The sequence below is a fragment of the Pan paniscus genome, chromosome 6, assembly GCF_029289425.2.
Source record: "Pan paniscus chromosome 6, NHGRI_mPanPan1-v2.0_pri, whole genome shotgun sequence".
Taxonomy (NCBI): Eukaryota; Metazoa; Chordata; class Mammalia; order Primates; family Hominidae; genus Pan; species Pan paniscus.
Genome location: NC_073255.2, coordinates 57,283,452 through 57,355,540, shown reverse-complemented (window position 1 = coordinate 57,355,540; position 72,089 = coordinate 57,283,452).

The following is a 72,089-nucleotide window of genomic DNA, read 5'->3' as shown; positions in this document are numbered from 1 at the left end:
TTTTTTCAATATGAATATATTTCTTTTTGCCTTTTCACTTTAAGCTTGGATTGTGTTTTCTCTACATTAATTTAGCTACATTTACTCCTGCTATTAGCATTTGACCTTATATATCTCGTCCATTCCTCCACTTTTAAACTGTTTGTGTGGTTTATAGTATGTCTCTAAAACACAGAAAGCAGCTAGATATTTATTTTTATCAAAATCAGTGATTATCTTGGCTGGGCACGGTGGCTCACGCCTGTAATCCCAGCACTTTGGGAGGCCGAAGCAGACGGATCACGAGGTCGGGAGATTGAGACCATCATGGCCAACAAGGTGAAACCCAGTCTCTACTAAAAATACAAAAATTAGCTGGGCGTGGTGGTGGGCACCTATAGTCCCAGCTACTCAGGAAGCTAAGACAGGAGAATTGCTTGAACCCAGGAGGCAGAGGTTGCAGTGAGCCAAGATCGCACCACTGCACTCCAGCCTGGGAAAGAATAGTGAGACTCCATCTCAAAAAAAAAAATCAGTGATTATCTTTTAAAAGGAAGGGTTAATCTATCACATATTTGTGTTAGCTTATCTTACTTGATATTTTACTTTATGAGTTACATTTTATATGTTTTATTTAATATCCATTTCCTCCTTTTTTCCTGCCTTTTTGAGTGTCTTGACAATTATTGACCTTTCTCCCCCAATTTTTTTCTAAAAGTATGAACATTTTTCACTTTGGTTAGTGTTTATTCTTAAATATTAACACATCTTTACATATACTTCATATTTCTAGATAGAATTCGTGTTTGCATTTTTTAAATAGATAGCCCTATCAGGTTGTACTCCCTGTCACCATTCTCCACCATACTCGCCCATGAGCTACATCACACATATTTGTATTCCAAATTCCTATCTGCCATTCATATACTAGTATGTATCAATCAAGCACAAGTTCTACACAGCAGCAGAGATACATGTGTATATTTAGTGCACATTTTCACTCTAAATTTCACATCTTGAAGTTTTAAATGTTCCTCCCTTTCTTTGTGTCTTTTGCCTGTTTTCTGTGTTTCTTCCTTCTGGAATTCCTAACAAATGCTGTACTTTCTGAATATACTACCTATGTCGTATATATTCTAAGTCACACTGCACCTTTGCTCTGTATTAAATAATCAGCTTAATCACCACACAATTCCTAGTTGTCTTTGCTCCTGCATCTATTAAGCTAATCATCTCATCTACTGAGGTTTTTTAAATCAAATGATTAAATTTATAATGTGCAAATTTTATTTTTGATTTATGCTCAATTTATTTAAATATATAACATGAATTTCTTAAAAGCATAAATGTTAATCATATCAGTCTTCTGATTCCTTCATCAAATCTGTTTCTTCAGGTGTTAGTTCTCTTTACTGACTTGTTTTCATTTCTCATGGTATACACTTTCCTCAAATACTGAGTGATCTATATGGTTGTCTGCTCAACTTTATATTTAAGGATCACCATTCCACTTCCTGCTATGTTAGTTTATCCTCTTTATCCTATTTGCATTTAGGCAGTGAAGAGAGTGAAGAGAGTGAAGCTGACTTCTTCTCTGGTATGACAGGTTTTCTGCTCCCTGTAAGGTGTGAGTCCCTGCCAGCCTTTGTTGTCCCTGTAACACGTTGTTCTATTTGCACACAAAAGCCACTCTTTAGCATCAGTGGCTGACGAGGCTAATAGGCCTCTGTACTGGAAATTGATTTTCTTTCCTCAAAAAATATCTCAAAGCTCCCTTTGGTATCTTTTAACTCTGAGCTTGTGGCTCCCTAGCATCACTCCTGTAGTTGGGGTGGGATTATTTTTTCTACATCTATTTTTGTCTATAAATACGTTTTTGTTGTTGCCGTTTTCTCCTGCAGTCTGATAGCCTCTTCTTTCTGCCTTAGGATACTGAGGGAGGAGAATAAGGTCTGGAGGCAGGCAACCTAAGGCTGATTCACGCTGACTTTCTAGAGCTAAATCAAAAGGAAAACTCCAACTTTCCACATCTAAGTAACAAAAGGACCAGAGACTACTCCCTTTGCAAATCCCCTCCCCATCTGGAAAATTGAACGTACCTCTGATTGGTTGCAGAAAGCAGAAAGTACCTCTGATTGGTTGCTTTTTGCGTAAGAGTGTAAATTTGTAACTTCACTTCAGCCTCTGATTGGTTGCTTTCCACAACCAATCAGACTAATTGTGAGACCACAACTTCATTTGCATGAGGTGTACACCAAGTGGCCAATGGGAAACCCCTAGAGGGTATTTAAGCCCCAGAAAATTCTCTAACTGAGGCTTTGAGTCTTGCTCAGCTGGCTCCCACCCTGTGGAGTGCACTTTCGTTTTCAATAAATCTCTGCTTTTGTTGCTTCTTGTCTCCTTGCTTTGATTGTGCACTTTGTCCAGTTCTTTGTTCAAAATACCAAGAACCTGTACATCCTTCACTGGTAACAATATCACCCAACGTTTAAAGTATTTCAAAGTATTTGAGTTTTTTATTGATCCACAAAAATAAAACCTAATGTGAAATTAGAAAAGAAACAATATAACACTGAGAAAGAAACCCTTCTTCTTAGTTGGCTTAAAGATATGTACTAGTGTGTTGTTCTCTGTAAATACTATGATCAGGTATACTTATTTTGGGAATAATAGTGAGTACCTTTAAAAATGAGCTCAAATACTAACATTAAGCAGAGTAAATATAATGTTACCTGCCTTTTTGAGAATTATAAGAGATGAAATGATGAAGGATTCCTTTTAAGTAAACATATTTGAGGTCATTAAAAAATATTGATGAAATCATGGCAGAGCCTTTCTTAAGAGGCCAGCGTTATCTTAACAATGATTACTTCATGTCACAAAATTGTGATTGCTGGGTCTTGAGTGTTTTGCAACTTACTGTTAGGAGCAATTAGCCTGTCATAAAAAATGGAACTATTTTTGGATTAACAGCAATGATGTTCGGCCATCTGGGTGGACCTTGGTTGATGGCAGATATACCTGCAGTATTGGTCTCTGCAATGATTGTCAGGGTTGATTTAACTGATGATAGGTTCTGATAGACCAGTGTTACTTTCCTCACTCAGAATTTTGACTATGAAAAAAGAGGTGAACTCTTTTAAAAGAAAAGTTATTTTAAAAGAAGGTGGATTTCAGATATAAGGGGGAGCCTGATAGTATGAGGCAGTCATTGTGCCCCATATATATCACCTGATGGGGCATGGCTGACTCCTCATTAATTCAGCCATTCAGTGACAGAGGCAGTCAGCAAATATCTATTGAGAACTTAACAACGATATAGACACTTACTATATTGGGCTCTGGAGATTTTCTTTTAAGTTGAATAAGCCACAGATTTCTGACAGTTAGAGTGGACAAAGTACATATCATTAAATGCATGTGATAAATGTTAGTGGGGCTATGAAACAGTGGCCTTTTGGGAGATAATGGATTGAGGCAAATAGCAGTCTCTTGCAAAACTCCTGATCTGGACACTTAATAAAGTTTCCCAAACCCAGGTCATAGAAGTAATTTTTTATAAATAATTTTGAAATACAAAGTATTTTCTATGTGAATTAATTACCAGTTCTCTCTTATTGAGTCTCCAACACGTAAAAGCAACCATTATAAAACAATGCATTTCCAAGATATGCAGAAATAACTGCCATCAAGAGATTGAGAAAAATAAACTTCAGTGTTTCTTCTGTGGTTTTCTCTCTTCTGGACACCAGGCCCGCGACTTCAGCAAAGAAAAATCCCTGTTTAAATTAGGAACTCAGGAATATTTTGACTATCATATGCTTTATTTAGTCTTACTTGGTTCCATATGTTTTCCAGTAAAGAGTAAATATAAGGGACACCAAGATTACATAAATCAAGGATAACAACGTGAGGAATATAAAAATATTTACCTCCAGCTATTTAACTATACCTCAGTTATCCACACACCAATAACAGCAAAATACTATTAACCTATGGTTTTATTGAAGTAATAACCAGGTACTTATTATAAAATTTCCTAATAGGAATTCATAAATGTATATATTTCAGAGAAGAGAGCTCAATGCATGCATATCTATAAAAATGCCATCCATATATACATAATATACATTGCCTGTGGCAATGAAAGGAAATCTTTAGTGTTAACTAATGAGGAAAAACCAAAACGAATCAACATTTTTAAAAATACACAAAAAACCAAAGCCCCCCCAAAATTCTCAACCTAGAATTCCAGATATAGCTAAAGTATCTCCTAAAATACTAATTTAAATGTTATGCAAATAATTTTAAAAATGGATTAAAGGACAGTTTTTTTTTGAAAAGGTAAACAAAACAAAAAAAGTAATAGTGAGCAAAGCAATTGTTACTGAAGTGGTAAATCTAAGAAAATATTGATTATATGTGGCAATTATAAATAATTTAGAAGTTTAAAAATATATAGCACATGAAGATTACTCAAAAGTAATATAAGAGATGAGAAAGAATATATTAAAACTTTCTAAGAGGCTCATCTTGTTCAGAAATAGAAATATTGATTAACTTTACAGTGTTAAATAAGATGAATTTTATATGGCAAATCTAAGAAGAACCAATTAATAGAAATAGAACATCTACTTGTTAAAGAGCCAGGCATAAGATAACTAGTATAAAATATCTAACAAACAATAGTATCTAGAATATTTTTAAATTTTTACAAAGCAATAAAATAAGCAACCAAATTAATAGGAAGATAGGCAAAATATATTAAAAGGATATTAACAGAAAAATTAAAATGTGAGTAAATCTGCAAATAAATCTCAATAATCATTAAAATGGGAATTAAATGAAATACTATTTGCGCCTATTATAATGGAAAAATTAAAGCTAAACAAGTGTGGCATGTATATGAAAGAACAGGAATGTTTGCATAAGACTAGCAAGGGTTTAAATTGTATTAATCCCTTTTGGAAGCAAACAATTTATATTCCTCTTCATGGAAGACAATGGGCTGCCCATTCTTGGAGTGAGCAGCAGCCACATGGAAGCATTGCAGTGGAGGCTTTCTTACCCAGATGCAAATTGAGATAGAAGTATATGTATTGTATTTGCTATTCTGACAAATCAAAGATGAACTAACCAGTATGAAAAGGCAATAAATAAAATAAGTTATTCTTGGCAAATTCTTACAATTAAACTCTACCCATACTAACAATAATAGTGTATATTTTATTGATACACCAGTTAGCACAAGTAAGTATTTATATCTACAAAAATATTAAGCAAATGTGTGAACAACAGTTGATAATCTGTGTGATGACTGCAGGCTTTTTATGCTAATCATTGAAGTTTTCTGCATTTTGAAGTATTTCCAAATTTATTTCAATAAAAATACTTTTCTACTGTCTTATTTACTCTTCACACTTTTCCTCTGTCTGTGTACTTACTCGAAGTATCTTAAATGTATACTACCTACAGAAATATAAATTTAGAATAAGAACTATTGTTTTGGGTATATATAAAACAAAAATAAGTTACTTTGTACTATTTAATTTTTTCACCTTAAATAAACACAATAAAAATCCCTTGTTTCAAAAAAAGAAAAAAACAGATACACATGTTTACTATTTTTTGTATTTTTAAGGAAAAAAAGGGTATTCAAAGGAAATATTTCTGAATCTTATCTATTGATTACTGCAAAAAACTATTAAATACATTTTTCACTTATGCATAACTTATAGTGTTATAAAATATATGGAAATATAACATTTTTTCTCTCCTATAGTATAAAATCAGAACTTGGTTTAGAGAAGTATTTGCTGTGCTCTGACTTATTTTGAGAACCTCTTTTTATTCTTCCATACTTTACTGACCATAAAACTCCAGAGCTGGTGATACCTTTTCTAACCACTTCTTTTCTTGCTCTTGGTTGCTTGGCAGCAGGTGATAGATTGTGTTAGTTGCTAGGGTCAAGCTGTTGTCTATAGGAAAAAATAAATCATAACATTTGCAGCAATTATCCCAAGTACAATATCACCATTTAAATTACTGTTTAAACCCCCGTAGCTCAGATTTGTATACATGAGTGGCACCTCTGGATATAGGACTCACAGTGAAAACAATGCCCAGAGCACCAGCAAATGAAGAAATAGAAAAACAGGACTGTGGTAAAAGGGATCAGGGGAAGATGCAAATTCTGTAATTAAAAGAAAACCCACTTTATAGATTTTAGATTTCCTACAATACAGCATATATTATTATGCCACGATATTTTTAATGAGTATTTTTCCCCATCAGCCATAGTGATATAGGAGTTAAAAAGAAATTTAGGCAGATAGTGAGGGTGAGGAAGTCCCGGGTAAGATTTTCCTTTTAATGAAAAACAGCCCCGAAATCATTTTCTTTTCTAATAAAGAGGAGCCTGTAAAATTGAGCTGCAGACATAGACAAGTAAGCTGGAAGCTTGCAAAGGTGAATGCTGGCAGTTGTGCCAATAGACAAAGGCCACCTGGGACTAGGCGTGTTCAAAAGCTGTTCAAAAGCTCCATCTTCCCTTCTCTTTAACAGCCACATGTACAGTAAGGAGCAGGCAATGTGGCACCAGCCAGGCAACAACCTCATTTGCATAATGATTAGGGTGGGGCAGCCAGCTTCCCCAGGCATTATGTAAATGTCACACCTGGTTCAACCAATCTTTGGACCCTATGTAAATCAGACACTGCCTTCTCAAACCTGTCTGTAAAATCCAGTGCACAACACAGGCCGAAAGTCCCATTTGGGCATCCCTCTCTCTCCCAGGAGTGAGAGTTATTCTCCTTTCTCTTTCTTTTGCCTATTAAAACCTCCACTCTTAAACTCAATCCTTGTGTGTGCCAGAGTCCTTAATTTTCTTGCCATGAGGCAATGAACCTCAGCTATCACCCCAGACAGCAATGTCGCTCAATAACAGATTTGTAGTTAGCTCTGATGATGGTGGTAAGTGGCAGAATAAAAGCAATGACAGAACTGGAGAGCATTACCCAAATGTAGATCACAGCTCCCCCGATCGTCATGTGTGTGACCTTGGACAAACATTTGCATCTCAGGACTCGCTTCCCCCCATCAACTTGAAATTGGGATGTTAGATTCATAATTGCTGTTGTTCTTTTTAGCTGTATTTGCATATGATTCTCTCACACTAATTTTTTTATGTAATGGATGTAAATAAGTAGATAGTAATGATCTACCGATAAACATTCAATCTGTCTGTGATGTTAGTTTTTAAACTTTTGCTCATATGAACAGAAAGAAGTACATTTTATGCTTAGTATAAACACATAATCAATCTAATCTGTCATCTATTATAAAACAAATATTTCACAAACCAGCTTTCATTCTTACTGTTTGTGACAAACCCTGATTGTTCTATTACAATTTATTTAATTTAAGAAAATCTTGATTGTAACCAGCTAAACTGATTTCGTTACACCCTAATTTGGGGCAAATTCATTTTGAAGCACATTCTCCTAATGATTAAGATTCAAGCCCATTTGCATGGATATGTGTTCTTTCCTGTAATGACCCTTCCTAACTTTTCATTCTTATCTGCAGAATCTCCTTCATAATATCTCAGGTCTCTAGCTGTGTTCAACAAACATACATGCATGTGCTAACACACACAAACATACATATATGCACATACACAATGCTATTTCTCTGATTTTGCATATAGATGGGATTTCTTCTGTAGCAAATTTTGATAAATGAACATTTCTTAAAGTTCTATTGTTCAGTACATAAAAGTAAAGAAGGCTGGGCGCAGTGGCTCATGCCTGTAATCCCAGCACTTTGGGAGGCTGAGGCAGGTGGATCACGAGGTCAGGAGATTGAGACCATCCTGGCTAACATGGTGAAACCCTGTCTTTACTAAATATACAAAAAATATTTAGCTGGGTGTGGTGGTGGGTGCCTGTAATCCCAGCTACTCGGGAGGCTGAGGCAGGAGAATGGTGTGAACCCAGGAGGCAGAGCTTGCAGTGAGCCGAGATCGTGCCACTGCACTCCAGCCTGGGCGACAGAGCAAGATTCCGTCTCAAAAAAAAAAAAAAAAAAAAAAAAAGGTAAAGTAGTTGGGATTAAGCAAAGAAAGCTGGGTTACAAGCTGTTTAGGGAAATTTAAGATTTTTATCCTTTGGGGAAAAAATGGTATTAAGGCACTGCTAAGGTAGTGATTATGTCTGGCTCAAAATTATTAACCCCAACAATATACTGTCAATTGGACTTTTTCATAAGAGTGTTTCCATTCATTAAATTATCTAACTAGATGAGGTAATGTCATTGAACCATCCCCAAAACACACACACACACACACACACACACACACACAGAATAAAAAACAAAACAAAACAACAAAAAACTTAGAGAAAAATAAGCCAGTGAATAATCTTCACCCCCACCCCCTGTGAGATACTACAGGCCTGAGGGAATGAGAATATGAAGATACAGTTCTGTTTTGGTGAACAGAAAATGAAGAGCGCTTATGAATATCTAGGGTGTGGGAGACAGACAGACAGCTGCCATTAGCATTACAACTATCCCCACACAAGTATATCCTAACAGCCACCTCTATTCCATGCTCCTGTAGAAGTGTCCATTGTAAACTCATAGGCATGTCAAGCATGGAAGAATGGCAGCTTTTAGGCATGGATAATTGTAAGATTAGGTGACCATTGCCACTCATATCAGTTCTGTTTGTCCTTTGCTTAATGTAAATGCTATTAAAGAGTATTTAATTCAGTCAATGAAAGAAAAATTGAAATAGACTAAATGTTTAAAGTCGGCCAATAAAGTTAATTACGTAAGACTTTAAAGTGCCTAATTCAGATAACATCTCTAAAAAAAATTCTATCTTGAAATGTCCTATAGAGTTTCCTCTTTTAATGAAATTCCTACAGATAGAAGTATTCAGTGCTTTTCCTCAGCTATTTCTGATCCTTACACACATGCTTCCAATGCTGCGTTCATTATATTGAATTGTAATTTACAGAGTAATTTGTGTGGCAATCAGGATGACCAACTCCTATTAGACTCCCTTGCATTACACAAATTATAATGTAATAATGATAGTACTTAGTTCTGCATGCAGTTTTACAATTGAATGGCATATGAGAAGGAGTCTACCTATCACTTCCCGTGTTTCCATCCTGTAAAGGACTAAAAACATGGAATTTGTGCATGTGGTCTTTCTTTGGGAACTTTTAGAGGGAATGTTTTGTTTTGTTTTTGCCATAGAGATGACGAGCAGATCAGAGCTTCCATGAGGCTTAGGACTTTGTGCCTCAATAACAAAAGCTGAGCACATCCTCCCTCCTTCATGTCTAATGCCTGGACATGTCTAATGCAGTGCACTGGGGGCATTATCACCTAAGTCCACAACAAGGCAAGACCACCTTTGACAAACTCTCCCTTTCTTCTGCCTGCCATTGAGAGTGTGGGAGAGGCCTGTCCTCACTCTGTTCTTTGTGTCTGCAGTAAGAGTGGCTGATCTGCTGTCTTTCTTTCTCTTCTTATGTAGCTGTTTTATATATTTTTGGTGCACTTAGTACTCTGCCTTTCCTTGTGAGCATACCTTTTTATGTGACCCAAGACCTCTGCTTTAGCCCCAGGCCCGGATAAATTTCCTATTTAAGTTGCTTACTGCAGTTATCATGTGCTTGCACAGACAATCCAAATTGTCATCTGTTTTCTATTAGGTTACCAAATACAGGGCCATGCTCATCAGTCAGATCTTTGAGGGGGAAGTGGAACAAGTGAAAAGCCAGACCCCTATCAACTGCCAGCATTTATTTATGTATCTCTGTTCCTTAGAGCAGTGAGCCCTGTTCTAGCCTATCACAGGCATTGCACATAGAATTCCATTAATATCTGTTGTACTGAGTTAAACAGAATGCACAGAGAACATGTTACTTACCATCTCATCCATAATGCAAATGTTACACTAGCAGTGTTTTTCAATTGCTGCTTATCTCTAATGACTTTCTTAGCTCTGCTACACACTGAGAAGACACAAATCACAAGAAAGGAGGACAAAATCCTGCCATGTAGAGGTGGGTTATTCTCCATTATGTCTGTCCTTGAGAAAACTGTTAGGATCACCATAAAAAGTACATTGTAGAGACTCCAATACACTGTGAATAAAGGAGTTAGAGGAGGTGGATGAGCAGAATCATTGGTGGAGAAATAATTATTTGGCTGATGCAGTGAAATATCTGAGTCCCTCTTTACTGACCAACAATTGACCTCAGAAAAGTATAGCGTCCCTTCACCTAAGTGTGTGTAGGATGGACTAGAGTGAGGTGGTCCTCGACCACAAATTTAGCTTACATGTTAATGGTTAGTGATGCCAAAATAAAAATTAAGTGGGAAAAATGAAGCTCATGGGGTTATGCTTCGTGCAATTGTTGTAAAGAATGTTCCTATGGATAATTTTTGCTGAAGAAACAAATCACTCTCTGTAATTCATTGTCAATTAAGGATGTGACTGAGAACAACATAGTTTATCATAATTTTCAATAATAATTAAGGACTTTGATTATTGGAAGAATTTTAACTGTCTACATTCATAAATCTTACTGATGAATTTCTTTTAAAAATATCCCTATGTTATTCCAGTAGGTCCAGATTAAACTGACACATGCCTTTTTAAGGTTCCGTGCCTGTTGTATTTGTATGTGTGAATGTTGGCTGCTGCGCTGAAAATATGTTCCATGGATCAGTAGTGCCTCCAAATATATTACTATGTATCTACTGTATTGAAAAAGGTGAAACAATTTTGTTTACATTAGGATGTCTTATTTCTCCAAATGTGAATCTCACTGAGGGCAATAGAGCATGGAGTGAATCCAAAATTCATTTGTCTGGAGAGCGTTTTACCACAGTACATCCAGTAGCATCTGGAATGGGATAAATTGTGTCCCTACCCCCGAAACATATGCCTGTGTCCTAATCCTTGGAACCTGTGAATGTTACCTTATCTGGAATAAAGATTTTCATAGCTGTACTTAAGGTTCTGGAAAATGGGAGATCATCCTGGGTTAACCAATAGGTTCTAATCCAATGACAAATATCTTTGTAAGACAGATACATAGTGGAAACACACCCAGGAAAGGTCACAGAGCAGAGAGATGCACAAGTCAAAGAATGTGAATAGCTGCCAGCAGCTGGGAGAGGGAGAGGAGGGATTGGTCGCCAGAACAGCCGCAGGACATGCATCTCCACCCTTAATTAGACTCTGTACTGCTGATGGCAACAATTGGAAGAGAATATACTTCTTTGTTTTAAGCCACACAGTTTGAGGTAATTTGTTACAACAGTCCTAGAAACTATTATAGCATCTTTGGCAAACATTGCCATAGACATCTTTAAACATAGATACTGATTTTAAAATATGTTCGATATTTAATTTATCTTTAAAAAGTTAAATATATTCCTTGATAAATAACATCTTGAAAATAATTCTGCCAGAAATTTTTTCCAGAACGTGTTCCATATATCCTATGGAATATGCTGATTCCTATGTTGATTTCTATATGTAATAAAGGTAATTACAGAACTACATATAATTTCTATCCATAACTCTTCTAATAACTGTTTATCTGCATAATATGCCATCCCATAATGGTTATTTATTCTATTTTCTAGAAAAATACAGCAGATACAAAAGACCTTAACGTTCTGGTAATCAGAATATATTTCAGAATGTAGTAGTACATTAAGGAGAATTGTAATTATTTTTAGCAGAAGGACAACAGTTTAAAAAATATCTGCAAACCTTTAAAAAGCTGTCTTTCATAAGTCAGGGGGATCGTTTTTACTCTTTTGCCTATTTGGAAAGGGAGCTTCCTTGCTTAAAACACAAATGGAAGTTTTTCATCCTGTGAAAACAATTCGTATCACTTATTGAGTGTCTGTCATGTGACTGGTCCTATGTTAGTATTTTACATGTATAAAACACAAAAACATCTGTAAAATGTTACCATCTTCATTTTCTGATCAGAAGTCAGAACCTCCAAGAAATTAAATCATTTTCCTAAGTTTAAACATCTAGTATATACCCAAGCAGAGACCCAAGATTTTATACAGAATGTTTACAAGTCTGCATTTTTATTCCCTTTCTTATTTGGAAAAGACCTGTATTCTCGCACTGAAATTACAGATAGGTTTTAGTGATGACTATTTGCACACAAAATAACAGAAGAAACCAACATATATGGTTTACTCACAGAAAAAAGGATGTTTATAAAATCAAATGTAGGCAGTTGGTAGGCAGTGTGTCTCTTCCATGCCTGGGATGTTCTCTGGGTGGAGACAATCTTTATAGGTAGCTGCTCCCACACACTCTGACTATATTTGTTCATTGTTGCTTGGACTTGATATGGGCTTTCTCTATACTAGGGGTGTAATGCACAATAGATGCATTTGACAAAAAATGAAATGCTTCCATCTTTTCTTTAAAAACAAGCAATACATAGATGACCAACTTTTTTCTGTTTAACATAATATTTAAATAGGAGTCAAAAAGAACTTATCTTTCTCATTTGCAAGCAACTTTTAGGAAATAAGCGATTTCCTGTGGACACATAAAGGGCAATGATCCACTTCTGCCGTCAGTATCCTCTGCTGATTCAAGGCTCCCTCCCATTTGGAATCATCCCATTTTAATAGCTATTGAGGATAAGTTCAAATTCCCCAGCACGCATTTTTCCAATAAAGTGAAAGAAGGAAATATTCTCATTTTCTTTCCATTTAGACAGAGTTTTCATGGCATTTGTGAGACTTTGACCAGGCTGTGCAATAAGTCAATGTTGGCTTCTTAGGTGTTGTTTCCAATGGGCAAAACAGAACAGATAATCCCCAGATCATATGACTTGTGAGGGGTAAATAAATAACACATGATGAATGTACTAATTCCACATTGATAGCTCATAGTGGTGCAATTACTCTTATAGTCTTTCCAGAATCCGAAGAATCTTGGGTACACCCTATATTCTGACAACACTACTTAGTTCATTCTGCAAGGATGACTGAATATTTTTTCTTTACTGGCTTTTTTTCACATTGACCTAGTCCATATTATCTGAAATATTCTTATGACTTGAACTCTGTGACACCACACTCCTATGTTTCATTTGCTTCTCTACTTATTACTTCTTATTCTGTTTTACAGATCTATCATCCTTCATCCAGCATTGTAATGGTGAAGTGCCCAAGCACACTCGCCTACATTCTCTCCCTAGGTTATTGTAGCCACATGCCAATGGCCGTCTGTTCAGTGTTGCCTATCATAAGGATGTAGCCTGACATCTTCATCAGAGAAGATAAAGCAAAGGTTATTCTACGTGTACTATTGCCATTTTCACAGTCACTTCAAACTTAACACTTGAATTGAGTTCATTACAGTCCACCACTGTATCATTCTTCCTCACTAACCAACGCCTCCTCCAATGTTCTATCTTAGTAAATAACACCAATACCTATCCTACTTAAAGATGTTGGAAATTGGGTGCCACTGATAACTCTTTCTCCAGCACCCTGTCTCATTTCTAACTGATTAAAAGTATGGTATCACTTCCATTCACCCTCAAAATATCTTGCTAATCTCTTCACGTCTCTCTATATTCATTGCTGTCACTCTAGGGCAAACCATCATACTTTCTTACAATCTTTCTGAACAAGCTTTTTTAAAGTCTGTGTGTCCCTTCATTCATCATTTTTCTCTCCACAGTGCATTAGGAGTGACCTTTAAAAAAATGTAAATTTGATTGAGCATTTTTTAATTTTATTTAAATTCTTCAATATATACCCTGAAGTCTTTATTTTGCCTTGTAACCAGCATGGTTTGGCCCTTCTTGACATCCAGTCTACATACATTTCTCTTTCACTTACAATGTAGTCTTTGCTTGTTGTATTAAAATTGCCATTTCTTTCATGAATATAACGCTTCTCATCAATCACATCCGAACTCAGTCTCACCATATAAAAGAGGCCTTGTTAGAGTAGGTCAGTTTCCCTGTCACTAATCTCATGGTAGCCTGTGCTTCAACTCTATGGCTCTTAAAATTGTTAGTCATTGTATTTGCATGCTTACTTCAGTATTGCTGTATCACACACTCTATCCAAGTTCCATGAATACAGGTAAAATGCCTATTTTTGATCAGCATTGTTTTCCCACTGTCTGGGGCAATTTAAATACATACTCAATAACTGTTGAATTAATGAATGAATAAATGAATTCCATCAACAAAAATGGCACTCCTTCCAAGTGAGCTGTTACTCTGGGCACACCCTTCGTTGCTCAACTCCAACACCAGCCTTTTCAAATGCTGCAGGAATATCGTGACAGTGAATAAGTCTCATGAGATTTGATGGTTTTATAAAGGGGAGTTCCCCCTACACAAGCTCTCTTGCCTGCCACCATGTAAGACATGACTTTGTTCCTCCTTTGTCTTCTACTATGTGGAACTGTTAAATTTCTTTCCTTTATAAATTACCCAGGCTCAGATATGTCCTTATTAACTGTGAGAACAGACAGTCTCTCTCCTTTGTTCATTACTGGCAGAATTAATTGCTCTCTCCTACAAGTTCCTAGTAGGGTTTATTGATACCACTCAAGCTTTTTGTGGAACATAACCAGGCTATTTATTGGTTTTGTCAAGAGGCTGGTGAAGAAAAGAGAGACAGTCTTTACTTTCTGGAAGCCAAAATTAAGGAAATGCCTTTATTGCTGATGCCATGGTGTTTATATTAACCTCCTCCTCACTTTCCCTATCACTATCTCCCCTCATCTCTGTCTCTTTTACTCCATCTGTATCCCCCTGCCTCTCTCTCTCTCCCCCTCTGAACACTCCACATTTAGACAGACAAGTGTCAAGTGGAAGAGAGGGGACATTGAGGACAGATATCCTGAGGAGGCGGAGGTATAAGCCTCAACAAGTAAGAAAATCATTTATTTGACATGGAAGCAGAGCAAAGCAAATAGAAGGAAGTGGAAGGCGTTTTTCAACCCACTGCTTCACCATATTGTTCTTTATGTCACTCGGGTATGAGCTTCCATACTCACTGATTCTGGGCTATTTCTCAGGTATATGATTCTTTTCTATATTTTGACGTGTTATTGTCATTGGTGGAAAAAGATAAAGTCTTTGGAAAAACCTGAACATCCCTGTAAATTTTAGTTGGCATGAATTTATTTGTGTGTTTGGTGCTACTGCTGATCTTCCATCATGGTTTTCAGAGCCTCATAATTCCTCCCCTTGATTCAGAGATGGAAATCTTGGAGGATGAGATATTACCAACCAGTAATTTCCTTCTACCATCACTCCTGCCAGCCCTCCGCATCTAAGTGAGCAGAGCAAGACTTCTAGTATTACCAGTTTGTGTAGAATCTTTATTTCAAAAGAAGACAGGAATAAACAGACTGAATAGGCTGTTATATAAGACTGGATACACAGTATCAAAAACAACAAGGAAAAACAAGACAGAACAAAACTATCCCTATGACATGGACTATAATAGAATGTTTGATAAGTTAAAGGACTCCTGTAAACAAACAAGACTGATTATGCTTTGATTTAAGAAGAAATCTGGGGAGACTTCATGAAATATTTATATCTGGAGTAAGAATATATTCTCTTAACCTTTTATAGTATCAGCATATTATCCCAAAACACGCATTTACCTTTCCCTTACAGGTGTCACTCCTAATCTAGTTGCATTCCTCACAAGATGTTATCTCTCAAACATCAACATGTATCTTGACAAGAAAGTTTCAACTTAATATGGAATAAATAATTCTGCAACTTATTTGTTATTCTTATTTTGGGCAAAGAAAAGAACAAATTCAAATGTTCATGCAAACGTAAGATTGAATTAGGAAAAATGTACAGAGATATATTCTCTCAGACTTCTGCTTCTTTTCAGGATGAAGTACCAGAACAAGACTCTCCCTCCTGCAACAAACAAATATGTAACTGGACCAAATATATGAAGCGAGTGTTTTCATGCATTAAAAAATAGGCATTGTAAGATGACAGCCCTCAAAGAGAAAGAAACTCACATCATGAGTCCCATGACCACCAGCTTTCTGCTGGGGGAAAATTTACTGACTCTATGGCAAAAAGCAAATCACAGAGATCCTGTTAAACTGAAAATGCAGAGATCAGACTATATTGCAGCTGAAGCAGTTGGAATTTTTGTGGGGCAGCCTGGGGGAGGGATCAAAGAAAAGAGCTTTGTAGAAAGCCCCAGAAGCCCATGTGTAGATCCCCTACAAGTTCATGTTAAAGAGGTATGCATATGTGCACACATACCATGCAAGCCACCCAAGGTATTCCAGATAGCAGGTGCCACCGATTTGAGAAACAGTAAATTTAGGGTAAGGCTGGGCTCATTGTAGATCTCATTAACACCCATGGCAACCATGAGTGACTAAAAAGGTAGTATGGATCATGCCCTACAGCAAAATTTACTCTACACCCACTCTAACAAACCTAAAATAAAGTTTAAAGAGATCTCTTTAACATTTGGAGTTTAAGTCTCTTAAAGTTAGAAAGGCTTGTAAAACATTTGAAGTTTCTACAGATTTTCACAAACCAAGCATAAAAGTTCAAGGCGATTGAATAGTAATTGACTAACTGATCTGATTGCTAAAACAAGAAATTTTGAGGATGGGTAGCAGGATTCTAATTATCTACACTTGATTGTGTTACCCAAAATGTTTCACATATTTTTAATCACCAGAATTACAAAGAAAAAAGAAAATGTAACTCATGGTCAAGAAAAAAATAATATAAAGCAAACTCTAAACTCTTCATAGATAAACACAAAGTGGTTGCTATAAACGTTTTAAAGAACTATAAGAAAATACAGTTTTAATATGTGAAGACAAAGTCTCATCAGATATACAGAAACTATAAAAAGAATGACACTGCAACTTTTAGAATAGAAAATTACCGTAACTGGAATGAAACAGTTTCTGGATGTTCCCAACAAGAGTTTTGGGATAGAATAAAAATTTCCCTAAAAAAGAAGTCAGTGCACAGTTTGGTTTCCCTGGGAAGAAGACTCTGCTGTGGAGATTAGCTAGCAGGGTCTTTTTACGGAGTGCTCTTAGGACTAATACCCTAAAGAAAGAAGAGAAGGAATCAAGACTGGCAAGAGGGAAAAGTTGAACTGCTATGTGGTGCTATGAAGTCCTCAGCCAATCACATAGGGATCTCTGGAGCTGGGGATGGAATTTCAGAATTCCTCAAGTTGAGGTGATAGGACAGGGCTTTCATATCCCTGTGATCATCAGTTGTTGACTCCTGGCTGTCTTTGGAAGAAGAAATGAGCTTGAGTGAGGCTGTTATCTTCAGCAGAGTCCATTTCTTTCTGTGGAGGACTTACAGCTGAAGGCTGCCTTTTGCTAGCACTCCCTGAACCTGGATGAGGAAGTCCTGCAGAGGGATCTGTCTGATGGACCATAGTCCCCATCACAGTGGACAATGTGCACCTTCTTACTCACTTCTTTGTGTAAGACCTGGGAGCACACTCCCAAGAATTCTGCAAGCCTTTCTTTCTCTTGGTCATTTATCAGAAGAAGGTCACTGGAAAGAGCTCCAGGCCCTGCCTCTGTATTTGGTGTCAAGGCTGCACTGGATCCTCAGGGTCTTCCCCCTCTAATATCCAATCTAGACTCCCTTCACCTTCCACCAGCATCTCTGTTTATCTTGGTGGCTCATCTGGTGATGTGATCTAGATTTTAACCCTATTCCCCTAGGGATCCACGCCCCTGGTCACCATGTATTCTTCAGTTAGATAAGGACTTGCCAAGAGAAGCCAAAGTAAACCACCTAGGTGTCGGGTGTACTCCTACCTGCCCTCCAGTAGCTGTCTCCTCCTGAGAGTCAAGATCAACTACACCCCATCATATTACTGACTCTTTTTGCCTACTGGTTCTCTGGCACGAAAAGTCTGAAATGCTTAGACTATGACTTTAGCTTTTAGGTCAAAGGGACTCTTAACGTCTCCCTCGTAGAGGCAAACCCGCTTTGGTAACAAAAAGCTCTAAGTCTACGGAATACAGAGCTGCAAAGATAAAATGCATAAGTCCCCAAATAAATCACTTGAAGTGATGGTGAGTAGGGAGACTTTTATTTTGATCTCTTGTTTGTTGGATCCATGCATTCTACTTGTTCAGGGAGCAGTGCCATATAGCTGCCACTGATTTCAAGGACATGCTACATTCTCAAAGATAGTGCCCCATTCTGGTAAAGCATTGTCTCCTTGCTGGAGCATGAACTGTGCCTTTAAACAGATCATTCAATCATGTTACCAGATGACAGCTGCTGTTATTTGATACAAACAGCTTGGTTTTGTTGTAAATTAACCCTCCTGGCTGCCAGGAGAAGATGTAGGGACCTGTGATATGTTCATGGTGTCTTTCAAAACAAAGACTGCTCTATCAAGCAATGGAGAGTTCCTGGCCCCACTAGGAAGCACTCTTTTCATAAGAAGGAGCATGCCACTTTTGCAAAGTCAGAGGGTTAAGGAAAACCTGGGGATTCAAAATACTTAGAGCATCAACCCAGATATGCTCATTCTACACGTCAGGGTCATTGTTTCCCAACAAGGCTCCTGCACTTGGCATGGCATAGCTGCCGTGGTGAGGATTTTTCTTATTTGAAGCTCAGCTACTTTTCCCACTAAGCTCTAGGTCTGGTCCTCAGCTTTCTCTGCCTTCGTTTTAAGAGAGTAGAGTCTCTTTATATGCAATCAATGAGGCCTTCTGGTCTCCACATTTAGTTTTTAATTATCAATCAATCACTCTCAAGCTTAGCAATAGGCACTCAATCCCACTGCCCTATGGTTACTGTTTACTACATCTCTCTTCAACACCAGGTTGTACCAGCTAATGCAGTTTTTGCCAGTGGTATAACATTGATCCACAGCCAGTGAATGTTTTAGTAATTGTGCTGTTAGCTCCTGCCAGGGCCTCTCTGTGCTCCACCTGCCACCAGTGGAGTTTTTATCGCCAGCTGGTTGGCAGCTGGTCCAACTCCAAAATTCCATTTTAGCCTCTCCTTTATTTGGACCGTTCTTGGCACCAAGTGTCATGGGTTAGGTCCTTCAGGTAGCAAAATCTGAGATTAAAATTAGTGTGCTGTATGCTTATGAGGAAGCATGATTGGGATCACTGCCTTGTAAGAGACAGGAGGCTTTGGCATGGGGAGATAGTGCATTGTGGTGCAGTGGAAAATGACCCAGGACACACCCATGGGGAGTGCTGAGTGAGCCACAGGCGAGTGGTCTGGAGTAGGTGAAGCGTCTGGTTCTTGATCTCACGTGTTGATCAGACACTGAATGTAGGCTGCTTGTGAAAGAAATTGTGAGCTTGGAATTGTGCATTCCCAAAAACAGACTGTACCTGAGGACAGTCATCTGGTAGCACACCCAGAAGCTGAGGGGAGAACTGGGTGGCACACAACAGCTTTCATCATAAAGTCCTTAAATCCGCTTGAACAGTGTCTAAAATTAAACAGGCATCTCTTATGTGGTAGACATATTGACACTAGCTATGAACACCACATATTGTTTCAATTTTGCATGTCCTGAAGTATCAGGCAAGCAAGTAACATGACTTCACTTTGGACTTGCCTTTTTTTTCTTATGAGAATTCCACTAATTTTAGAAGAGTTTATATAGCAAGATGGAGGCACAGACTGGAGGTTATCCAGTACCATCTGCATTTGCATGTTCCAAAATTCCTCTTCAACAGAGAAGAGTGCTAGCAATTTCATCTTTACAATTCATATGTCATGATGTGGGAAAAGTATATTTAGTATATGAAAATTGTTAAGCCACAGTTCATTGTGCTATTAATTGGGAAATATTACTGCTTTTTTAAGTTTACTCGGGTTAGGTTATCATCAGATACTCTTATTCAGTCTTAGACATCGTTAAAAATTATTGTAATAAAACCATCTCTCAATTTTGACTTAAAATTAACAAGCATAAGTTATTACTAACTTATGTTTGGTAAAATGTTTATCTCCAAAATACTAACTTTTAAAGGGAATATATTAAATTTGAACTTTGTATTTAAGATGATTTATTGGATTTTTATGAGTCAGTTTTCTTACCTGTGAAATCTCCTGGGTTCAGTTTAACACTGTGACTGACTTACACAAGGCTTCATTGCAGACTTCCTCCAAAGATGGGGGTGTACCAATCAAAGTGATGCTTATAGTCCTAGCTTCTAGGAGGCTGAGGCAGGAGGATTGTTTGAGCTTAGGAATTCGAGGCCAGCCTGGGTACCAAAGGGAGATTCTGTCTCTAAAGGCAAACAAACCAACCAAACAATCACTACTAAAAATAACACATCTCAAGTGATAGTGTAAGTTAGTGGGAAAAGAGCCTTCTATTTACCTAATTGCATTTAGAAGGACTGAGTATGCACTTGTTTCAAATTTAACAATGAAGTAAAAAAAAACCACTTCCTAGTTTCTAATAAAAGCATGACATTAAAATAAACTAAATGTCTGAATTGCTGCTTACAAAGATTTTAAAGCTTTGTAAAATGTTATTTCAAACCTGGTTTATTTTTCCAGCCTTCCCCCTGCCTCCTTTTCGAATAAAAGTAGATTGGCAAAGTCTAAGCACTACTGATGGACAATGGGTTTCTAGGAAATCGTGACTAGAAAACATTTAGGAATACCATTCTAAGTTAACTTTCAGACTTGCTTCAAATGTGAATTGAACCATCAGCAACTGAAGTTATAGAACACTTTGAACTGAAAATAAAGTCAATTAATTGTAAAAAAAAAAAAAAAAAATGTAAAATTCGATCTTGCATTCCAGGTTGCACTGATTTTCTTTCTTGCTTTCAGATTCCCTGCATGCTAAGTGTGCACAATGAAAATGTTCAGCAAAATAGTCCAGATCGTTACCAACCAAGCCATCCCTTCAGCAGCGGTGAAAAGTGTAGTTAGTTCTCTGGTACGAAACAGCAATATTAACCCAATTACAAACATTTATCACAATGTCAATACCTGCAAATACCATTTCCTGCTCTTAAGAACTGCAGTGACAAGTAGTACCTAATTTCTTTTGAAAATGACTTTCTGTGATTATAACCTTTGGAGAAGTAAGTGAATTTTGACGTATCCTAAACATTGAAGAATGTCTTAAACATGAGAACTTCACTATTTGTCTTTGATTTCAAAAGTTCTGTCCAAAGCCTGAAAGGTTTGGATAAACTTCCTTTTCCAAGCATTTGTTGAAGTTGGTCATTGTTACTTCAATATCCAAAGCCTTGTATTAAGCTTTTGTTAAAACCTCTTTCAAGTGAACTTTAGAGATTTTCAGTTCCAAGGAACATGGAAGGAAAGGGACACCTATGGGGACTCTCATTAACTGAAAACTCAAGTGTTCAGCACGCCTGGCTATCCTGCAGAAAAGACAACAGGCAAAGATTTCTCAGAAGGACCTCACAATCTCTCTGTATTCTACATGCATCAACTAACTTCCGTGACACCCAATTGTTCTTATCTATAAACTCCCAACTTTCCTCTTCCTGATGCCAAAGAGCATGTGTCATGTACTCATCACATGGGTATTATTTAACTCAGTAAGTAATCCAGCCTAAAGGTTAAGCATACAGAGATTTTAGAACCTGAAATTTGAGTTTCAAACATCAGCTCTGCCACTTTTCTTGCCATATATCAATTTTCCTCATCCGTCAAAGGGTAGTATGAATGGCTCCTTCCTGAAAGGATGTTACATGATTAATATTTATAAAACACTAACAACAATGAAAATAATATCAACAATATTTATAAGACATTAACAACTACTATAATTGAGTGTAATTTCCAACATTTTACTTTTATAAAAATATTAAACTTTTATTTATTAATTTAAACAATCATGCATGTGATAATATAATTTTGAATATCTTGATGAATATGTGGACACATTAAGCACTTTAAGACTTGAATAATGTACTCTGCTGTACAAAGTTGGATTCAGACCTATTATCTCACTTTTATAAGTGAAGAAACTACAGACCTGCTGAGTAACTTTAGCCACTAGCTAAAAATGAGGCAACTCTGTAAAGCAATTGGAAAATAGATGAAATAAGTGATTAATAATAGAAACTGACAAAGCCTGAGCAAACAGAGCTTGATGGATGGAAAATAGGCTTTGGAGTGCACCACAACCTTCTATACATCTGGTGAGATGCAGAATGCCCAATTCAAGCCACTTCCAACAGTGACAATGACTAATCAGAAACTACCATGGTTAAGTACAGGAGAATACTGAGAGATGAAAACTGCATTTCATTTACCATCTCTCTGGAGAGCTGGAAAGAGTATTCGTATTCCACAGTACGTCTTTAAGTCACGCAGCCCTGAGTTACTACCCAGGTTAAAGTTGTAGGGAGGCATACATTGACTAAATATAGGATGCTCTTAAGGCTAGTCAACAATGGGATTTGCTGCCTCCTGAGTTATGGAGCACTCTGTCACTGCAGAAATACACTCAAGGGTTGCACAGCCGTTTTTCAGGGATGATTGAGAGAAATTTTCTGTATTGGGTTCAACTGGGTATTCCCATGGGTCCATGTGAGTGATGAGGTTCTGTGATTCTAAATCTTGTCAAGGTCATGCAGTGATTAAAGACAGGTTATACTTGTAAAAGATGTAACTAGAAAAAAGAGCTGTGCTAGAACAGAAACGTAACTTTTGAAGCTTCCTCAAAGGGGAGGTTTTTCACAGTGCACCTCCTGATATAAGACAGAAAGAAAAATGTCAGCAGAGATGAAGGAAGTCAAATGGGTCCAAGGCACTGGTGTGAGGCACTGAAGACAAACAGCACAGGAAGAAGGGGGCGCACCGGGGTGTGCGCCCTGACTTGTAATTAGGACACCTCTTCACATCCTTAAGAGGAAACGCTGGCGGGGAAGAAGGGGATTTGAAACCAGCAGGGAATGCCTGGACAACGCAAGGCTCTCTCTAGATACTAAATATCAACAAACTAAACACAAATAATTATTTATATAGTTTATATAGTATATGTATGTACACAAAGGAAACCGTTAAACACAAAATACTTAAGTGAAAAATGCTTAAGTGTGCTATCTGAATTGTATATTCAGTAAAATAATTCATTTTAGCTAAAGAAGTCACTGTGATTTTAGCTTAAAACAGATGCACTGATTACAAGGTAAGGAGTTACAGTATTAATAATATTTCAATATACGTTAATCACTTACTTTAGGTGGAGCCAATGCTAGGAAGGTGCTTTAAGGGCATTAATTAATCTTCCAATAACTCAATGAACTGGCTGCTATCATTACCCCCATCTGCAGGTGAGGTGCAGCGCTATAGCTAAGCGACGTTCACAAAGGTTTGAAGTGGAGAAGTGAAAAGCGAAGCTCCATTGGTCTGATTTGAAATCCCATGCTCTGGGTCATGTTTCAGCACTGTTTCTCCGCTAAGAGTGGTCAGAGAAAAAATAAAATCAGACTCAAGGAGACTGATTCTTATTTAAGGTATTCTCCATGCTTCACGAATCCTGTTCTTCTCTTACCAGTGCCAGTGTCCTCTCGTGTGTCACATGCCCCCATCTTCAGGCCTCAACGAAGTTCCCATTTATTCCACGTATCTCCCATACATTCCCTCCAAAAATGGCCTTTCCTTCTTCCAAGTGAAATGGCAAACTATGCATGCAAGTTTGTCAGGAAATGGCAAACTTAGATTTTTGTCTATTATACATGACCTGTTTCTCTAAAGACAATTTAAGCAATTTGGGAGTAGAACGTTGTTTTTAAATATGGTCAGAATACACTGTCTCCAGAAAAAAAAAAATCAAAATTATAGTTCAGAGTTTCTGGAACCATTTGAGGACCACTAGACTAAAGAGACCCACCTGAAAATCTGATTCCTAGTGGTAAAATTTGGATAAGGCTGCATGCTATATACCCTTTCTTGAAAATTCACAATAGCATCACATTATAGGTACAGAAATGTTCTACATAATGGAGCCAATTTCTTTTTTTTTTTTGTGGGGGTGGGGGGATGGAGTCGCACTCTGTTGCCGGCCAGAGTGCAGTGACACGATATCGGCTCACTGCAACCTCTGCCTCCCGGGTTCAAGCAATTCTCCTCACTCAGCCTCCCGAGTAGCTGGGACTACAGCCCCGCACCACCATGCCCAGCTAATTTCTGTATTTTTAGTAGAGATGGGGTTTCACCGTGTTGGCCAGGATGGTCTCGATCTCTTGACCTCATGATCTGCCCGCCTCGGCCTCCCAAAATGCTGGGATTACAGGTGTGAGCCACCCCACCCAGCCTGCTAATTTTAATATATTTAAATTGTACACACAGTTAAAATGTATTCTCAATGTAATATAATAATTTCCAGAAACATTTGACCTTGAAACCACTCAAAAACTTTTATCTGCTCTCAACATTTTCTAGAGTATGTTTGGATCTTCACTGATAGTAAATACACTCTTAAGTCTAAAAGCAAATGATCTCAGGTTGATATCAAACCACTAACTGTCACTATCAAATTATAGGGGACTGTGAGGTTTTCTCAGGGTATAAATGCTAATCCTCTTCCATTGAACCTTTGAATATCTCCACACAATTTTACGAACTCATTGATTATAATTTTTCCTATTAATTTCAGAAAAGTAATTGGAATTTCTTCTAATCTTAAATAATCTTTCTGTTTCTAAATGTTGTTACCTCCTCTCATCTTTTTTCCTTGTTAAGATGAAATGTCACATAAAGTCTGCTTCTTTTTACTCTGGTCTCATTGTAATTTGAAAAATTATAGAATCGTAATGTCTATCTTTATTTTACCAGGCATTTCTAGTGTCGTGATATATATGTATTTTTAAATTTCCTATTATATCTTTGCAAGATATGTGTGTTTCTAAAATAATAATGATTTATTCTCATCATTAGACAAGAATGTTAAAAAGTGATAGAAAAATGAAACATCTAGGTGTTACTCCTTCCACGTGCCATTGTGGGCTTTTCTGTCTCATATGCTAAAACCCTTGATATGGGCTGAATTGTGATATTCCCTCCCTCAAAGCCCACCTCTGCCAAAATTCCTATGTCAAAATCTTCACTCTCAGTGTGGCTATATTTAGAGAACTGGACTTTTTGAGGGTAAGTGGCTTAAAGTCATAAGGAAGAGGCTCTAATCTGATAGAATCGATGTCCTTATAAGAAAAGGAAAAGGTGATTGCTCACTCTCCATGCACACACCAAGGAAAGGTCACATGGGACACAGAGAGGAGGCAGCCTCTGTGAGCTCAGAAGAGGGCCCTCCTCAGACCCTGACCATGCTGGCATCCAAATCCCAGATGTCCAGCCCCCTGAACTGTGAGGAAATGAATACCTGTATTTAAACCAGCAATTTGTACTATTTTGTTATGGCAGCCCCTGCGGACAGAAAACCCCGTCAGAACCTCTGTGAATGAATCTGTTATCTTGCTGAGAGCTTTCCCGTTTCAGTACTTCCCAGCACTCTTCCACCCTACCCTCTTCCTTTTTCATTTTATCTCCTTGGAGTTCTCAGAATAAAAGACTCTTATATTTTAGGATATTTACTACTAATCAGTATAGGAAAGAGAAAAAATAAAATAAAACAAAATAGATGCACTGTGGAAGCCATCGTCTTCCAGAATCTTTGCAGTTAGTTCTCTTTTCAATTGTAAAGAAACTGTCTCAATCTAGGATGCAAAAAAAAAAAAAAATAGTTCTTTCTATCCTCATCACCTTATTGAAAAAGATTACCACAATTTCTTCTAAGCATGTTATACTCACTATCCAAATTTAACCTTGTACTCAATGAAAATCAAACGTCTTCTCCCTCCTCATGTCTCAAGTATGAAAATGGAGTTGAAGTTAAGGGGAAACAATAGTTTCTTTTCATGTTGTTTTGCTTAGAAGGAAAATTTGCATTTTTGTTCCATCCAATCAGATTAAGAGCTAGTTAACTAGGCTTGCTCTGCCATGAATGATCCAGTTTAATGATGGTACTATTTCAAAGAAGGCCAAGACTTATCTCAGAAATTATATTAACTGGTGATGTGCTTAGAGGAAACACTTAAGAAGCAGCAGCCATCTTAGGGAAGGCCCAAGTGTGTCCATTCCCATAGGTGCTGGGGATGGTCACAAGACTAGAACTTCTCAAGGCTCATGTTTGAAGAACCCCTTTTAATCTCGTATAATTCCCAATTTGTTTGCACAACTTGTACTAGTATTTCACAGGATACATTTCATCTGGGCAGTTAGTTAAACTCATAAGGCAAAAGCGTAGCTCATAAAGTTTCCTGGTAAGCAAGTTAGAGCAAAGCAAGTTAGAAGAGCTTAAATATATTGAGTTCACTATCAGTTTATTTGGGGGAGTACCACTCCATTTTCATTAATATACTGCATGTTTGCCTAATTTCCGAAACAAAAACCATGAGATTAAGCTTAAAACCATAGAAATAATGACATATTGGAAGAGGAAATAGAAGAGTTTGGGTAGCAAGGACACAGTTGGATGTAAGACTTCACTATATTTGTATTTCTATATGTATGTAATCCCACGGGCTTAAAATAACACTTTTATTGCCTTTTCACTGGGCTGCAGGTCAGGTATGTCTTGTGTACAGTGGGCCCTGAGGCTGAAGGGACAGCCAGTAAGAAAGGTATGATGTTCCCCTGATAGAGGAAAGAGTAAAAAGGCAAGGCCTCTTCTCTCCCCAACAGTGGCTCATGACACGTCCACTGGCAGATCAATTCACAGAGCCACACCTAACCACAGAGTTGTAGAATTACTGTTTCCACAGGGAGAAACTGCAAGTCACACAACAACTGGAGGAGGTATGTGATTATCTCACAATAATGGGGAGTGGAGGAAGACAATCACTGGGAACCATAACAAGATCAGCTGCATAAATCAACCCAGCTATTTATGAAATTATTTGCAAAACCACTCTAAGAAAAGATTAATTCATGGAACTTTCTAACAAAGTATTTTCACCATATATTCTTACTGTGATGCATTAAAGAATAAATAAAAGAATAAATTTTAAATTTTATTTGTTTGGCTTTTTTGTAGAAGTATCACCTATTACAGGTATTATGTAAATGGAGTTAGTAGTCAATGTTGTAAGAAAAACTGTTAAAATTATAACATCATAGAAACAGAGACACTGTTATGTCTCACATTGAACTGAATTGTAAATATCACTATGACCTCAAGATTTGTAAATAAATATAGAAATAGATATAGAGATAGATATACATTAGAGATGTTTCTAGCTCTTCTCTTTGAAATAGCCTGAAGACAATGTCATGTCAGTAGTAATGAGCACACCAGCAATAAACGGTACCCAAATTGGAGCCTATAATACCTTTTCCCAATAAGTTTAATGTAAGCTCCTTTGAGAAATGATTGATTTCCAGTTGGGGGAATAGAATGAGACCCTGGTGTACCTTTTACCACAAAGTAAACGTGCTTTTAAGTAGTAATGGGATAATAGCAAAGAACCTAATATCCAGTTTGAAGGAGCTCTCAACAGAAAATTTATGAACATTTGAGCATTTAAAAAATACAGTGGATCCAAACTCATTGAATCACTGAAAATCCATGAAAAATCCTGAAAAGAAAGATTAATAACTCTATAATTCAGAAATTCTATTCAATTAATAAGACTAGGGTTAGAGGAGACCTTGGCCAATATAAATTAAAACCCACTCAGTTCCTCCTATGCATAATTGTCCAAAAATGCCCTATCTTTGCTCCTAAATAATGTACAAGGTTGTGTCAGAAAAAAATAGTGGAACAATAAAGATTTATTGTGCCACTTTTCCACTTCTCTGTTTTCTAGCCACTATGGGTTAATTAGAGCATACACAAAGTATATTTTGATTTTCCTCTTTGTACCAGAAGGATCTGCCATAGGTTTAATTGTGATTCAATGATAATTAAACACAGATATTTTCCACAAAACTATGAGAACAATGGTAATAGATATTACTCTGTTTTCATCATTTATTTCTGATAGCTTAAAGCTTCCACAACATTTAATTAAACTTACTACCAGAATATTGAAATCTTATGAGGATTGTCTACATGCATATTTAATGAATTACCATAAATATCACCTATAGGACGTTTGGGTTACATTATTCCTAGAAACCGCCTCCTGATAGAGCTTCTCCGGCACCTACTAAATGTATTTTAAGACAAAGGAAACAAACAAAACTTACAACTCACTAAATTAAGATTGATAGCCAAGCTATTGCTAAAACTTACAATTTACCTTATTAATGAGATATTTGAAGATAGATAGAAAAATTAAAGAAAAAGATGTGTGTGCTGTCCCTGTTAGCCTACATAAAGGAACAGCTCCAGCTGAACCCAACACAGTAAAGAGACAGATTTGACATCGTGTATTCTCTGAAATTGAATCAAAGATGCAGCAGAATACCACAGTAGAAAACTGTGTTTGGATTATGTCTTTTTTGATATAATTTCTTCTTCATTCTAAGGCTGCAAGCCAAACAAACAAACATACGAATGGAGAATTGTTTGTATGGAGGGCAGGGAGAAGGCTGTCCTGGGAACACTGTGTGTTGGGAAATTGAGGGCTGACAGTCAGTGCACAGAAGATGCAGGTACTGAAAGTCAGAGTCTTTGAAACAGTAAAGTGTGGGGTGGAGAACAATGTGGAGTGGCTCATTCAGCTCAATTTTGGCCTTTGTTTGTTTGTTTTTGTTTGTTTGTTTGTTTGAAACAGAGTCTCGCTCTGTTGCCCAGGCTGGAGTGGAGTGGTGTGATCTTGGCTCACTGCAACCTCTGCCTCCCGGTTTCAAGTGGTCCTCCTGCCTCAGCCTCCCTAGTAGCTGGGACTACAGGCACCCGCCACCACACACAGCTAATTTTTTGTATTTTCAGTAGAGACAGGGTTTCACCATGTTGGCCAGGATGGTCTCGATCTCCTGACTTCGTGATCCCTCGGCCTCCTAAAGTGCTGGGATTACAGGAGTGAAGTTTGGCCTTCTGTAGTGGAGTGTTCTTGTACAATGAAAGATGGAAAGATAAAATCTGCTTTTTCTATATAGACCTCTTTGCAGGTTAAGTTCAGGATGAAAACCCTATTTGTCAGCTACAAGCACTGACATGAGATACAGACGGCAGACAGGAGGTTTTCTTCCAGCTGCTCTTTCTGCCGGCAAGCATGACCATAGAGGTGCAACTGTCCAGTAGCAGCAAGGAGTCAGTCTGAGTAAGACAAGACGACTCTTGTAAGGCGAGCGTCAGCAGGGACGTGTGGCTGCGCCAGGGCAGCGGAAGTGGCAGGGCTCCATCCATGCCTCCCTGCCACTTGGTGTGATCCTGAGCACGGAGTGGCTGCCTGCCTCCCACTGTTCTATTCCTTCCAGATGTCTTGTATGGACCTAATTCTGTGAATTGAACCCACTTCCCTTAAAATATATGGAGTTAATTTTGCTTTCTACAGGAATAACTGGCACATTATGTGTCAGCATTTTTTGTCTTACATTGGTTTATGTGAAGATGACAAAAACATTGGTCCTGGAACTATCTTCAGCCTCTGGAAGTGTTTTGAGTTTCCTGTTAAATAAATAAATAAATAAATAAATAAATAAATAAATAAATAACTTCAGACAGAACATGAGGTTTCCAGGGCTCCATCTTCTCAGAAACAACTTGCTCCTGGGTTACATCACCATGGCCGAGCCCGTTAGTCTCAGGAAGGGTTCTGGGGTGGATGGACACCTCCTCTAGCCCAGCCAGAGCTGGTCGGAAACGGTGGCCACCATTGAAAATAAAATATCAGACAGTAGAGATATAAGAGAGCCACAGACGTTTTCTGTTGGGGTAAAACAAAGAAGAGATACATTGTCCTCATTCAGGAATGCATGATAATGGAAAATAACAACTTGAAACTATTAAAATTCACTTTAGAATTAGGTAAATGGAACAGCTTCTTCACAACCTAGTACGTAACTCCATGTGTGTGTTTGTGTGTGTGTGTGTGTTATGTTTACGTATGTGTAATTTTTTTTTTTTTTTTTTTGAGACGGAGTCTCACTCTGTTGCCCAGGCTGGACTGCAGTGGCGCCATCTCGGCTCACTGCAAGCTCTGCCTCCCTCATTCACGCCGTTCTCCTGCCGCAGCCTCCCGAGAAGCTGGGACTACAGGCTCCCGTCACCACGCCCGGCTAATTTTTTGTATTTTTAGTAGAGACAGGGTTTCACCGCGTTAGCCAGGATGGTCTCTATCTCCTGACCTCATGATCCACCCGCCTCGGCCTCCCAAAGTGCTGCCACCACGCCTGGCCTTTTTTTTTTTTTTTTTTTTTTGAGACGGAGTCTTGTTCTGTCGCCCAGGCTGGAGTGCAGTGGCGCGATCTTGGCTCACTGCAAGCTCTGCCTCCGGGGTTCATGCCTTTCTCCTACCTCAGCCTCCCGAGTAGCTGGGACTACAGGCGCCTGCCACCACGCCCAGCTAATTCTTTTTGTATTTTTAGTAGAGACAGGGTTTCTCTGTGTTAGCCAGGATGGTCTCGATCTCCTGACCTCGTGATCCACCTGCCTCAGCCTCCCAAAGTGCTGGGATTACAGGCGTGAGCCACCGGACCTGGCCATGTATGTGTAATTTTTTACATAGTGAGAGGTAAGGAAAATAAAACAAACAAAAATCAATAAGTCAATTTGAAATCTGAAGCACAGAAACCATTTTCCCAAACTGGGATTAATGGTTGACTAAATAACCAGGGGACAGAAATCTTGGAGGAAGGGGTGCACCTTTAGGAATCCTTCCTACTAGAGACGTTAATACAGGAGAACCCTGCCCCAAGTCTTAGAAGACATGAACCTCTTTTTTGTTCATTTCCTGGGTTCAATCTTTAACTGGTAAACAGATGAGGTACTTTCTGGTTTCGTAGGACAGGTAGTTTTCGTTCCCTGCCTTCCACAAGTCCTTTTTGTATGTATTTGGGTAAATTATTTGTTATTACCACTTTCTTTCAAGCATCTTCATAAATAGGCTTAAAATCTTCCCTTGCAAGACCTGTTAGCCAATGGGATTGCTCTAACTCTTCTGTTCCTCACTTAATGATTTCTGAAATGAGCATGAGTTGCTTTAGACACATGAAACAAGAGTCAGCATTTCTACCTAAATATGCAGTCAGAAACACCACTTGCTCATATTTAAATGCAGATATTAATGGTACCTTTATAATATATTCGTGAATAATTAGCAGATTGCTCGACATAAAATTTATGTTCTATGAATATTAGTTATTTGTATAATAATTGTTGCTGGTTTAATAAAAATCGTTATTTGGGGAGGACTCAAAATAATAATAATAATGATGATCTGCTGAAGAATAATCTGCTGAAGCAGACAGTAGCAGATTTGGGGGTGTACCAATATGCAGAAAGAACATTTGTTTTGTCTTTGAGAATGGTTCTTCCAAGACCTCATGTTTAACAATGAGCCATTGGATCTTGACTAAAGATAGAGATGTCTTTTCAAGCCAGATAATATTTCTTCAAAGACTGTGGTATGGCTCAGAGAATTCCATTACTCTCTGTCAAATGGTAAACTTTTAGTATTTTGGTGTTAATGTGGATATTGGTGTATGGCACCAGATTAGCCACCTGATTGTAATCTTCTGCTTTCTCTTTAATATCGTTTTCTTAAATTTACATTTTCTCATTAACCTATTTTCAGTTGAGGATGAAAAAGTAGCACACCAAATACTGAAATGAGAAAGTAGTTGGGAACCATAATTTTTGTATAGTCATTGGAGTAAGCCAGGACTCGGTAATGCAATAGCTGAGGAAGGGCATGGTTTTGGCAAGTAATAAAGATCGGAGGGAGTCTAACAGCATGTACTTGGAAATGCCAGTGGCAAGATAGAACTAAAAGAAGTATATTTGGGGCCAGGTGACGGGAGCTTATGCCTGTAATCCCAGCACTTTGGGAGGCCGAGGAGGGTGGGTCACCTAAAGTCAGCAGTTCGAGACCAGCCTGCCAAAATGATAAAACCTCGTCTCTACTAAAAATACAAAAAAAAATTAGCCAGTCATAGTGGTGTGCACCTGTAATCCCAGCTACTTGGGAGGCTGAGGCAGGAGAATCACTTGAACCCAGGAGGCAGAGGTTGCAGTGAGCCGAGATCGTGCAACTGCACTCCAGCCTGGGCGACAAAAGTGTGAGTCCATCTGAAAAAAAAAGAAAAAAGAAGTACATTTGGAAACCATGATACTTACTGGACTTCAAAAGAAGCAGCAGAGCAATTCTGGGCAAAGAATGCTTTAGTTGATAGAATATTTGAGTGTGAACACATGGTAACACAAATAATTTTATGAATTTATGTTTCTATTAACTCACTAGGTGTTGCTGGATTCTGGAGAATTGATGGGGACAAAATGGCATCTTGCTGTCTCTGAGCCCAGAACAATATCATTATCTCTTCCTTCATTACTCAGAAGTGGGCTGAAATTTGAATCCATCATAATTTCAGTTCATCCCACTAAGTTTCTGACGTGGTTCTCTATTCTGGCCCCAGCATTGTGAAACAGTGTGGACAAGGAGCCTCAACAGCATTATTGATATCTTCATACTAATGAAGATGAATGCTCCGTTGACCCTCTGGGACTCTGGAGAAAGTGAAGAAGTAGGATACTTGAGGGGCAGAGACAGCAAATTTTGTACTACTCTTTTAATGGAAGAGTTGTTGCTAGGAAATGGTTGCCCACCCAGGGCCTACATGTCCTAGTCCGTGCTTCTTTGGTGTGGGGCTGTTTGACAAATTGTCAAAAGGGAACATGAACGATGCAAAATGAGTTGCTTCTGGGATGTGCCTTCACCCACTCTTTCCTGTTCTGCTCTCTGGAAACTCAGGAATTTATGGCACAAAAGGATGGTAGAACCTCAAATGCCTACTTGGAAAAGAAGTGTCTGTTGATCAAGAATATCGTTGGCTCACAATAGTGACTTTATTAAGTCAGTAAAAATTTGGGTCTAACCTCACAAATATCCAGACTTTGAAAAATGCATGGTTAATTAAACTATGGAGGTTAAGATGGAACTATACAAATTCCTGCTCAAGAAAGCACGCTCTTTGGATGTTAAAAATTATAAAGTGTATAATTTTCATATGTCCTAAAGTTCCAGATTGCCCAAATGTTTTAATCAGAAAAACACTGTATCAAGAGAGGAAATGATTAGCACTAAAATAAACATGAACACTGAAGCTTCTCTGGATAACACCTAATTATTTTAGGTATTACAAGTTTATTTTTGGATTACATATTATCAGAAACCAATATTTAATTAGGAGACTTATCTTTTTTTTAACATGAACAGCTTTCACTATACTTGTAAAGCCACCATGTAAATGAACAAAATAATTTGTTATAAAGAACACAACTTTTCTAGGCTTACTCAGCCAAAAGATATGAAGTGAACTGTTAGTTGTAATTACTCAAATTTAACTTTCACTCTACAAAACCTCATTGCTCTGAAAAATGCCAGGTGTCACCAAACTGTCTTTAAATATCACCCAAACTGACCTTGCAATTTCAGTCCACTTTATCTAATCCCACGAATTGATGTCACAGGTTGCAAAGCATACATGAAAATGATATTTTTGCCAATGTTTATGTGGACTACTGTCCTGAACGGGTTAAATCCAGAAGTTTTAAGGTGATCTTGCCTTCCTGCTATCTTCACCTAGGTGGTACCAGGGGGCGCATAAAGTAAGAAGAAAGCCTCCATTCCCAGCTCTGAACAGGCTTCAGGCAAGAAATCACTCATGGGCATTTCTGTCTGTCTTGGCTTTTGTCTGCTGTTTGTCTCTGTATATACACAAGTCCCCAGAAGAAGGCCAGCTAAGCAGCATTTGAGTCAGAGTCCATGCTGTACACTTCTAAGACCAAGATGTCCTCTTAGAGCTCCATAAAACCACCTTCACATTGCATTTCAATAAAACGAACACACAGAATCACACTAGCCTCATCTGGTAGATCACACTAGACCCATCAATAGATTTCACAAGACTTTTGGGTGAATTCCCACTTTTAGTTCAGCAACTTGTTTTTCCAGAAATAGTGCTGAGATGATATAGCACTGGATTTGTATCACAAACGTTTAAGTCCTCAGTCATTTTTAAATATGCTCAGTGTAGCGCAAACCATGATGTTGTGTTGGTAAGAATGGCTAGAAGAGCAGGGCAAGAAAAAGTGCCTATGCATTATACTGCAGTTAACTCTTGAACAACAGGGTTGGTACTGCATGGATCCGCTTGTACATGGATTTTCTTTCTCTGCCACCTCTGAGATAGTGAGACCAACCTCTCCTCTTCCTCCTCCTCCCAGCCATGTGGAGACAAGGAGAATGACGACTTACTGTGGCCCACTTCCACTTATTGCCTAGTAAATATGTTTTCTGTTCCTTATAATTTTCTTAAGAACATTTTCTTTTCTCTAGATTACTGTATTTTACGAATACAGTATACGATGCATGTAACATTAAAATATTTGTTAATGAACTATTTATATTATCGATAAGGCTTCTTGTCCACAGCAAGCTATTAGTATTTAAGTTCTGGGGAGTCAAAATTGTACATGGATTTTAAACAGCGGGGGAGACTGTCACCCCAACACCTCGTGTTGTTCAAAGGCCAACTGCAATTTTGAGAAAATGTCATGTGGAAGTATAAGCAATTTGCTAAAATCTGAAAAAGGGAAATTAGTGAAAGGGTGTTAAGGGACTGGGGAGAAGGAGGCATTTCAAGGAAAAAGGCATGGCATTTAAATCCAGCAAGGACTAGTTTTAATAAAATGCTTAAAGTGATAGAATTACATAATATCAAAATTTTTGGAGATTCTGCCTTGGAAGAAAATAAAAGTACACCAAGTTTTTCTGAAAAATGTAAGGTGGTTAAAGAGGATGGTTACTGGTAGAATCTGGTTTGTAACATGCATTATGCCTTGTTCATTTTGGAAGCAGCTGCCTTCTGAAACTAAATTTCTCTGTGTGTGTAGGTGTGCTTATATATGTAACGCCTTTATTACTTCCCACCAAACCTCCTATTTTATGATACATTGTTCTTGCCGAACACAGACAGATTTTTTTTTCGCAACCATGCTAATTTCTAGGAGCATAGCCCCACATTTGGGGAGAGACTCCTGTAGTTCTGACTGCAGTAAGATTATACAATAGAATAGTGTGCAGCTTAAACAGTATATAAGAGGATATATTTCATGATATTAAGTAATCTGTAAGAAAAATAAAAGACCTACCAATAGATTCCTGAAAGTGGAGTAGACCAATTATCTAAAACAACATTGACAAACTTTAAGCATAATGGAAGTGTTGGATCCATGGAATGTTGCTTAGTTTTTAGTTTTGCATAGTTTGAGATCCAGAGACCTGTGAGATGGGAGTTCTGTGTGGTATTATCTTGCTGTTGATGTTTTTAGACCTCAATCTCAAAGCTACTCTGTAAGATTTAAGACACGTTAACAATAAGCACTTAAATAGTTCCCTAAAGAGTTTCCAGAAGAAAAACATTATTGCTTACTCTAGCATGTATGATGATGCCTGACTCAATGAGTGTAAAAAGTTTATAATTCAATGTTACAATCCAATATTAAGTAACTGATATTTTTTAAATGAAGAATGTACCCATATACTTTATCTCAGATAGTTCTCTTAGTGACCCTGTGAAAAGCACAGCTAATTCTTAGTCAGCGTTTACAATGTTATCTTTAGCATGAGGGAATTGCTACTTACAATGTAACCACTCAGTGGGTTCCTCTTGCCCCTCCCCAGATGGAGCTGATTTACCAAGGCAGGGGAATTGCAATAAAGAGTTTTACACAGGTAGGGCCAACTAAATAAAAGACTGGAGTTTTATTATCACTTAAATCAGTCTCCCAAGAAATTTGGGGGCTAGAGTTTTTCAAAGGTAGTTTGGGGAAGTGGTAGGGGTGGCTAGACAATGGGTGCTTGCTGTTGATTGGTTGAACGTGCAATCACAGAGGTGTGGGGAATGGTCCTCCTGTGAGCTAAGTCATTACTGGGTGAGGCCATAAGAGTGGCTGGTGGGTCCAGATAGAGCCATTGGTAGCCAGACATACAAAAAAAAACCTGAAAAAGTATCTCAAAAAGCCAATCTTAGGTTCTACAATAGCGATGTTATCTGCAGAAGCAACTGGGGAAGCTGCATATCTTGTGACCTACAGAATAATGGCTGGCAATTACCTATGTCTACACCTTAGCAGAATTCAGGCTCCTCTATCATCCTAGTCTGGTGGTCTCTCATTAGCTTTACAAAGGCAGTTGAGTTTTGGGGAAGTGCTACTATCGTTTAAACTATAAACTGAATGTCTCCCTAAGTTAGCATTGCATAAACCCAGGAGTAATTAAGGGCAGCTTGAAGGCTAAAGACAAGATCAGATCTCCCCCACTGGCATAATTTTTTCACTGATGCAATTTTTGCAAAAGCAGTTTCAAAATCATACTTTATTTTATAAATGTAAATTACTTATACTTGGGGACAGTCTAATCACCTGGCTGACATCATGCTACTTCATCTACTTGGCAGCAGGAAACATAACTATATGCATATTGCCTACAAGGACATTATATGCTTCAACAGATATGCATCAAAAGTTTGTGAGAATACCATCAAATATCTAAAGACATCTAGTCCAGTGGTGCTACTTTTAAGAATTATTAATGTCTCGTGAAAACTAGACATTCTTAGTATCAATGAAATAATTCAATGACTCTCCATTTTCATCTCTCATAAAATTATTTACTTAATAGCGAAGTTCCAAGATCAACAGATAAAACAAATTTTAAATTTTGGAATATTCAATTATTCAATATTCAATTATAATACAAAGACTGTTTTGTATTACAGTTGCCACCAAATGTAGCAATATTTTCCCAGAGGCATTCAAACCAGAGTGAAAAAATGAGAATGAGACCTGTTGGGTTGCCTTCCTGGGACGTTAGACATTCTTAGTCACAGGATAAGACAGGAGATTGGTAGCACTGATGTCACAAGATACAGGTCATAAAGAGCCTACTGATAAAACAGGTTGTGGTAAAGAAGCTGGCCAAATCCTGCCAAATCCAAGCTGGCAAAAAAAGTGACCTCTGGTCACACTCATTGCTCATTATATGCTAATTGCAATCCGTTAGCATGTTAAAAGACACTCCCACTATCACCATGACAGTTTACAAATGTCCAGAAGTTACCCTAGATAGTCTAAAAAGGGGAGGAACCCTCAGCTCCAGAAATTGCCTGCCTCTTTTGTGGAAAACTCATGAATACTCCACCCCTTGTTTAGCATATTATCAAGAAAAAAACATAAAAATAGCCAACCAGCAGTCCTCAGGAGTGCTCTGCCTATGGAGTAGCCACTCTTTTATTCCTTTACTTTTTTAATAAACTCACTTTCACTTTATTCTTTGGTCACACCTTGAATTCTTTCTTACACGACATCCAAGACCCTCTCTTGGAGTCTGAATCAGGACTTCTTTCTGGTAATAATTTTGTTTCCAAAATCTGAAGTTAATTTTTTGACATAAGTATGAGAATGAGTTACTTCCTTTCAGACATACTGTTAAAATAAACTTCAGTTACCAAATTCACGTTTTGAATATTCAAAGAAGCTTTAGCATGTATATGCATTTGACAAAAATAAGGAAATATGACTAACCTTGGTTTGTTCAAATTAAATTAAATTAATTGTTGGAATAACTTGATTTATAATTTTCTTTACATATTATTATTTATTGATTAATATTCCTTAAGTGGAATTCAGCTATTGGCAGAATCACAAGATATTTCTGACCAATGTTTTTATTGAATAAGAAAAGCTATATTTCTGTATTAAAAATGAAGTGAAACAAGAAAACATTCTGAAGACAATAAAGAGTTTTCAAAATAATGTGAATTTGTAGGAATATAATCGATGAGATAAGGAAAGACAGGAGAAGAGAGTAGAGGATTTGATAATGCCTTTCTCCTTGAGGAAAAAGTAGCAGCTGACAGGCTAAAAATTCAAGAAAGGTTTCTAAGTCCCAAGGACCTGCTGAGGCCAAAAAAATAATAATAATAATTCAGGGCCTTCCCAGGCAAGATGAATATCAAAGGCTTTGTTGGATACCTAAAGAATGGTATCTTTCAAATAAAAGTGACCTGGAAATAGACATGTCCTAATATGTACTGAAATGCATATATAGAATGTTGCAATTTTGAATAAATTAAGATCTGTCTTGCCCTGGCTGCCTACAAGAAGCATAAATAAATACTGCAAAAGTATCCAGGACCTCAGTATATCTCTACAATTTATAAATACTGCATCAATTTTTAAGAAAGCCATACAAGAAGGCAAAAACATCAGGAGAAAAACTGACAATTGAAAATGAATAACAAGGCATAAAAAAAATAAAGTTGACAGAAATGGACTTCAGTATTGCAAGATGAATGATGTATGCAAGTATTTAAAACACAATAGGAAGGGTTAAACAAAATGGAAAAAAATATATAATTAAAGCTTGTGCATATTAGTATTAAGAATAGTTTACTGTAACTTCCAATTTCTAATTCAACATGTAAAAAGTTTGGAAATCATGACCCCCATCCTCACAAAGAGAAAAATAAAACTAAAATCAACAAATCTTAGATCCATTGGATAATTGATAGCACGGGGCAAATTGCTGCTCCAAAAACTAGAGTGATAGAGGGACACCAAGAATCACAGCTTACTGGGAGCAGGAGCAGATTCCTGCTACTGAAACACAGCAGAGCTGATGAATTGTTGGAGGCTCAGTGTGGATTAGCATGAGAATTAGTAACTCTACCAGGAGGGGCACTCTTGAGTGGAGTCAGCCCAAATTTTGTAAGTTTTACCTGCAGGAGCCCAAAAGGTTCCCATTGTGAAAAATGAATAAAAATCTTCTCATGTTTCCAGCAGGGATAGGAGAAAAGTAACACTTAAAAAAAAAAAAAAAAAAAAAGCACAGTTGTGGCCAGGCGCGGTGGCTCACGCCTGTAATCCCAGCACTTTGGGAGGCCGAGGCGGGCGGATCATGGGGTCAGGAGATCCAGACCATGCTGGTTAACACGGTGAAACCCTGTCTCTACTAAAAATACAAAAAAATTAGCTGGGCGTGGTGGTGGGCGCCTGTAGTCCCAGCTACTCAGGAGGCTGAGGCAGGAGGATGGTGTGAACCCAGGAGGTGGAGCTTGCAGTGAGCCAAGATCGCGCCACTGCACTCCAGCCTGGGTGACAGAGCAAGACTTCGTCTCAAAAAAAAAAAAAAGAAAGAAAGAAAAAAAAAAGCACAGTTTTTTATTCTCCTTAGCAAGGTTTGTCCAAAAGAGTAAGAATTTTGCCAGAGCCTAAGAGACTTGGGTGTTACCTAAGCGTGAGTGAGGTAAGAAAATTACCCAGCACCAGGCCCTACCACTCCTTGAAATGAGGAAAGGAAAATAATCAAATCAAGCCTCTTCTACCTTTCCTGTCTTAAAGAGAAAGAGGGCAGAAAAATCTGAGAAGCCATTTGAAAGTCAAACTTAGGGACATACATTCGATAAAACCAATACTTAGTCAGAGGTATTCAGAACACTTTCCCTTCCCCCAAAGCTGACCACCACATCAACAGATCCTGTTAAATAATAGGGGATTACAGTTATAAGAACTACAAGCCTCAGACGCTATTATTTAGGAACAAATCTCTAGGAAAATCCAAAGACATTAGAGGAGACACCAGTGGAAATTTAACCTCCAACACTACAGCTACAGCAAAGAGTAAACACAGACTAACCCCAGCCAGATAAACAAAACAAACACAAACCCTTATATTAAAGTCCTAAGTCCATTTTATCATGTACATCATATCTAGATTTCAACCAAAAATTATAAGGTATAATAAAAGCAACAAGCATAGTTGTAAACGTCAAAGCAACCACCAGATCCAGATTTACATAAAACATGAATTTTGTAACTATAATATCAGGAATATAAAAATAAAATAACTATAATTAATAGGCTAAGAGCTTTAATGTAAAAAGTGAAAAACTTACAAAAAGAGATGGATAATGTAAGTAGAGAGATTGAAAATCTAAAAAATAAAATGCTAGAAATTAAAAAAAAACTTTAAGAGAAATGAAGAAAGCTTTTGATGGGCTCACTAGTAGACTCGACATGACCAAGGAAATAATTAAATTTAAAGCCTCTTAAACTAAGAGACAAAGTGAAATAAGAATAATATAAAACTATACAAAATCATCAAGGACTAAGGACAATTACAAAAGGTATAACTTATGAGCTATAGTATGAAATACTAATAGAAAAAAAAGAATAATGAAAAGACCACAATAAATATTTGAAGTAATGATGGATAAGAATGTTTAAAAAATGAATGACAGACACTAAACTGCAGATACAGTAAACTCTGAGAACACCAAGTAGAATAAATACCAAAAAATCAACACCTAAGCATATTATATTTAATCTGCAGAACACCAAAGACAAAGAGAAAATCTTGAAAGAAACCAGAAGTAAAAACACCTTACATTTGGAGGAGCAAAGATCAGAATCATATTGAACTTCTCATCAGAAATTATGCAAGCAAGAAGAAAACAGAACAAAATATTGACTGTTGAAAGTAAAACAAGCAAAAAACCAACCAAACAAAAAACCTCCCACTATGAAATCCTGTACTGAGTAAAATTATCCCATAAAAATGAAGGAGAAATGAAGAATTTCTCTAACAAAAAATGTGAGAAAATGCTATTGGTAGAACAGCAAAAAATGTTAAAAGAAATTATTCTGAAAGAAGTAAAATAATATAGGTAAGAAAGTATAATGAAAGAAAGAGTATAAAGAAGGACTAGATGAAGGTATTAAACTGTTTTATTTTTCTCATTTTTAATTGCTCTATAGATAATTTATTCAAAATACTAATAGAAACAAAGTACAATTATAGTTTATGGATAAGTGAAATGAATGACTACAACATTATAAGGGATGGGTGGGAGGAATTAGGAATACTCTGTTGTAAGGACTGCACTGACTGTGAAGCAGTAGAGTATTATTTGAAAATGGACTTGGATAAATCACAAATACACATTGCAAACTGTAGGATAATCACTAAGAAAATTGTTTAAAGAATTATAATTGATATGCTCAGAAAGAATACAAAATTGTATTGCATAAAATGCTCAGTTAAAACCAGAGAAAGCAGAAAACATAAATAAAAATGAAAAGTATACAGATTGGGAAGAAATAAATTAAACAGTCTTCTTTTGCAGATCATGCAATTATCTATGTAGAATATCCCAAAGAATTGCTTACCTCCACCAACAAGAAAACATGGAACTAGTAAATTATTATATCAAGATTTCAAAATAAAATGTTAATATACATTAGTTAATTGATTTCCTGTATACCAATAATGAACATCTTGAATTTGTTATTAAAACACAATACCATTTAAATTACCACCCAAAAATAAATAATTATAAATCTAACAAAATATGTACAGAATCTATATGAGGAAAACTACACAATTCTGTTGAAAGAAATCAAAGAAGATTTAAACAAGTACAGAGATACCCCATGTACATGGATAGGAACACTCAATGTGGTCAAGCTATCAGTTCTTCCTAACTGGATCTATGGATTCAAAGCAAAGCTAACCAAAATCACAGCAAGTTACTTTGCAGATGTCAACAAACTAATTATAAGCTTATATATAATATTCAGAGTAGCCAACACAATGATGAAGAAGAGCAAAGTAAAGACAATCTAATATAGAAAGCATAACCTTTTGAACACATGGTGATGGACCACCTAGATATTCATATGCAAAAAAAAAAAAAATCTAGACACATTTTATTCCTTTCCCAAAAATTAACTCAAAATGGATCATTGGACTTAAAGTAAAATGCAAAACTATAAAACTTCTAGATGATTACATGATAAAAAGATCAGAGTGACTTTGGGCTTGGTAATGACGTTTTAGATATAACAACAACAAAATAAACATAGTCCATGCAAGAAAAACTTGAAAATTCACTTCGTTAAAATGTATAACTTCTCCTCTTTATAAAACAGTGTTAAGAGAATAAAAAGACAAGCCAAAGACTATGGGAAATATTTATAAAACATATATCTGATAAAAGATTGGTATCCAAAATACAAAACTACTAAAACTCAGCAATAACAAAACAAGCAACCCAATTAACAAGTAGACTAAGTGTGTGAACAGAAGCCTCACCAAAGAAGAGATGCAAATGAGAAATAAGCACATAAAACGATTCTCAACATAGTATGTCATTAGGGAATAGCAAATCAAAACAACTATGAGATGTTACTAAATAGCTATTAAAATAATTAAAATCCCAAATATTGATAGCATTAAATGCTGGTAAATATGTGAAGAAAAGCAACCTTTCATTCATTACTGGTGGGAAGACAAAACTGTACAGCCAGTTTGGAAGACAGCTGGCATTTTATTATAAAACTAAATGTATTCCTATCACTGTGAACCTAGTTATTTACCCAATAAATATTATTGGTATATATTTATATTGACTTGAAAACTTATTTCCAGTTGAAGGAAGCCAGTCTGAAAATATTTTATACTCAATGATTCCAAATGTATGATGTTCTGGGTAAAGTATAACGTTAGAAACAGTGTTGCATGGGGATCAGTTGTTGCATGGGGATTGGTGGGAGGAAAAACCAAAAAATACGTGAAGCACAAGGGATTTGTAGGACAATGAAACAAATGTGCATAATACTGTAATGGTAGTACATGAGACTGTGCATTTGTCAAAACCCATAGGACTGTTCAACACCAACAATAAACCCTAATGCAAACTATGGTCTTCAGTTAATAATAACTATATATATTTGTTCACCAGTTATAACAACTGCACCATACCAACACAAGATGTCAATTATGGGAGAAACTGTACACAGATTTAGAGAGAATATATGGTAACTTTGTATACTCAATATTTCTGTAAACCTGAAATTTCTCTTAAAATACAAAAATAGATTACAGGGAGATAGAACAAAAAAATTACTAGATCGAAGCTTGGAGATATAAAAGGATGGACAATACATACGATACTTTAAAGAGTGAAAGAGATACACAGAATGTGAAAAAAATTATGATAATGTATTTGCAATTCAGAACAATTTAAATAATGAGACAGAAGTAATAGGTAATGTGACAACCATTTTAAAATATCCAAAATTTATAAAATTTCAGCAGCCACAAATTCATGACTTAAACATAATATAGAACAACTAACGAACCCTACCAAGACAAAATAAACAAAATAATCTTAAAAATTGTTAAAGATAAGCCATACTCGCGTCAAAGAAGCAACAAAATGGCTAACAGTTGGGTTATGAAGCAAAGCAATGAAACCAGAAGACAATAGAATTTTATATTAAAATAATAAAAGAAAAATAATTTCAAGAACTCGATATTCAGTAAAATACCTTTCAAAAACGAAGGGAAAGTACAAAATATTGAAAAAAAAAAAAACCAAAACTGATAGAATTCTTCACCAGCAGAATGACATCAAAATAATAATGGGCCAGGCGCGGTGGCTCACGCCTGTAATCCCAGCACTTTGGGAGACCAAGGCGGGCGGATCACGAGGTCAGGAGATCGAGACCATCCTGGCTAACATGGTGAAACCCCTTCTCTACTAACAATATAAAAAATTAGCCGGGCGTGGTGGCCGGCTCCTGTAGTCCCAGCTACTCGGGATGCTGAGGCAGGAGAATGGCTTGAACCTGGGAGGTGGAGCTTGCAGTGAGCCGAGATTGCACCACTGCACTCCAGCCTGGGCGACAGAGCAAGACTCTGTCTCAAAAAACAAAAAACAAAACAAAACAAAAATAATAATAACGACAGTGATAATACTAATAGTAATGAAACATTTTAAACGGAAGGAAAATTATCCCAAATAGCAGGTTATAGATGCAGTCTGAAATGAAGAACAAATAAAATGTTAAATATGCTTCAAATTGAGAGGATAAAACAGCAAACATAATATCTTGTGGAGTTACATAAGTATATAACTTTAACAGAACTAAGAAATAAATCCATAATCATAGAACATTTTGACATGTTTCTTCATAACTGATAGATGAAGCAGTTTAAAAATCATTAAATGTTTATTGTTCAAGATATTAACAAAATGAAAATAAAAATAAAGATTCTCTGTACCAAAAAAGTCCATTAATTTTTACTTTCTAGAAATATTTTCCCCAAATTGCCCTTCTGCTGCTTCATAAAGCAAATTCCAAAAATTTCAGAAAATTAAAATTAAATAGCAACAAGTTAAATCCAAAGAAAATAGACGGAAGGAAATAATAAAGATAAGAACTGAAATAATAAAGGAGAAAATATGTGTCAATAGGTAAAACAAACAAAAGCCAAAAAATCCATTCTTGTAAAGACTGTCATTGTGTTACATATCCTCAATATTAGGAATGAAAAATAGGATATCACTAAAGAGCCTCCAGATACAAAACATGAGAAAAATAATAAACAACTATATATAAATACATTTGAAAGTTTAGGGCCAGCTGCGGTGGCTCATGACTGTAATCCTAGCACTTTGGGAGGCCAAAGCGGACAGATCACCTGAGTTCAAGACCAGCCTGGCCAACAATTTTGTTAGCCTGGCTAACAAAAATTAGCCAGGCTGTGGTGGCATGCACCTGTAATCCCAGCTACTCAGAAGGCTGAGGCAGGGAGAATTGCTTGAACCCAGGAGCCAGAGGTTGCAGTGAGCTGAGATCACGCCACTGCACTCCAGCCTGGGTGACAGAGTAAGACTCCATCTCAAAAAAGAAAAAAAAATTAGATGACATGGAGAAATGTCTTAAAATATTACAAACTGATGTCACAAGAAGAAAATCTCGATAATCCTATATCTATTAAAGAAACACAAAGCTTCACATAATTTTCCTAATATATTTTATCAAGTATTTGGGAAAAAACAATCACCAAACCTAAGCAACGTCCTCCAGAAGTCACCATCACTCTTTGAAAAAGCATTACTAAAAGGTAAATTACTGATCTATCTCCAATGATAAAATTTGAAATAAAATATTTTCAAACTAAATCCATTGATCTGTACAAACATCACAAGCAATTATAATTTATTTTTGAATTGCAAACCTGGTTTAAAATTTAAAAGTCAAACAATTCTATTAATCATATCAGTAGAATGAAGGAGAAAATTCTTGTGCTCATCTCAATAGATTCATGAAAAGCAATTGATTAAATTTATACCAATTTATAATTTTTAAAAATACTCAGCAAAATAGGGAAAAAGGATCTTCCTCATTCTGGTAAAAAGGAATCTAAACATAGCTACAGGAAACAAATGAGGAAATAAAACAAGGTTGCCCACTAACACCACTTTCATTCAATATTTTGCTTGAACAAATGTAAGCTAAATGTGAAAGGCAAATAAAGCACATATGAAATCAAACAGCGGCATGGGATGGGGCCTGACTGGTGTGTGATTCTGCAATTTAGATAGGACAGCCAGAAAATGCCACTCAGTGGAAAATAATGAGCTGAATTTCAATGATGTGGGGAAGTAGCCCATCAAGGCTGTTAAAGGGTTCTAGACACAGGGAACAACAAATGCAAATTCCTTGAAGTGAGAGTGTGCTCTGCAGATTTTCTGAAAACCGTCCATACTGGATGTTTGGAGGACCAGGCTAAAAGTCACAGGCAAATCTAACCATACCAGTAGTCACTTTTGATGGAAATTGTCTAAATAGAACAATTTAAAATAGAGATTTTCAGATTACTTTGAAAAATCAAGACACAACTATATGTTGTCAATAAAAACTCTACATTAAAGAGCCAGTTAAAAGTAAGGTGAAAAGTAAGTTAAAAAGTAAAAATCAGTTAAAAGTAAAAGTAAGTTAAAGTTAAAAGTAAGGTGACAGAGAAAGAAATATCATTGACATTAATCAAAAGAAAGCTGGAGTAGCAATATTAATTTCAGACAAACCTATTTCAGAACAAGGAATATTATCAGAGTTAAAATGTAGCATTATACTATGATAAAGTATGCAGTTAATTCTTAAAGGAGATAAAACAATCCTAAATGTATATTCACCTAATGATAGAATGTCAAAATACATGAGGCAAAAACTGATAAAATTTAAAGGAGAAATAAAAAAATTATTATTATAGTTGGAGACCTCAACAACCTTCTGCCCATAACTAACAAATCAAGCAGGTGGAAAATTAGTAAGGATACAGGTTCCCTGAACTGCATTATCAATCAACTTGACCTAGATGACATGTACAGTATTCACCACCCAAAGACAATACACTTTTCTCAAGTTCACGTGGGACATTCAACAAAATAGATCACATTCTGTGTTATTAAACCCACCTTAACATATTTAAGAGAATAAAAATCTCACCAGGTATATTTTCAAGCCACAAAAGTATTAAGTTTTAAAAAATAAGAGAAGAATAGCCAGGTAATTCTGCAATATTTAGAAATTAAGCAAGGTTTCCCACGGGTCAAAGAAGGAGTCTCTCAAGATAATTTTTTAAAATAAACTAAACCAAAATACAATTTACCAAAATGATGGGTAACTGGACAAAAGAAGCACTTAGTGGAGAATTTATAGCGTTTACAACCCTGCATTAGAGGAAAAAGATGGGCAATAATATGAACAGATCATTCACGAAAGAGGCCATACGGATGGCAAATAAGAACATGAAATGATGCTCAACATTACTGATCACTAGTCAAACATGAAATAAAACCATAAAGAGATACCACTACCCACCTATGAACTTGCAAAAATTGAGTAGAATGAATATCCCCAGTGTTGGGGAGGTTGTAGAGGAACTGAAACTGTCATACAGTGCTCATGGGAATATAAAAGCCCAACCATTTTGGAAAACCATTTGACAGTGTCAAAACATTACACATACAACTATTGTGTGATTAATTCCATGCTTAAGTATTTATCTAATATTAAAAAAGAATATGGTCTATACAGAGAATTTTAGATAAACATTCATAGCAACTTTATTTGTAATATCCAAAAACCCCTTAAACAGCCCAAAATATTCATCACCAGCTAAACTGATAAACAAATTATCATACATTAACACAATGCAGTAGTACTCGGCAACAAAAATGGAAATATGGAGACCCATGAACATAACTATGCTGAGTGAAAGAAGCTAGGTGGAAAAGAGTATATTTTACATGATTATTTTTACTTATAACTATAAAATGCAAATATACAGTAAAAGAAAGTATATGAGTAGGTGCCTGGGGAGGAGGGTATAAGTGAGTCAGAATTACAAAAGAGCATAAGAAATCTTTTGGAGCAATGAGTGTGTTCATTTCCTTGAGTGTGGTGATTTTACAGGTGTTCCATATATCAAAACTTATTAAACTCTACACTTTAGAGATATGCATTTTATTGCATGTGAATTATACCCCTATGAAGCTGTTAAAAAGAAAAATAGTTAGCTGCATACAGGGTTCCTTTTCTACAGAGGCACACCTCCAGCCTGTGGGTTCAGGCAGGTTGCATTTCTTCATCTGTGAGTCCAATCCTCAGAACTCCACTTCCATCTCAATGGTCTGAGTATCTTCTAACAGCAGTTACATTCTAGTTTTTATTGAGCAATTCTAATATCTCTAGAAGCAGCCTCTGGGTGAAGCAAGCTGCCTCCTTGTTTATGTTACTGCTCTGGTTACAAAGTTTCATGTTTTACCTTTAAATCAACTTAGGAATCTGTTCTTTTCAGTGAGCAATTTTTACAGACTCAATAGTGTTCTGAAATGTATAGAGCAGAAATCAAGCATTATTATTATCCCTGTTTTTACAGAAGGGATTAATTGGAGATTAATTAAGTTAATTAATCAAATATATATATATCTCTCTCTAGGGATTTATATATATTGCAAGTTATATATAATGGAATTTTATATATAATAGAACATAGAACCGAAGTTTGAACCAAGATGTTCCAATTTAGGGATCGCATTCAGCATCATCCCCCAACTCAGAAAATGCCTTGGACAGCGCTGCAGGTGTGGTCCACGTGTTTAATCTAGGAAACCTTTTTTATGTGGCCAGTTCTTTCCTCCTTTATCTCCTCAATGGCATGCCTCTCAAGTTCCACTGCATCTTTCATAAAGGGCACCAGAAATAGGACACATATTTATAGAGGTTACTTTAGAGGTGTGTGATACACTTTTACTTTGGTTTTCAAAGTATTTCTATTGAAGTTAGCATTCTGAAAGGTTTTGACCACTGAAATATTTTGTGCGAAAATAGCCACAATAGTGATTTTCTTTTTTCTTATTTTTGTTCTTCGGCAATAGATTTTTAAAAAAATAGAATTGTACCTACTATCCCAGTATGCAAAACAGAGAATGCATTGGTTTTCTTTCAGCAGAATAGTGTCCAGAACCACCCCCTGATTGCCTTTTGTTCAAACCACTGAAATGATGTGAAATGCTCCCAAGGCGTCACCTTGGAAACCCCAAGTTACTGGAAGCACTATTTTCAAGCCACTTTTCTCCAATGAGGCCTAGCCTCCTCTCCTGGGTCAGATGTGAAGACTCAGCTCCCCTCTGAGCCCACTGTGGATGACTTTTGCAAATGCCGGAGTTCAAATATTGAGTTTCCATATTGAAGTCCACCTGTGAGGCTTCTGTTTTCTCATAGCCTTTGGTGATATTTCCAAAGACAACAACAATCTTAGATATTAATTATTTTAAAAGCTACAATCTCCATATTTTGATACAATGCTAGTGCATTTTTATTTCTCTTTTATTCTCTCCCTATCTTCATACTCACTTTATGCCTTTTTTAAAAAAAACCTGATACATTAAAAAAGAATATCAAGTTTAGGCCAATTAATATAATTGTAGACTTCTAAAGAGTCTTTTCATTTTTTTAAGTTTATTATGTTTTTTGTTTTTTACTGCTGATTTTTATTTAGCACAAAATGACATTTTTATTTGGTGGGGAGGTCCTGCAGTACAGCCCACAAAACGACTTGTTAATTTAAAAAAATACTTTTTAATGAAATAGTTGACAGTGGGTTATTAATATATTTAAGTAGCTATGTCAATACCACAGCCATAGCAAAAGATACTGAACTGTTTTGCAATTAACCTTTCAACTAATAGTTCCTCTTACACACACACACACACACACACACACACAAAACCCACAGAATTCACACAAATGTTACCCACTATATAGAATAGTAACATTAACGACCGTAATCTAAGGCAAACCAATCTGGAGGTTTTACTATTTACCATTTCCACTCATTTATTTTACTATTTACTTTTATATTTCTTTTACTATTTTCATTCAGTAATATTAAAAGTATACTGAAAAATACTTGTAATTAGATTATTAAAATTTTGCTTGGAATGGTTTCATTAATCCTCTGAAATTCACTTGAATAAGTTGTGTTTTTTACGTTACAGGAAAAAATTCCTGTATTTTTTACGTTTGTTAATTTTATGTATTTTATAATATTGAAGAAAAATATGAGCTCAGTATCTTTAATCAATATTCTGGATAAAAGTTTTGGAACTCTAATTGAAAATATTATTATAAATTTTAGGCTTTTTATTGTAATATATACATATAATTATATATGCAATAAATATTTTTTCAAATTTTCAAATATATGTTAAAGCATAATAGTAGAAACTGAATAGTTTTGTTATAATATTTTTAACTGTTTCTCTTAATAAATTTCTATGTGTTATCTCACAAACTTAGATACTTCATATTTTTTCACAAAACTAAGGTTCTCAATATTCCCATTATATTTGAAATAAATTCTCATTTCATTATATTTGAAATTCCCATTATATTTGAAATAAATGGTGATGTCTTTGCTCATTTAAACCTCCATGAATTTTCTCAGCATCAACTAATTTTGACATTTTTGTCCAGAAGCATCAACAACCATACAGCAAATATTATGAGCTATTTCATTAGATATTTATAAGCATTTACCTTTCAGTTAAGCAATAAAAGATTAATTCAATGCCCTGAGGATGTTTTATGTTTTATTGCAAAGATAAATAACTTGCTCAAATTTACACAGCTACTGGGTGTCAGAACTAATGATAAAACATAGGATTCTAAATCCACCTTATTATGTTTTGGGATACATCTGATTAGAAACCAGGACACATACACATTCAAAATAATTTTCTACCCAGTATCCGAAGTAATTGAGTTTAATGTCAATTACGTAGTCAGAAAGAGTGGCGCAGGATTGTTAATTCATTTCTTACCATCCCACACACATACACAAGGTCAAAGCAGCAGCAGCCCTTCTGACCTGACAGGGCCTCCCTCACAAACATTCAGGTACAAGCACTCTTCCTCCTCTCCCGTGGGAACTTAGCAAATACCTGTTCGTATTATGGTCACTGGCTCTTTAGACTTTATGTGGTTCTTTTATAATCGAGTCTGTGATGATATCTGTTAGGAAATACTACCCTACTCAACAACCCAATTTTTCTGTTCTCACTAATAACAATTTGAAAGAATTCCTTGCACTATTTTCCTGGAGTTCACTATAAGCAAATTCACCTCAAAAACCCTGGGCAGAATGTCTGATAAGGACATGAATATGAAGACAAATCACATCACAGAATCTTCTTTATTAGCAATTAAAATGAAGACGAAAAAAATTAGTGAAACAGTAAGCAAAACAAGCAAACAAAGCCTGGAAAAATTGGCCAGGTAAGGTGGCTCACGCCTGTAATCCCAGCACTTTGGGACCGAGGTGGGTGGATCACCTGAGGTCAGGAGTTGGAGACCAGCCTGGCCAATATGGTGAAACTCCATCTCTTAAAAATATAAAAATTAGCCGAGCATGGTGGCACACGCCTGTAGTCCCAGGTACTCAGGAGGCTGAGGCAGGAGAATCGCTTGAACCCGGGAGGCGGAGGTTGTAGTGAGCCGAGATTGTGCCACTGCACCCCAGCCTGGGTGATAAAGCAAGACTCCGTCTCAAGGGAAAAAAAAAAAAAAAAACCTAGAAAAATTAAAAATAAAAAACCTGGCAAAGAGAATGAATAAGTCAGTTATGCCATAGCCACTCAATGGAATACTACACAACAATGAAATTTAAAAATCTACAACTATATCCAAAAATATGGGTGAACATCATAAACATATTGTTGAGCAAATGAAACTAGGCCATCCAAAAATAAACTATGATTCCATTTACATAATGTACAAAAAAGCATTTATATAATGTGGAAACATTCATATGATGTACAACAGAATCTATACTGTATCTGTTGGAGCTGTGACTATGTTTCTGAGATGGTGAAAACTGTCAGAAAGTGAAGGGCACTCCAAAAATGTCCTCTGGGAAGTCAGTAGAGATCTTACTGGATGTTGTTTACATGGGTGAGTTCATAGTATAAAAATTCATTGAGCTGTACACTTGTTATATTACATTTTATACATGTAAGACTTCAACAAAATCCTTTTAAGGTGATTAAGTTAGTTGGGTGGGAGAACACATTATTTGTTTTTGCTTTAAGATTCTCTTGTTTAAATAATTTGTCTATGCAGTAAATTAAAATGTGAGGACAAAAATCTTTCTTGAGCATCCACTAATAAGAGAACAGATCAAATATCATGTACAAAGAAGACAAAGTAGAAAATGAGTGCTCCATTTTCTGCCCTCTCTCTTTCCTTAGATTCTACAAATGATATACCATGAATACTGGACTTTTAAAATATAGCAGAGGAATATCCCTAAAGACATCATCTTATGAAATGGAAAGACACATCCTTCCAAGGGACACCAGGGACATGGCAAGAACACACGCAACTTCATCACTATTTTATTTTGGCCTAGAGATGCAACCACATCAATTGGAGGACAGCAAACAATTAGAAAGGAGTGAGTCTACTCCTCTCTGCAGATCCTATAGCTGGAAAATCAGAAGAATCAGTGATACCATGAATAAAATATAATTAAAAAGCTTAACGTAATATAAAACTAAATATTTTTATATACAAAGCTGTAAGAGAGAAAAATAATGATAGAAAGAACTCCACCCATAATAGCAATGAATAAATAAATAAAGGAAAAAGAAGAATAGAAATTTAGGAAAAACTTTATGTATGTTTTCAGGAAAAACTTTAAAAGCCTAGGAGAATTCTAGGACAGTCCTGAAAACCATGAAAGTAGATTTGAAGTGTCTTTTTTCCTTGATAGAATAACACAACATCAGGTACATCTGATACAAATAAGATCCCAAAAATATTTTTGTGGAGTTATAAAGTCTGATTTCAAAGCACACTTCAAAGAATAAATAATAAATTTAGCATAATTTGAACACTAAAAGCAGAAGGAGTGTAATGTATTGAATTGAAACATTCAATTAAAAATAAACAAGCATGAGCACATGGTTGTAAGAAGACAGACTGTTACAGCAAATCACCAAGTCCCATTGCCCAACTTCGGTGATCACCAGCTCATGCCAAACTGCTTTTTTATTTTCTTTAATGACATCTAATTCCCTCCTTTCCATATCATGCGAAGCTACTTTCGTTAGAAAATTCTCACCTCAGCCAGGTGCAGTGGCGCATGCCTGTTATCTCAGCACACTGGGAGGCTGAGGTGGACAGATCACAAGGTCAAGAAATCGAGATCATCCTGGCCAACATGGTGAAACCCCATCTCTACTAAAAATACAAAAAATTAGCTGGGCATGGTGGTGTGCGCCTGTACTCTCAGCTACTCGGGAGGCGGAGACAGGAGAATCACTTGAACCCAAGAGGCAAGGTTGCAGTGAGCCAAGATCACGCCACTGCACTCCAGCCTGGCCACAGAGTGAGACTCCATCTCAAAAAGAAAAAAGAAAATTCTCACCTTATAGGAAGTATAGAGTTAGAAAGCTCTCTTCTTACATGCAATGTGATATGTTTCTAATCTGCAACATCATATAGTAATGGAGACAGGGAGGCTACAAGATTCATTGGGTGAAAATGTGCTGTCAGCGGGAGAGTCTTAGATTCTGAATGTATTATGCCACAGACCAGTGCTTAATTACAAGAAGAAACGTTACCTCAATATCACGGATCATGGAACAAACTGATAACATGCACCTCTTATTGCAACACTGAGAGGTGACAGCATGCTGGCAGCCCTTGCTCGCTCTCAGCGCCTCCTCAGCCTCAGCACCCACTCTGGCCACTCTTGAGGAGCTCTTCAGCCTGCCGCTGCACTGTTGGAGCCCCTCTCTTGGCTGGCCGAGGCCGGAGCCAGATCCCTCTGCTTGTGGGAAGTGTGGAGGGAAAGGCGCAGAAGGGAACAGAGGCTGCGTGTGACCCTCGCGGGCCAGCACGAGTTTCAGGTGGGCATGGGCTCGGTGGCCCTGCTCTTGGAGCCCCAGGCTGGTTCCGCAGGCCCTGGGCAGTGAGGGGCTTAGCACCTGGGCCAGCAGCTGTGGAGGGTGCACCCAGTACCCCAGCACTGCCAACCTGCCTGTGCCGTGCTTGAATTCTTGCTGGACCTCAGCCACCTCCCCACAGGGCAGGGCTCAGGACCTGCAGCCTGCCATGGGCAAGCCCAACCCCCAACCCCGTGGGCTCCTGCATGGCCGAAGGCTCCCTGATGGGCGCCGCCCCCTGCTCCACGGCGCCTGGTCCCATCCACCGCCCAAGGGCTGAGGAGTGCGGGCCCATGGCGCGGGAATGACGGGCAGCTCCACCTGCGGCCCCTGCGCGGGATCCACCAGGTGGAGCCAGCTGGGCTCCTGAGTTGGGTGCGGACTTGGAGAATTTTTTATGTCTAGCTGGAGGATTGTATATGCACCAATCAGCACTCTGTGTCTAGCTCGGGGTTTGTGGATGCACCAATCAGCACTCTGTATCTAGCTAATCTGGTGAGGACTTGGAGAACTTTAATGTCTAGCTAGAGGATTGTAAATGCACCAACCAGCACTCTGTGTCTAACTCAGGGATTGTAAACGCACCAATCAGTGCTCTGTGTCTAGCTAATCTGGTGGGGACTTGGAGAACTTTTGTGTCCAGCTGAAGGATTGTAAATGCACCAATCAGCACTCTGTGTCTAGTTCAAGGTTTGTAAACGCACCAATCAGTGCTCTGTGTCTAGCTATTCTAGTAGGGACTTGGAGAACTTTTGTGTCTAGCTCAAGGTTTGTTAATGCACCAACCAGCACCCTGTCAAAATGGACCAATCAGCTCTCTGTAAAATGGGCCAATCAGCTCTCTGTAAAATGGACCAATCAGCAGGATGTGGGTGGGGTCAGATAAGGAAATAAAAGCAGGCTGCCCGAGCTAGCAGCAGCAACCCACTGGGTCCCCTTTGATGCTGTGGAAGATTTGTTCTTTCGCTTTTCTCAATAAATCTTGTTGCTGCTCCCTCTTTGGCTCTGCGCCACCTTTATGAGCTGTAACAATCACTGTGAAGGTCTGTAGCTTCACTCCTGAAGCCAGGAAGGCCACGAACCCACTGGAAGGAATAAATAACTAGTCGCACCGCCTTTAAGAGCCGTAACACCCACTGTGAAGGTCTGTTGCTTCACTCCTGAAGTCAGCCTGAGACCACGAACCCACCAGGAGGAAGAAACTCCAGACACATCTGAATATCTGAAGGAACAAACTCCAGACACACCATCTTTAAGAACTGTAACACTCACCGCGAGGGTCCGCGGCTTCATTCTTGAAGTCAGCGAGGCCAAGAACCCACCAATTCCAGACACAACACTATGGAAAAATCCACAAGTGATACTGTCATTTCTTGTTAAAAATGATTAACATGAATTTGAACTTTGCAAAACACTGTAATCTGAACTGTGTGCTATTTCACACTAAAACTAGCCATGATTCATTTAAAATATCAATGTCATGAAAGGCAAAAAAAAAAAGTGGTGGAGTATAAACTTCATGAAAAGAGACTAAATCGCCACACCATTCACACACAATGAATGAACACTAATCAGATTCCGGTGCCACATAGAAGATAGCTATGGAGGATGGACACTCTGGAACAACTTGGGACATTCAGTCATAGACTACTATTTGTGGTATTATTGACTCTATAAATATCTTGGGTGTGACAATAATAGGTGTTTATACAGGAGGACCTTCTTTTACTTGAGAAATACTTGAGATTTAAGTAGTATGTTACCAGCAGTTTTCAACAAAGTATTTCAGCAAAAAAGTGTGTGTGTGTGTGTGTGTGTATGTGTAAGGAGAGGGAAGAAGACTGAAAAGAGGAAGGGAAATGGAAGGAACAAGGAAAGAAGGAAAGGAAAAATGAAAGAAGAGAGAACTGGGGAAAACAAAGCAAATGGGTCTCACACAAAAAGGTAAGAAAGTTAAGAAAAACTTGATCTATTGAAACAAATAACTTCCCATATCAAACAAAAACAAAAGAATTAAAAGGCATGAAAAAGAGTAAAAGATACCTCAGAAGGAAAAAAAAACAGGATTCAACATGTAAGGGTGAGAGGCAGATGAAAAAATGCCATCTGAAGAAGAGAAATACACTTCTAACACATGCATCAAGTAATAGAAATGCTTAGGATTAAACACATTTAAAAGAAAACAAATCTGGAAGCTAAAAGAAACCTGACGAAACAATTGAATTAGATTAAAAAGGAAATAAGAATGACTGAGAAGCAAGTAGCATAATTTCAAAACTTCAGAATTAATTGGAAACAAAGAGTAGACCAAGCAAAACCCACAATCTCCTCAACGAAAAAATAATGCCATGGATATAATAGATGTTATTTCTTTTTATTTTTATTTTTTGAGATGGAGTCTGCACTCAGGCTGGAGTGCAGTGCAGTGGCACGATCTCGGCTCACTGCAACTTCAGCCTCCCAGGTTCAAGCGATTTCCGTGCCTCAGCCTCCCGAGTAGCTGGGATTACAGGTGCCAACCACCACACCCAGCTAATTTTTGTATTTTTAGTAGAGACAGGGTTTCACCATGTTGGGCAGGCTGTTCTCGAACTCCTGACTTCAGGTGTTCAGGTGATCCACCCGCCTCGGCCTCCCAAAGTGCTGGGATTACAGGTGTGAACCACCGCGTCTGGCAATAGATGTTATTTCTGAAAAGCATATACCACAGATTTAAAATAAATAAATAAAAAGGCTGGGCGTGTGGCTCACGCCTGTGATCCCAGCACTTTGGGAGGCCGAGGCGGGCAGATCACAAGGTCAGGAGATTGAGACCATCCTGACTAGCACAGTGAAACCCCTTCTCTACCAAAAAAAAAAAAAAAACGAAAAATTAGCCGGGCGTGGTGGCGGGTGCCTGTAGTCCCAGCTGCTCTGGAGGCTGAGGCAGGAGAATGGCGTGAACCCTGGGGGTGGAAGTTGCAGTGAGCCGAGATCACGCCACTGCACTCCAGCCTGGGCGACAGAGCGAGGACTCCGTCTCAAAAAAAAAAAAACAAACAGAAAGCAGAAGGAGCACCTGGTAGTTCAGAAACAGTAAGTGGACAATCATGACAACTGGAAGCATGGTAAGGAGAAGGACACGGGTAAGGCAGGTGCCTGTGTGTCCTGCAGGGATGGACTCCACTGTGGGCCTGGAAGGGAGGGCTGGGACACTGGGCTCCAGAGCGGAATCCTGAGTGAAGGTTTGGATGGAGAAGCTGCCATGATACCCAAGGGCCAGCCACTCTCAGGAGTTGCAATGAGTTATTGTGGGGGCCAAAGACAGCCTTAATTTTGAAATTCTAGCTTCCAGAACTGGGAGAGAATAACAACTGTTGTTTTAAGCCACCCAGTATGTGGCACTTTGCTATGGTAGCCCTAGGAAACATACATGGCAAATATTAAAACATTCCATCATATCGTGTTTAGAAAATGTTTGTTTTGTTTTTTTGTAGAGACAGGGTCTCATTATGTTGCACAAGCTGGTCTCAAACTCCTGGCCTAAACATTCCTCCTTCCTTAGCCTCCCAAAGTGCTGAGATTATGGGCATGAGCCACAGCACCCAGCCTATATAATTGTTTGATACAAAGTTATCTTGTGGCAGTAATAAAATTTGTTAGTTGCACTTTGAATATAATTTTGGAAATCTATTGAAATTTAAAGTTTCCATAACACAGTACTTCCAGAGGTGTGTTTTTATCATAATCCCCGCCTATTTACATGCTTATTAAGTGTCATTATAGCAAAGACTGAAAAGTGCTAAATAATAAATAAACTGATATGTCAAAATATATCATACTATATAGCAGTTCAAAGGCCTGAGTTAGATGTACTTGTACTAAGGAAGTAGGACAGGCAAGCCCCCAAATTGAGGCTTAGCTTGGGAGGTTTCTTGGATTCACCCAGGGAAGAATTCAAGGGCAAACAGGAGGTGGTAGACAACAACCTTGTATTGAAGGTGCCACTCCTTGTGAAGCAGGGCTGACTTACAAACATTGCAACCAGAGTTAACAACATATGTGCCCAGCCAGGCGCGGCGGCTCATGCCTATAATCCCAGCACTTCAGGAGGGTGAGGAGGGCGGATCATGAGGTCAGGAGTTCCAGACCAGCCTGACCAATAAAAATTAGCTGGGCGTGGTGGCCAGCACCTGTAATCCCAGCTACTCAGGAGGCTGAGGCAGGAGAATCGCTTGAACCTGGGAGGCAGGGGTTGCAGTGAGCTGATATTGCACCAACGTACTCTAGCCTGGGCGATAGAGCAAGACTCTTAAAAAAAAAAAAAAGTGTTCTTGGCATCTGTATTTATACCCACTTTTATACCCACTTACAATTACATGCAAATTAAAGGGTGGGTTAATGCAAATTGAGGGGTTGGATTATTCAGAACTTTCTAGGAAATGGGCAGTAACTTGCAGATTATTGACATGGAAAGGGGTGGTAACTTCCGGGTCATTGCCATGGCATTTCTAAAGTGTCATGGAGCTGGTGGGAGCAATGAGAGCAGCCAGGGCTCACCTTCCTCCCATCTGCTGGTTCCTACTGGTGTCTTCACTTCATCCTGTCTGGACCGGATCCTGTTTTGGTCAGGAGGGTTGGGACAGGAAAACAAGCCTTGATGACCTCTTACCTCACCAACATGTGTAAAGAAAGTCTCATAAAGATGACAGGACTCTTCAAATGTAATAAAATAGAAATCAAAAAATACTATATATTTGCATGTATGCACTGAAAATAAATAAGAGGAAATGTGGAAGGATAAACATGGAACTGATAATAGTGTCATTTATAGGGGTGGGAGGGAGAAGGTGAGAGGAAGAGACTTTGCTTGGTCTTCAACAGAACTTATTTTATTCATAATGTTTATATTTTCAAGAACTATATAACCGTGGTTTACCATTTTTAAAATATGCTATTACCATCCTGATGGAAAAATTAGTGAAGAGATAAACAGAAAGCACACGAAATGGGTCACAGAAACTTCAAGGTTAGGATCATTTTCCCGATATGAATAAAGTTTTTAAAATAGTTTTTCTTTTTAGTTAATGTTTTAGTTTCCATTTTTATGAACACATAATTTTTGTATAAGGTACATATGATATTTTGTTACAAGTGTAGAATATGTAATGACCAATTCAGGGTCATTGGGCCATCACCTCAATATCTATTATTTGTGTATGTTGGGAACATTCCATATCCACTCCTCTAGCTATTTTGAAATATACAATAAAATTTAACTGTAGTCATCCTACTATGTGGAAAAAGTTTTGAATCCATAGGTGGAATAAGCACACATATTGATCAAGAAATTTTTTTTAATCTGAGTAATAGCCAAGTTATATAATATTAAAATTACAGAAGTAGAAATAATTCTGTAGGTAACTAGAGCAAAAAGGAAGCCTACATCTGCTTAGAGTTCTCCTCAGTAATATCTCATATCAGAAGACCCAGCCAGATATTGAAGCTAAGTTTGGCACCCAGATTTTATCCCTAGCCAAAGATATTACCAAACACAATAAAATTCGGGAAGTATAACACTGATGAATGCTCCTTTTAAAAAAAATCCAGTAAAGAATTCCAATTCAATTAAATAGAATTTCAAATAAAGTTAGCCACTGTCTCAGCTTCCCTCACATTTGTCATTAATAGAATACAAACCAATTCACCATGGTGCCTTTCTTCGCTCCTTCATTTTATCTCTTTTCTGTGTCTATATCTCTCTTTACATGATCTATATATCTACATATATATGTATTTATGTCTCCATCTCTATATACCTCTATCTATATCTAGATAATTGATAGGTAGATATGTTTCTTTTAGATAGATATCTTTCTTTTATTCTTTACCTTTAAAGTTTTTTCTTCTTTTCTACAATTGGCTATCTTCTGTGTCTCCTTGAAACTTGAAATGTGAACTCCTCCAGTCTCTACTATATTCACATCTTCCTTTCTTCTTACGTAATACAGTCTCTGTATGCTCACTGGTGCCCCCCCCACCTTTTTTTTTGTTTGTTTTCAGATATTTTTGTCCAGATTAGATGATGTTTTAAACATTATCCCTGGGATGAGGAGACATTTGATGGAGTCATCCAAGTCCCTTCAATACGATTTCAATTCATCTTCTTCTGTTAAAATAAATTTAAATTAAATTTAACAGATGCATTACTCGGCTCAGGCTACCGTAACATGATACCATAATTGGGGGGGTATAAACAACAAAAATGTATTTTCTCACAATTCTGGAGGCCATAAGTTCAAGGTCAAGGTGCCAGCATGGAAGGGTTTTGGTGAAGGCTCTCTTCTTGGTTTGCAGATGGACACCTCCTTTATGTGTGTCTACACATGGCCTTTCCTCAGTGTGTGTGCCCAGACAGAGAGAGATCTATCAATTCTATAAAACCCCACCCCAACTTAATTACCTCCTAAAACCCCCATTCGCTAAATGCAGTTATATTGGTGATTAGGGATTTAACACATAAATTCAGTCCATAGCACTAGATTATATTTAAAATAAATATTTGGGACCAGGAGCAGTAGCTCGCGCCTATAATCCCAGCACTTTGGGAGGCTGAGGAGGGTGGATCACCTGAGGTCAGGAGTTCGAGACCATCCTGGCCAACATGACAAAACACTGTCTCTACTGAAAACACAAAAATTAGCTAGGCGTGGTGACAGGCACCTGTAATCCCAGCTACTCAGAAGTCTGAGACAGGAAAATCACTTGAACCCAGGAGGCGGAGGTTACAGTGAGTGTAGATTGTGCCACTGCACTCCAGCCTAAGGTGACAGAGCAAGACCCTGTCTCAAAAAAATAAATAAATAAATAAAATAAAATGGCTGGGCGCGGTGACTTACGCCTGTCGTCCCGGCACTTTGGGAGGCTGAGGCAGGCGGATCACAAGGTCAGGAGATCGAGACCATCTGGCTAACACAGTGAAACCCCATCTCTACTAAAAATACAAATAATTAGCCAGGCGTGGTGGCGGGCACATGTGGTACCAGCTACTCGGAAGGCTGAGGCAGGAGAATGGCGTGAACCTGGGAGGCAGAGCTTGCAGTGAGCCGAGATCACGTCACTGCACTCCAGCCTGGACGACAGAGTGAGACTCCGTCTCAAAAAATAAATAAATAAATAAAAATAAAAATAAAATAAATATTTGGTGAGATTTCTTTATATAGAACAATATATCTGTCAACCTGTTTCTCTGAAGAGTTTTCTGATTTCTCTGAACACTTATCCAAATCATTGTAATAAAAGATTTATGGAAAGTTATTCACCAAAAGATAATGATATTCATTTCTGATGGTGAGATTATTTCTACATTGTGTTACTTTTTACTTTCTGCTCTGTATTGATTCAGTTATTTAAAATTAGTAGGTAGCATTATGACAAATTTAAAATGTCAATAATATAAAATTATAGCTTGTCAAAATAACCATATCAATGATACAGAGTTTGCTAATGCAATGTTTCATCAAGTAAAGATGTATTATGTCAATTATGAATTGACTATTTTTGTGTATTAGACTTTGGGAATAATTGATGAAGACCTTGATCCCAGAGAGCATCTAGAAGGTGAGACCGAAAAAGAAAAAAAAAAAAAAAAGTAAATTAATACAAAAAAAAACCCAGAAACTTTGCTAAGTATAAAGAAAGAAGCAAAAATAATATTCCATTAGAAGAAAATGGTTTGATAGACTAGAGAGCCAATTGAAATAAAGAGGGTGCTATAAAATTATCCCTTGATGACTCTGTCCAGAAACAGAGGAGGAAAAGGACGAATGAATGTGGAGTGGACCCCAGGCAAGGCATGGCCTCTGTTAAAATCTTGAGACCCAGAGGAAATCTGAAGGCAAGAGAAATAGCGGAGGTTTGAGATGTTGTTAGCCCAAACTATGATAGGTGAGAAATACAAATTTGTATGAATTTTCTAATATCACTTCATGATTTTATAGAATCATTCAGGGAGGAAACTTACAAAATTTTCCTTTAATCATTTTTGACTGCTGTAATGAGTCCTCAACCAAGTCAGGCATAGAATCCTGCCAACAATGTGTCTGCCTAAAAATATCCAAGCAGTTGGTGCCTCCCTGCATATATTAACAAAGGCATTGAGAAGTGCAGAAGCTCAGCCTTGCTTCATCCACTGTCCTTGGAATGCAAAGGGTAAATGGATGTCTACTCACTTACGAAAACTCATTTATTTCATGATGCATTATAAAATAGAGTTCTTTCCCTTCCTCACAGTTTCTGATTATTAGAATGTAGTTTTATTTTCTTTTTGGAGTTCCAGTCTCTCTGCAAAATAAGAAAGCCCCTGGAGCAGGGTGCTTGACCTTCAGAGTCTGTTCTTGGAAGATGTGAAATTCTAGAAGTGATTAATTTAAAATAGAATTGTGTCTTCTCATACAGCCCTTTGTCTTTGAAATGTTTTCTGGCAATATCTATAAAGAGTAATAAAATTGTTATAGTTTTGCCTTAATGACCTCACTGCTAGAGAAAACATCTAAATAGTAATCCAGTGCACAAGACTGACGTATAATGATATTTGTTGCAGTGTTATCATATTGGCTCAACAATTATAAATAATGTAATTTACTGACAAGGAATCAATATTGTATATAAAGCATGATCTCAACTTTATAATATATTAATTCTATGTAAATATATTCATAGAAAGAATAAAATTAGGAAATGCATCAAAATGTTGATGTTAATTGTTAGAATTTTATATCATTTTTTCTTTTCAATAGTTGCTTATTGTCCACATTTCAGTAAATAGCATGTGCTATTTAACATTAAGAAATATAAGAGCTTACAAGCAGAATAATTTGCACTAAATATGTAGATACGTTAAAAATAGTATAGGGACTCAGAACCATAAGGGCATACCTTTGGAATAATCCCATTATGATGGTTAACACTGAGTGTCAAGTTGATTGGATTGAAGGATGCAAAATAGTGTTCCTGCCTGTGTCTGTAAGGGTGTTGGCAAAGGAGATTAACATCTGAGTCAGTGGGTAGGGAAAGGCAGACCCACCCTCAATCTGGGTGGGCACCATCTAATCAGCTGCCAATGCAGCCAGAATAAAAAGCAGACAGAAGAACGTGAAAAGACTAGACTGGCTTAGCCTCTCAGCCTACATCTTTCTCCAGTGCTGCATGCTTCCTGCCCTCAAACATTGGACAAGTTATTCAGCTTTGGGACTCAGACTGGCTTCCTTTCCCCTCAGCTTGCAGGCAGCCTATTGTGGGACCTTGTGATTGTGTGAGTTAATACTACTTAATAAACTCCCCTTTATTATATGTATATATAATAATGTATTAGGTATATAAAATATATATATGGAATATATATAATAAACTATTACATATATCCTATTAGTTCTGTCCCTCTAGAGAACCCTGACTAATACACCTATAGTACAGAATAATTTTGGAATCTACCATTCCATCCAGAGGAAATGAGAAAAAAATAGAAGCCAGAGTTTGTCTATTGGGGAACACAATAAGAGTTTGTTAGCTCCTCATAAAGAAGCAGGTATTTGACAACACCCAGGGTGTTGGAGCCTACACATGTGTATAATTAGATACAGAACTCCACTGTCAAATTTGAAAAGACAAACTCCTTTTCTGTATACCTTTCTCCATAATCTTGTCTCTATTTAGGTTTAGTGTCTACACCACTGTAACCTTACAGAAGTTGTATTTTCCAGCAGTAAAATTCATTGTTTGTTTGTTTTTTTCTTAAAGGATCCATTCTCATTCTCACCTTATGCTTGTGGTGTTTCTGCACAGATTTCCCTTTAAAATGTAGTCCATGTTTTGTTTTGAACATCTTTTGGTGGCCGTAACTCTGGGGGACAAATTTTAGCTTCAGCCAATGTGGCATAAAGGTAAAGATGTTCATTTGCTTAAATTTCTGAAGTGCCTGTTCTGCCTGGGGCTGGCTTCCTTCCACTCGCTCAGCCCCTATAAAGGGGGCTCAGGGATTCAGCACTTATAGAGATGCTATTACTTGTTTGGATAACTTTCTTTAGCTCCTAGGAATTTCCAGATGCTTGATTTTTTAAATGGATTGCATGTAAAATACTGCCTGTTTTGCTAGGACTCTGCTTACCTGCAATATTTGTTATTGCTACCAATAACAAGACACCTCTCTAAAGCAGAAAGAGTCTTGTACTCTTTCTCTAGAGACTTTATAAAGATAATATGAGTCATTGGGAATAAGGGAATTAAACATAGCAGAAGCATGTAGTATGAAATTCATGTATGCATCGTTCTAGAATAACTACAGATACACGTGAGAAATCGGCATTGTTGCATTTCTAGCTTCAGTAAGGTAGTCAAACAAACTTTTCCTTGGGAAAGAACCTTTAAGCTCTAATGAGCCTCTTCTGTGAACCACACAGTGTATTGGACCCAGACTCTGATATTGTGGAAGTTGATTATTTTTGCATGACAAAAAAAATATTTTCTTTCTGTCTGCAGTTTCCCGGGATCAGAGTGAAAATACAGAGTTCCCATCAATGCTCCGTCCTTGGGCTGGAGTGACTTAGTCTAAAAGGCAGCCAATTCCCATACAATGGGGGGTAAAAATTGCACTCAGAAATTTCTCCCTCCATTTTTACTGAATTTCTAAGAATATTCGTAGAGATCACAGAGCAAAAGGAGCTGTGAGACTGCCATGGCGGTCAATACCAAAAAGCACAAAATCTCATCTCCTGGTTCCTGTCAGAGACACTGAAGACTGGAGGTAATTTTAAACAGGAATTAATTCATGTGTGGTGAGTTTCCCAATCATGAGATCTAGAGCAGGAATGGAATACTTCTTCCTCACTTCAAACCTAGAGAAAGTTTCCCAAAAGGAACCAGAACTAGATGAATGTCTTGTGGTACCTGAGAGACTCAGAGCCTGGTTGGGCTCCCCCTAACTACTGAAAAATCTAAAAAAGCAAGATGCTATGGCTTAGGAGAAAGACTGCAATAGTGGGATGGCCTAATGGCCCTGCCTAAGGGCCCGGAACCTCTCCATCTCATTGCCTTAACTATATACTTCGTATGCATCACTAGCTGACATGTTTAGATGTATTTATTCACTCATGTACTCTCTGCCTCCTACCAGAATGCAAGCTCCATGAGAACAGGCCTCATTGGCCTTGTTTACTGCTTCGCTCCTCATCTGGACTAGAAACTGACTTTCAGACCTTGTTCCAGAGCAACCCACTGAAGGGACATCTGCATGTTTGCTAAAATGGGGACATATGGAGATATATTTTCAGAGCAGTTCCGGGGCCTCTTTGAAGTTTCTGTAGATCAATGTAGGACAAGAGTAACACAAATGTGACCTATTTTATTCTCAATAGAATTTGAAAATACAAGTAAGAAAACTGAGAGTATTAATAAATGTTGTTCTGAGAGAAAAGGCATGGGAATAATGTCTCCTCCATTTGATATGAGAAATTTAAATGATGACATTCTGTATAAAGAAATCTAACATATCCTATCATCATGCTGCCAAAATAATAGCTAAGGCTTATTGTCCTTCAAGCTTGTTGTTCATTAATTTCATTAGACTTCATAGCAAAACTAGAAGGAAGCTACTCTTTTTAAACCCATTTTTTAGAAGATAAACTAATGCAACAGAATTAAGATTAAGTGATTTTCTTAAGATCATAAAGCTAAGTCAAAACAACTTGGCTTATGCAGTCATAACAGCTATAATACTCAGAAAAGCAGAGTGAGTAAAAATTCTTGGTAAGAGAAAAATGTCTCTCTCAGGAGAAGTAATTTACAATCTTTAATTGAAAAAAATCATTAAAACTTGTTGCAAGTATGTAACCACCTTATATTTTTTAGAATTGCAGTAACATTTGCCTTAAATCATATAACTTAAAAAATATGCCATCTAACTTTAAAAATGTGCTGATTTATTTAAGTCAATTTGAAATAAGAAAACATTAAAAAGGCAGTTACTATAAAGATGAAATAAAGAAGTCAGAAGTAAAGGTATGTGAGAAAATTGGGTCTTGTCTGATGTATAATGTTCATTTACAAAGCTCAGATCTCAACCACCTTAGAGGGAAGGCAAAAGTAGAAGGATGATTTATGTTTAAAGATAAACGTAGACACATGAAAATTTTAAAGAGTTCATTTGAGCAGACAGCAATTCATGAATTAGGCAGCTCCAGACCACAAGTGGTTTGGGGCTCCTTGGAAAGGGCATGAAAGGAAAGTATATATAAGGTGAACATAGTAGCAAGACAAAGAAAACATAACTGGTTACAGTGGAACAGTAGCCTTATTTGGATCATTCCCGTGAAAGGTTCCTAGCTAGAGATTAGTTGGTGGCTTCAAATTGGTTAAGCTTATATTTCATTATCCCAGACTATGACCATTTACACTGAGCTGGGTTTTGGTTTGCTTACGTGAAATCCAGGGCACAGGACACTCCTCAGTCTAATGGCTCCTGTGCCCTGGATTCTGAATTAATTGTTTTAACACGTTTTCATCTCCTCTTCTGATATAGAGTATCCCAAACTATCTGCACAAAATGGGCTTCTTCTGACATAATGGAGGCATACATTTTTTTTCTTTCATTATTATTATGTAAAAGAAAATAAGTCAGTGTCTAATAAGGTCCAGATTTCAGCAAATTCAAGTGGCTTTTGGTGCATTCTGAAGACACATAAATCTCCCTAATTTTCAGTTTAGTTTAATATATACCTCCATAAAGGCATTATTCTGTAATGGCCATACAGAGACAACCTGACCCAGCGAAGGGAGGTAGCCCAGCATGCTGCATTAAAAGACCTTCTTAGCTAAATTTGTTCGTGCATCTTCTTAGCACCCAAAATACAGCACTTTTTCTTATTTTAATGGTAATTTAAATTTAAAATGAAATGATACATCCTCTCTCATTTTAAAAACATGTCCCTTTAAATTTTTCAATGGAAATGCCCTAATGAATAAAGAGACATAAGTTAAAAATATGAAAGATGTACATCAATTAACCAGTGAGTGAAATACAGAGGATAAGAGAGTTGCTGGCCAAAATCACTAGGGAGTATGTGCAGAGACCCTACCTCCAATGGGTAGCCTGAGGAATGTGTTGGACTTCCTCCACCATAACCCAGATATTAACGAGAGGTGTGTGGCAAGGTTTTTCAATATCTACTAAGGCTACTGCTAAGCTGTTAAGATGTTTTCTCCTTATTACTAGACTAAATATTTACTCCATATTTACCTCAAATACTAACAACTTTCAATAACATTCTAGCTGAAAGGCTAAATTGTACTGAGAAATTTAACTTGTGTCAGACTTCCAAGAAAGTTACTTTTTTGGTCACAACAAAGCAAAACTGAAATTAAGGAAGCAACACAAATGTCAGAAGATCACAGATCATGTCAGAAGCCTAAAAGGGAAGTTGTTTAAGGAGACCAATCAATTGCAAGTGGCTTCCTCTGCATCTGATGGCCCTTAGGTTTGCAGTGAGCGTCTACCTGGTCCTCAAACGCCTCGTTGATGAAATGTCAAGTGTCCTCATCAGCGGAGGAGAGCGGTCAGGATGAGTGCATCATCTGCATGGTCCCAGAGTATGTGCTACAGGCTGAATTTATCTGAAATGCCACATTTTGCAAATGAAGTTTCAAGGATTTATAAAATGGGAGAATGTTCAGCAAATTTGAAATACTTAAGGGCAATGATAATTCAAAAATGATTAATAATTTATATACTTGGGAATGCATTTTATTATTTTGTTGGTGACCACAAAACACTGTATTCCTGGTCTTCTGCACATGTCCTTAACTCATAAGCAGTAGTTATAACACGGCTATAATGCCACACATTCTTTCCAATTGAGAATATGTAACATATAAATTCCTATTAAATTTTATGGAACTATGCTGTCATTTTTATTAAATAAAAGCTTTCTTATGACTAGGTACATTTTTAAGTAATTGATATTTTGAGGTGTCTTCTAATAGTTCATTCATCAAATGTAATAATTTTATAAAAAGTTGAATGTCATTAAAACTATATGAATTTAAATTCTGATTACAATGATTCAGCTGAAAGACACAATTTATATCTTCTCTGCCAAAAGGAGATAATGATATGATGCTAATCCTTACAGTAACTCTGCCATAGATAAATGCAAATTTAATTTTTATAGTAAGAAGTTTAAAACAGCTTTAAAAATCAGTGGTTCATTTGTATTATTTTCTATTTGCCTTCAGGCAACCTTCAGTTGCCAATGTTAATCTAATTTCTTTAACTGTGAAAATTCATTGAAGAAACCATTTATTTATTTATTTATTTATTTATTTATTTATTTATTTATTGAGATGGAGTCTCGCTCTGTCGCCCAGGCTGGAGTGCAGTGGTGCATCTCGGCTCACTGCAAGCTCTGCCTCCCAGGTTTTACGCCATTCTCCTGCCTCAGCCTCCCAAGTAGCTGGGACTACAGGCGCCCGCCACCACGCCCGGCTAATTTTTTGTATTTTTTTAGTAGAGGCGGGATTTCACCATGTTAGCCAGGATGGTCTCGATCTCCTGACCTCGTGATCCATCCGCCTCGGCCTCCCAAAGTGCTGGGATTACAGGCGTGATCCATCGTGCCCAGCCAAAACCATTTATTATAGTTGATGATCGTGATGACAGTGATAATAGCTGCCACTTATTGACAATGAACTATGTACTAGTTTTCCCATTAAGATTTCTCTACTAACTGCATAAGAAATATCTGGAGAAAATTTAAAAACAGAAACAAAAAACATGAAATATATGCCTGGGTCTCCCCTGAGACCAGCTGAAAATCGAAGTCGGGAGTGGGCCTTTGATTCTACATTTTAGGTTCTTGGGTGATTGTGCCGCACAGGTGGAGAACACTGAACGTCCTACCCTGAACGTTTTACATGAATTCTCTCACTCAATCTTCAAGTCATCGCGAGTTATCTCCATTGAATGATTCGAGAAATTAGGCTGCGAAGAGTTTAAATAACGTGCTCAGCTTTTCACACAGTCATTCATATGTGAGGCCTGAATTTGATACAAGTTATTCTAACCAAAAGCTTTGAGAACTACTTCGGTGAGATAGGCAACTGAAGAGGCTTGATTTTTCCTCCATATTTATATTTATTTTTGGTAATTCACATTCATACTAGATAGAAGATAGCTGAGAGTTACGTAAATGTATACATAAATATGCACATAAAAACTCACAGTACATACATGAATTAGACAGATAGGTAGAAAATGTCTATAAATAGTATGGAAACTTATTTACTCCATCTGTGAAAGTACTTATTTTCTCATTTGGAATATGCTTCACTAGAATTACTATAGCCATGGCACCATGTTAAGACTCAACTGACCTCTTTCTTCCTCTCTCTTTTCTTGGATAATTCCCATTAAAAGTTGTTGACCACCACCACCTCTTCCAAACACTTCTTCTCTATGGGTTCTGCTACTCTTCTCAGGGTTTTCTTACCACGTTTTTGGCATCTTCTGTTCAGTCTCCTTGAATGTTCTTTGCCTCTTTTATTTCAGAGTTTCTTGTGGTTTCGTCCTTGACAAACTTTTCAGGTAAAAAGAAATGATTATTTAGAATTATGGTATTTTACATTAATTTTCAATTTATTAAAGTTAAAAATTTAAAAATATGGGCTCCTCTAGCCTTAAAGTTCAACTTTTGAAATTCATTATACATTGTTTTAATCTGAGGAATAAAGAAAAAATAGCACCTTTGCTTGTGGTTGCAGTAAGTTTCAATTAACCTAGGTTGAACAGATTAAATTCCCTTTAAACCCTTGTAAAACCAAGTTAATTAAATTGCTTTTAATATATTGAACTATATTTATGAATTTTTATATTCTTTGTGTTTTCACATGTCTTACAGGGAGAATTTACATGCTTAACAAAAAGTAATCTTCAAAAGCATTTAAACAACTTTTGTAAATACAATATACTAAATTTAGAAATACAGTAAATGACATTATGTCAAACCACAGTACAATAATGCACTTAAGGAAATTGTCTTTTGCTTTGCTGCTTAAAATGAAAGCCTAACTTCTACATTTCCCTTAAATTTTAAGAAAATGTTGTTTTTTAAAAAAAACAATTTAAGCATAATTACTTACATTAAAATGCACAGATCAAAAGGGCCTATTTCCGTAGAAAGTTTTTGACAAATGTAATATACAACCTACATAAAATATAGGACATTTTCATTACCTCCAGAAAGTTACCTTGTATTAAGATTCTTGAAAAAAAATGAACATTTACTAACCAAACAAACAATATACAGTGATATTATTATCATGGTTTTGATATACATTGCAAAATCTATACCTAATTATTTAGCTTTCCAAGCTTAAAAAATCACCTACCCTTAGCAGTGTTTCTCAATTCAATGCAGTGTTACCCCACAGGGTTACAGCAGTGTAGGGAGACATTTCTGGTTGTCACAACTGGGAGATGCTACTTGCATCTAGTGAGCGCAGGCCAGGGATGCTGCTAAACATCTTATTATGCAAAGACTATTCCCATTCCCCAATGAAGCATTATCCAACCTAATATATCAGTAATGCTGATATGGAAAAGCGTTGTTCTAAAGGAGGCAGATTCGTCATCCCAGACTGCTATAACTGTGTCCAAATCTATCCATGTTATGTTTGCTTATTTAAAAGAGATGTAACCCTATCATATGTCCAGGATATTTCTGCACTAACCAGAAAAAGACGTATTAAACTCTTTAGATAGTTGACATATCTACAAGGGACTCCTCCCTCTCACCATGAACATACTTATCTGAGATAATTCTGAAAACACATAATCTTTGATCAAGATATACCACAATCAATTACTTGGTATTATATTTTAAAAATTTGATCACTTGACTCAAGCTTTACCCATAACTCAAGATATATTTTTATGTCTTCCCCTTTTATTGTGAGTAACTTTCAAATATATATTTTGGGTCACAATTCTAAAATCAGTATGATGGCAACTCTCCCAAGATAATTTAATTTATTCTTATTTTTGAGAACCTTCTATAATTATATTATTTCTGCTGTTACAACCTTTAACTCCTTTAGTATCTTTGTTTTAGTAAAACATACAAGCCAGAAGCATATGTTTCATCTCTGAATGTCAATGTAGCATACACAAAATATACCAATCTATTGATTCTTCCTATGCCTCAAATATTTTCCAAATCGATGCCTCTCTATGCATTTGTCCCCAGTCACCCCCATTTTATTCTAAACCTCAGACTGGTGACTTACTTTCTTTTCTTTTCTTTATTTTATTTTATTTTGCTTTTTCTTTCTTTCTCTTCCCCTCTTCTTCTCTCCTTCCTTCCTTCTTCTTTTGCTTTTTCCTTTTTCTTCCCCCTTCCTCTCTCCTTCCTTCCTTCCTTCTCTTTCTTTCTCCATTCTTTGTTTCTTTCTTTCTCCTTCTTTCTTTCTCTTTCCCTCCCTCCCTCCCTTCCTCTCCTTGCTTCCTTCCTTCCTTCCTCCCTCCCTCCCTCTCTCTCTTTCTCTTTCTTTGTTTCCCTCCCTCCCTTTCCTTCCTTCCTTCCTTTCTCTCTCTCTTCCTTTCTTTCTTCCTTTCTTTCTTTCCTTTTCTTTCTTTCTTTCTCTCTTCCGTTTTTTTGCATTATTGTATCAAAAATTATATTGTAAAAGTGAAAAATGTTTGTATCTGTCTGGATTCAAAGCCCCCAGTGTTTTCTATCACTGCATGCTGAAACTCTCAAACCTTCATTATCCTAGAGGGGGTAGAATTGTGTTTTTCATACATCTATAGTATTTAGCTGATATAGGCAGGGCTTGGCTGGATGGAATATGCGAATAAGGCTACTTTTGCTCATGTATAGTCCGATCAGCTGGTTCACTTTATGCATCAGTGGATGTCTTGTGATCTTCTCTAGCTGGAATTTGTCTAAGGTTGCTCAGCTGGGATGCTTAGCTAGAAAAAATCTATTCCCAGTGATTTTCATCACCTCCTGTCACCAGAAGGTTCATCTCTCTCACAGTTTTGACAGAGGTACAAGAGTATAAGAAGCTTGTAAGACATGTTGAGGCCTATATTCAGAAACTGGTACTGTTTTTTTTTTTTTTTTTTTTGGTTTTCTTTTCAGTCTATTGTCCAAAGCAAGTATATGCCTGAAAAGCGAAGGAAACTTTTTTATGGGAGCTTGTTATTACACAAAGAACAAAGAGCTTCTGTGTTGGACCCTGTCTGCTTATCTGTCTGCAGGAGTGGCCTGAGTTTTTTCCCAGGTTGTTTTATGTGCTATGGCTGGTCCCAAGGATAGAGAGAGTGGCCACTATGAAGTCATATGGCAAAGGGCATGGACACAGGAAAGTAAAGAATCAGTGCCATGCATGCATCTACGCATCTTCCCATTGCTTTTACTGCACATGGCAAATTCCCTCACATGGCTGCTACCACCTGCCCCGAGCTTGCCTCACATACTGTACCACACTTAC